Below are 72,089 nucleotides of genomic sequence, written 5' to 3' on the forward strand. Positions count from 1 at the left end.
AAATATAATTTGCTACAAATCCTTGATATAAATCTTTTTGGTAATGATATCAAGTAGTTATATTATTCTAACTTTGTCTTCTATTATTTTATATATGCTGCACCTGTAAGATCATCTTCAGTGAGATATGGCCCAGGATAATTTTACTTCGTCACATAACTATTTCATTGTGTAATAATTGCTTTCAAAATTTTGATGCAAAATATTAAATGGCTTTAAGAATTCATTCCTGCCTAACACAAACTTTTAAAATAATAAAAATAACCTTATTCAAATACATGTTTGAGTTTTAAATGTGGGCTTAATGTCTAAAGACAATACAAGTTAGTTATATGTTTACTGCCCAGGCAGTATATATAGTTATATTTTTTAGAGATTTATGTCTTGTACATCCTACTTCCAGCTATTCACCAAAACCAATTAACTGGCTACTCCTTAAGCTTGAGTTTTCAAAAATATCTAGTTTTCTCAGCTTCTACCAATAAACCCTTAGAGATAACCTATTTCTTAACAACTCCACATGCAGAAGTGTGCTCCAATACAGTCTAAAAACTCCTGGCTATTCTGCCAGCATACATTCTTTAAACACTCCTAATGGAGCAGATGGTATAACAGCTAATGCATGAAGTGGATGCTCCCATGCTCTCTGTTTCCTGTGAAAAAACTTACGAGCTCAAACAGCAACAAGGGAGACTTAAGTGAGGCAGGAGGACAGAAAAAAGTCTAACCTAAGAGTACTCGCATGTTGTAGCAGACTCCCTGCTGGTGAGCTTGTGGGGTGCCAGGTGAAGGATGTGGCTTCAGAGATTGGAACTGCAGGTTGCCTCTGCCGGTTGTGCAATTAATAGTCACTTGGAGATGCTGTCGTAGCAGAAAAATTAGTTTCACAGATGACTGGCGAGCATGTTCCCTGGAAAGAATGAAGACTTGAGTTTCAGTCCCTTCTCTAGTAAATAGATGATTGTGTATCTCATGTCAGATAGACACTACATTAAAAAAAACATGGTATCATTCAATTAGAATATGGGCAATTGTCCTTACAACAAAGATAATTTGCCCATTTTGCTGACTGTCTTGAAATAATTTCCAGGCATGTTCTACCATAAGCTAAGAAGACTTATTCTCCATTCCTACTTCCTTGTAGTCCAGAAAAACGATTTATTATTTGGGGACTGTCCAGTAACCCCAACAGAAACTTCTCTTTTAGCCAAAAAATACATTGCAAATAGAAATCCTCATCAACCACTCTGCTGAATCGTGAATGAACACTAATTCCACTTCAAATATGGAAAGATTCATGGTCAATGTTCCTCTACTGGTAGAATGCCCAATAGAGAACAAACAGAGTAAATCATATTCTGAAATTTGTTTCCCTATGACATTATCATTTCTTTTGGTCAAAATCACATAGGAAGAAAGTAGGTACTACCTTAGTACTGGCTGACCTTAGCTCTCACTTCCAATAGTCTCATGGGTTTTGCACAAAGGAAGCACAATCTGGTATGAAAGAGCACAATGCCTCAAAGGACCATTCATCTCAAATACATGTCTCAATCCATTTCGTCTGCATTAATCTACAACCATTGCAGTCATTTATAATGGGACTCTTCAGATAGTGAATGGATCACAGGGGACCTTCAGAGGATCACTCAGCTGAAGAAGTTTTTGAGGCCTAGATTTTGTCAGTCCAGTTCAGCTTGTCTACATTCTTTCTCAGCCCATCTGTTTTACTATATCTAATTACCTCCATTTCAGTTCATTAAAATAGGATCCATAAGATAGGTAAGAGAACTGAGGACACCTTTGGATAACTGGTTGTCTGAAAACATCCAAAAGAAGTGTCAGAGGTTATGCACTTGAATTATATTCTCCCTTATTGATCAACACCAAGCATTTTAAATGATAAGTGCATTATCTTATGCCTAAGCAGGTTTTGTAGGTGCATGGCTGCATGGTGACCCAATGAGTCACTGTTCTTGGAGGGCTGGTACAGCAAGTCCCCAACAGTGTTTGTCAGCTTCTAGATGTAGCCTATTCTGATCTGATCAATGTAAGCATTGACATGTATCTTCTTAGAGAATATCCCATTCTCACACAAAAGTGGCTAGAATTTTCGCTCAGAAATCCAGAAGCTGCTTCTCCCTTCCATGTATGGCTGCTTATACATTCACAGCTCCAAGACAATGGTTGCCATCCTTGCTGACCAACCTGCCTCTCAGCCTACAAGTACATGTTCATGGATGAGCTCACCTCCATTTTGCAGTAATCGCATGAAACATGTCTTGAAGAAAAGTTCTATCTCTAGATGGACTTTCTACTAAGAAAGCTTATTTTTCTCCCTTTTCAGCATACATTTTTTGCCCTGTGCTCCATCAAGTATCATGTATGCACAATAATAATCATCTCAATATATACAGGGGGTAGGGGGAAATCTGCCAAGACATTACTTAGGAAAGAATATGCAGATTATAGTGGTTCACAAACTGAACATATGTTTGCAATGTTATGGTGCTGATGTTGCAAAAAAAAAAAACCAAAATCCAAAGATCGGACTGGGATGTATAAACAAGAGGGTAGCTTGCAAAATGCATTATTAGTAAGGTCCATAAAGCGTACCTCAAAAGAACTTTATTTATTGAGGAGCAACCTTAAGGAAAAGTGTTAGTCCATATGCCTGCTCTCAAAACAGATGCTCCAATTGGTGCACTGCTACTTTTTCTGGGAATAATCTTGGGAGACATCAAGTTAAGAGTGACTGTAGTTGCAACAGATCTTGTTAGCCATTCTCTGAGTTTACTTAATTCTTAATTCTTGAAATGCAGTTCTTCCTTTTGCCAGTTTCTGTGAATCATGAATTCTTACTGTATTCATCATCACTGTTGCCCAAACTGCTCTTACCTTTTGATTCTCAACCACTTCTTTCCAACTCAGATCTTCAGCAGCTGTAGCTCTGTCAATATTGTGTACTTCAGATGAAGTGTTTGAACCCTTAATATTTCCTCCTCTCTCACTTGTCATTCTGAACAAGCTATACATTTTCTATGAAACACACAGTTATCAGAGTTATGTCACCATCTTTTTGCAATGCCATTTCAGTCACAGTTTCAGTCATGCATTAAGCATCCCAGTGCCTTTTTCTTATTTCTCACACTTCTTGCATTACTATCCAGGCATTTAAGTCTGATGAATAAATTTAATCATGATAGAGCAATGGGAGAAAGCACAAAAAACAGGACAACGGATCAGTCTCCCCTAGTTTTAGACCTTATGCCTTTCAAGCTGTTGTGCGGACTTTCAGATGCTGCTCTCTGCTCCTAGTTTAAAGTACTACTCACTAGGTTAGCACACAGGCACACAAAGTTGCTTTTCCCCTTTCTCATGAGGCAGAATATACCCTCGGTCAACAAAATATTACTACATATTCAAGAAAGCCAAAAGGTCATTGGTGATATCATCTCACAGCATTGATTTCCAGAGCTCACTTTCCCTGAATCTCACCTGTGAGAAATGAAGAGAACATCTCCCAAGCTCTCTGCTCTCACCTCTGTTCCTAGAGTCTGGTAGCAAAATTCAATGACTCATGAAAATATTATTGACAATACACACCTGAAAAAAATACAACACGCATATTCATAACCCATGTTTAATTAAATAAGTGCTCATAATGTTTATTCAATAATATGACTTTTCATAACGTGCAGTATTCATTATGGTGTATATACACAATTTGTTCTAGCATTTCCTACCTTTGAAAATGTGACTATGCAAAAGTAATGAAATTGTTTAATATGATACTATGTAATAGTACACATCCTGTTAAAGGAATATTTTCAAAAGCAATTTCAGATCTGGTCACAAAAAAACAAAATAAATGTGTAATATTAGCTGACTTAGTCAAGCAACTTTATATTGGAGTGGAACTCCAATATAAAGTTCTGAACTGGAGTCATACTGATGTGGCCAGAAGGACATAAAATTTGACTGCATATATCACAGAGGACATCAGAAAGAATTCATTAATTTCAGGGCCACAAGTTCTGGTTTAGTTGTCCATTTTTTTAACTTAATCACAAAGATTAATAAGCAATGAAAAGGAGAAATTCAGGTACCATTTTTATTCAATATTAATGAACCAATATTAGCTTACATTAATAGTGATCCCTGTAGGCAAACTTCACTGCAAAGACACAGAGGATGAGCAACCAGTTGAATAAAGTCATCTGCTGGGCTAACAGAATTGCAAGAATTTATCCACTCTGACATTTAACTATGCAGTTTCCCAGCCTTCGCTTATGATGACTCTTGCTCACTTTAGCACCGCATGCCTCTAACCCATTAGATCTGACAGTCACAGATGGTTTCACAGAAGTTTTTCTGGTATACTGGCTACAAAAGCTGGTTTGGATTGGAATCAAGCTGTTTATTGCTGAGTATGATGTAACACACTGATGGTGGTGAATCAATTAGGTGTTTCTGCAATAGCCTGCACAGCAAAAAATAGCTTTTACTGCCAAGCAGTAACATGATTAAGTAGAAAATCTGGAATCTATTTTTTTTCAGGTGACTAGAGAGAACATTACCTTTTATAATCGTCTGGAGTTCCCAGAAAGCAATCCAAATTTATGGCAATGTAGGTGGGAGGCTCATCAGCTGATGGGGTATAATGGATGAATTATGTGCTAGTTGTAGTAAATCTGTGTGTATTGTCATACTCTGCACTCCAGTGACCAGATTGTCACAGACTGTTTGCATACCTTTCCTCTTCCTCAGGCCCAAGCATGCTTTGTCTCGAGTGTATAGCTGATGCAACAACAGTATGTGCTTGTCCCTGAGCTAGGCTGCTTCTCTGTTTTTCTGTGGAGGATAATTGAAAACCCAGTGAAGACAGAGAGTTTTCCATATGCCTCAGAACACACTTTTGATGTGGGGGGGTTTTTTCTACCTTGTACAGTCAGTAACATTTCTCTGTATAATTTCATGTTTCTGCCACAGAATAACCTTCATTTGTTTTGTTCATTGCTTTTCATTACTTCTGAACAGAATGAATTTAGTCCGGGTTCTATCAACACACTAACCCCCATACCGCTAAAATTTAATCTAAGATAGTAAGCTGTTCATTAATCTCTGAACTGGGATTCTCTAACCAGTGTTGGGCTGAGTATTGGGCTTAAACTTACTGGTAGGGTTGAGAGTTCTCTCTTATTATAGAAAGAAATAAAAGGTAAGAAACAGATGTCCTCTTTCTCACGTTCCTGCTTCATGATCCTTGTATTCCTGGTGACACAGTGACTCAATCTGAACAGCAGCGCTAGCCATCAAGCATTCCACATATCTACACATCGATGACTAGCACAATTTCCTGGCAATGTGGACATATACCTGCTAAACTTGAGTTATGCTCAGAACCCAGGCTTCCTCTTCCTGGACTAGTGTTTTAGTTAATGACATTATACAAAGGGTAAAACATCCCATTACTATGAACTGAGATGCTTACGCAGTAAAGTAGCACTGGATAATATGTGAAAAGTATCCTGTGTTTGCACCTGGCCTATTAAAGGGGGATTCAGCTCTGAGCTGACTGGGGAGGCTACACACCTTTCAAAGAGTCTGCACAATCATGGCAGAGAAACTATTCCCCTAAACCTGCTCCCTTCCTTTTGTGTTTTGCAGAAGATTAAACAAGAAGATCACAATGTCCTTTCTCATCATCTACATATAAAGTTCTTAAGTGAATATGCTCTGATCTTGTTATTTTTGTCAACGACATCTGTTCTTATATTCAAATTTTTCTTGGACCATGTAAAGTCACAATACTTTAAATTACACTATAAATTCAATTAACATAGGAAGAAACATCACATTGTCACACATTTTCTAAATGAATAGTATAGTACATGTGGTGGTGTTCAAATATTGGGTCTTTTTATTTGCGATTTTTTTAAGATAATTTAAAAAAGGTCACACAGTTTTTGGTGATTATCTTGTTATTTTGCCTGTCGAGCTTTATTTGCCCTAAAATGGTAACTGTATCTTCTGAAGCATGTTCAATTCCCTGACTGCAATTAGTTGATTGTAGTTTCCTCTACCACAATTATACTAAACTTTGCAACTGAAATTAGAATACGCCAATTAATAGCTTCGTCAAGTTGTAATGTATCAAGTGGTAGGTCTATAATAGATTCTCTTTCCTGATTTTTGTAACTATGTTTAGTGGTTCATAAACCACTGAATTTACTGCAATTCCTAATTATGAGAAGGTCACAAGGTTTGGTTTAATTAGCTAGTGTCACAGAATATATTAATTTACTGCAGTAAGTTATGGCCAGGCTGCATATAAACACATTTCAGTATTCAGTAAGAAAACTTGATGGGTCTGAAAAATGCTTTCTAGGGCTGATGTCTGTTGTATAACCACTCATGTCACCATTTTTCTTAAGCTCTCTGGCCTTCCCTGCCAGAGAATATCTTCTTTTATGCAAAACTTGGCTATGATATTTCATTCAAACAGAACACATCAGTGGCCACTACATACAGTTTGAACTAAGCAAGGTAGTAAAAAGACAGAGCTTTGATGATTTAAAATTAAGGGAGAAACAAGGTGTGATCTGTTATCTCTAGATAATAAAAGGCATCAGGCTCATACTTCAGCTCATTCAACTACCACTGAAGAGATTCCCTTGTTTATTCACAGCACTGAACAAACGATTACATCTTTACAGAAGATGAGTACTGGAGCTTTCAAAATGTCCTCTTGTTCTAGGCCATTGTTGAAGTCAGGACATTAGATTAAATTAGAAAATACTTATACTCTTTAATACTCTCTTATTCTCATGGTTCTTTCCTTTACATTGCTGAAACATGTAAGGGTCAGGTTCAGCGAATGAAACTCAGCTTACTACTAAAACGTAGACTACTGAAGCTAAAACCAAAGTCCTGAAAATCCTCCCTCATCAATGATTTTGAAACTTGGCATCACTGGAACTTCTAAACCTCTTGCTTTGTGACTCTGAATATACTCAGAAACTACACAGTTTTCATATGTCTAAGAAGTCACGGCCAAGCTCAACCATGTCGCAAGCTCCAAAAAGCTAGCTAATCCTCTAGGTTTCTGGAGATACCTCATATTGTAATTATTCACTGAGGATGGATGTTTAGTACACTGACCGGCTCAAAATCCCCAGAAAATGTGCCAATAATCTCATTTTTCTTTTAAATCAGAACTAGAAATAAAACAACACGGTGTGGAAGTCACCCACACAATGCAGAAGACGTTTCTGCAGGCACTTGGGTGCATTGCTCCTGTGTTTATGAGAGCATTCAAACCCATGGCTAGTGACTACCCTGGCATATTAGGGACAGGATAGGAAGGAAGGGAGGAAAGTTTTACCGTGAACTGTATTGTGGGGTGAGAATGCAAACTCCCCTGGCCTTGAAGAAGTGCACAAGAGCAAATTTAACTCTGTAAATTGCCTTTATTTGTAAGGATAATTGTATTACAGATTGTCCTTTTCAATAGCAAACAAACAAACAAATCTCTGGAACACATACTATGTCCTCCTGAGGGCAGGATGTCTTTGGGCTGATGGAAGAATTGGGTTAGTATCACTACTTTTCCACTGGACCAGATTATACTGGTCATAGGACAATCTCTCACTGTAGTGCTGGTCTACTACCCAGTCACACCAGTTACCGAAGGACCTTGTATATATCTGCAAAAGGAAAATGGGCAGGGATTGCTTGTACCCTAGCAGTCCTTGGTTTCTTACATTCTTTCCTGACAATCAGAGGTCAGTCAATTATTTGACATCATGTATCACAATAAAAAAAGGACTTTAGTTTGTCCAAATAAGAAACTGTTTGTAATTAATTGTTTCTAGTAATCTTTGTGTATAGACTGTCCTTATTGTGGTGTAAGTGGACCTTCAGTTTAGTATAATTCACTTCAGAAATTAAAAATTTCTTTGTCTTAGAGCAGAACAGTTACACCTCACTTAGTTGCCAGCACTGGAGCATTTAACTGTCAAACAAAGCACTCTAGTTTATTTTTAATTATTTTGCGAGTAAAATGTGTAGAATTGATAAAATTATGGGTTGTTTTAGAGGTGAAATACAGTCTCCCTAGGACAGTCGCAAATAGTGTATTTTGCACAGTGCATTTTTTTTTTCCTGTTCTCGGTAGTGGCCCCGTTCTGCTCCGTTCAGTGCCAGTAAGGGGACAGCACACATTGGGCGCAATTCATTGAACAGCAAGAGTGACAGAAGTTTGGAAAACATGGCCAACAAGGTTCAGTGAAAGAACTAGATTTGTTCAACCAATGAAAGAGAGTATTCTTGGTACAGGTCTTCAGATATGTGAAAGGTTTCTCAATAGATTTGTTTTCCCCAAGAGGCAGGTATTACAGTGTACAAGGAAAATACACAGTTGCAGAAGGTAAAGGAAGTTACTGAAGCAATTAATTTGCTTTTCAGTAAGTTTTGAAATCTATGTACAAATGTTCTACCTACCTTTAAGCCTTATCAGGCACGTATCCTTCAGTTTTTGTCATATTCTTCTAAAATAACTGCATACTGACCATATTTGTTCTCCGTATTTGCTTGTCCTATTTTATTCTGTTCCATTTTAATACATTAATAAACCATTAGTAATCTCAATGTTTTACCTAAGTAACCATTGCAATCTAAGCTACCAATATAGTTGAAAAGAACCTGAGATATTGTAATTTTTACTTTATATTTTAACATTAGAGCATTAAAAAATATTTTATTTTATCTGAGGTGTTGTAAAGAAATGGGGATGTTAAAATTTCTTGAAACTTTAAACTTTCTAGGAGTCTGAAAAGGTGTGAGAACTGTTTATTCTGAATATTTCAGTTACAGTATAATTTCTTCAAAATAGTTCTGATTTCCAAAGATTTGTATTTTAAGTAGTCTAAAGAAAAAAATTTGCTCCTGAACTGAAATAAATTGCCTTCTCCTAGAAATGATATGAATTATCATTACCAGATTTATACATAATCTGAATTCCTTATCAAGGAAGTTAATATCCATCAGCAAATTTAAATGACTGCAGAGCTGTCCAAGCATGTACTACTTGTTAGAAATTGTTTCACTGTTCTTAAAATAAATTTTCACCATGGGCTTGAAGAAATCCACTGAACTCAAAAGAAATACCTTTCCATTTCCTGCAGACAAAAATCTAAAAACTTATTAACTCCTAAGATGTACAGATCTCACATCAAGATGAAGTTTGAAATACAATTATGATTATGATTGCATTTTATCTTTTATGATAGCTGCCAGGAACTAAAAGTACTGAATACTGCTAATGAAGATGTACTTTTCCTGTTCTCATTATTCAGGAGATGCTTTCAAAATTTTTCCTCAGGATTGAAGATCTCATTGTTAATTACTTAAAAATAACTACTGGTGCCTAACCTTCTTGATTATTTCTTCTAGCTAGTGAGGTCGTATGAGTGTTCTCATGATATCATTCTTTATAGGCAAACACAATTCTCTTCCATTGGAGTCCAAAAGACTCAAAGTAGGAGCAGTAGCTTCATGTTTTGAAGAACAACAATGGTCTAGAAGGAAAAAACTGTTTGGAGAAACAATCATCTCTCCACATTTTCAGTTCAGAAAAAAGTATGTCAAAGTGCCTAGCTAATTCAAACTCTGTAGATATTTGTATATCCATCATTTTGTGTATAAAACTTTCGCTTTTGCCACTGCAGTACAAGGCAGTAAAGCACACTTTGTTGTGGACTCTTGCCTTCTGAGTGACACCTGCATTATCACCTCATCTTGAGTTAGCCTTTTATTTTTGTTCTACTGGCATTCCTAGGTAACTGTTTCTTACTTTATTCCTTTGCTTGAGAAGAGCTGGCTGTCGCAAACCAAAGTTGCAGAGGTGGTATTAGGTCTCAGTCATGCAGGCACCTCTGATGGTAGAAGTGGAAATGTGTAGACCCTTGATCAAGGCAGAAAATTTCACATCCCTCGGATCTCTCAAGATTAACAAAATAATTAAGACAGGTGAATGTGGAGAAGGAAAAAGAGATTCATAAAACTAAATGCAGGAAAATTAGAAGGATACATTTGTGCATAGGAACTGGTGTTTAATAACACACATCTCTAAAGATGTTAGGTGCATACACTAGAAGGAGGACCTAGATGTACACTGGAATTTATTGTTTCAGCCAGACAAACGCAGCTGAAAAAGATTGAATTGGCATAGCTTTCTAGCCTCTCTACTGGTTCAAATTGAAAGATTTCCCATTTTGAATTTGTAGCCTGTACTAGTTCTGCTGTGTCAGTGATTGTTATATCAGTCACTGGAACTGATAAGAACTTACCTGCAGCATAGTCAAGTCCTTGGTGTGACTGCAAAACGTAGTTCCTTTTTAATGCAGCCAGGGATATATCTAAGGGTTTTGAAGGGAAATACTTTTTTTTAATTTTTATTAAAACACTTAACTACGTGTGTATTTTACCTAGCCAAGTAACAGCCCCCATAAAAATACATATTTCACCTTGTTCACATGCACAGAACAGTCATCCCACTGGTTTCCATTGGCAAGGGCTGACTGAGCAGAGCATCTGAAACCTACTCCACAGATGTCCTGATGTTGTGAAAGGTTAAAATTAAGAGAGCAAATCGTAAATTGAGTCATGAAGAATTTGTTCTTTGTCACTGACACTGTCAGTGTTCATTGGATCTTCTTCCCACCAGGACAATACTGTCATGGCTGCAGATGGGGTCTCGTTAGGCTTGTCAGCAGGTAGAATATGCTTGTACATTGTTATTTTGGGTGTGCTCACCTGAAGATGCTAGCTTGTGCCACAGCCTATAGCCAGCTGGCCAGACAGAAATTGTACCCTAAAGCCAAGATTGTTTTCCTAAACTGTGTGAGCAGGTGGGCAGATGGTTAAATAAAGTGGGTTCTGACTCTAAGGGGTGCTCTTAGAGGCTACAGACCCATTTTCCATGAGCCTTGTTTATTTTCCAGGTATGCTCTGATTTGTCTTAACATGAAGCAGCTGCATGATGCCAATTTAAATAAAAATCAACATTAAAAAGAAAAAAAAAAGATAAATAAATAAAGAACTTCTGGGAAGGAACTTCTATAAAACTGCCAGAGAGCAACATAATGAAAAAACTTATTACTCCAAAAAAAAAAAAAAAAAAAGTGGCAAACGGGAGAAGATGTTTCCTGGGCAGAGAACCAGAGCGCTTGTCTCTGAAGTTATGTTATATATGACTGCTTCTGTGCAGGAAAGTATGTAAATAAATGCTGAGGCTATATCTTTGACTCCATGTCAGCAAGGAAAATAGCCTCATCAAGTCTCAAATCATGACTTTCCATGCATATTCTTTCAAGTTCTTTGGCTATAAGATCATAAATGATCTGAGGCATAAATAAGAAAGGTCAACTTGAAGGAGGAAAAAAAACCCAAACAGGATAATGAATACCTGAATGACCTTTTATATTTCTCTCAAAATATTAAGGATGGTCTCTGAAACTGTTGCTCTGAGAAAAGATCACTAGAAACAGATTTATTTTTCTACATAATGTGCCCTCGCTTCTACCCAATGGTAATATGAAAAATACAGACTCAAGCAATAAACAATTTCTTACTGTGAAAACATTACCTCAAGAAATGTACAAATGAGCCAAGACATTATGAAGTACCAATTCATTAATAAAAAAAAATATAAGGGCACAGAGGAATTTATTAACATTCGGTACTGTATTTTCAATAAATATTCCTCATCTCATATGATACTAGCACACACTTCAGAACTAATAATAGCTCCCTCCAATTAGATATTTTGCAGATAGATCTTGGGGAGTAAAACAGAGGTGTATTTTGTAACACTGGGATTATATTGCTTTTCCACTCTGAGGCACATTGGAGCAGTAGGAGTATCTAAAGGAATCATGCAAGAATGCAGAGTCAAAAAAGTGCAGTCTGTGCTTTCTCTAGAGGTGGCAACTATTAACTTTATTCAAGTTCTTCCAGTTTTCCTTTGAAATCATATCTATCTGGAACACTGCTATCTGGGTAGGGGGAACTTATTAACAAATCTTTTATTTTATCATCCTTTTTTCCATACTCAGTATTCAAACTCATTGCTACCCCTCACTCTCTGTCAAAGAGAAGGTAACGGCTGGACCTTGCACACTGGCTTGGCTTGGCAGAAGTAGGAGTGAAATGTATTTACTTTGCCTAGGAGAGTGGTGGTTATAACACATGTGTGCTTTCCATATTTCAAAAATGCTCATGTACCGGTCAATTTGGCTCAGGTATTGTTTCTTCTCAGGTACCCAGGCAGCGAGGATGCTCTCCTACTTTCTCCTCCCCAAAGAGAATGGCTTCTTTATAAAACTGGGCAAGCTCAAATTAGCTATTGGGTAGATCTCCTTTGGACTCCTCCACTTCGCACAGGGATGAAAAGGATGTGGAAACAAACATGTTTAGCAGCACCACCTGGTGGTATTGACTTCTTACAGTTATTATTAGAGCCCTGAGAAGCATCCTGCCTGTGTTGCATAGGTAAGAAGGGAATTGTATTCAGGGCAATAGATGGAAACAGGGCGGAGTTGTATTACTGCTCTTAGCAGTCCTTTTTCGTGGGGAAGTGGGAAAACAGACCGGAGGCATATGAGGCTTTGCACTGAGTGTCCTATGAACTAACACAGCCTCCTTCTGTGTAGAAATGTGTCTGCAAAGAAACAGGGTGTCAAACATCATTCCCTAGGAAAAAGCTGATGTTTCAGCCTTCTTCTCCAACCTGATAAAGAAATCCTGGTCAAGAAGGGTATGATGTTTACAGAGAAGTAAAATCTGGAGTCTTTCAGCACCTTGGGAGAAAAAAATTAGCAAGCTAAACTCCTGTGAATTATACGTGACATTTGCTATTGACTTCTAAAATGCCAGTCAGCAAGACCTAGAGACTAGGACCAAAACCAAAGGCTATCCACAGAAACTCATTTTTCTTTCAAGGAAAGATTGTTTCAAGGGAAACTACTATGGGGAGAGGGAAGCTTATAACAATAAACCCAAATTAATATGAGGCTATTCTGTCAGTATACTGATAGATAACCTTAAAGAAACTGGAAGCCTTGAGCCGAACTTCAGCCATAGGGAAAATTCTAAGTCAAACTCTTTTTTTGGTTTTGTTTTTTTTTTTTTTTTAATTAACTTTCTTCTTAACCATTTCTCAGGCTGATATATTCACAAAAATGGATTATTCGCAAAAAGGTCACAACTTCCCTCATAGACTATCCTATAAGATTTCCATGAGCCACATGAGGAAATCTCTGTGCCAAAACCAGAAACTACGGAAGCCAGACATGCCAAAGAGAAGGGCTTATCACCTGGTCCTCCAAGGGAATGAGGTTCCTGACACCCATGGGAGGGAGGCAGCACCCTCCATCCATGAAGCATATTCCTGGTGCCATCCGTTCCTCTCCATCCACCTCATCTCCACAATAATTTCTGGGTTAACTGCCTTTCTTAGAAAGCAGAGATGATGATCATAGAGATGCTGGTTAACTCTCCTGGATTTGGTAGACTTGGAATAAATTAATCTGTGCTTTCCAAGGGAGTTTGTGATGAGCGTGGCCTAACCATGTGGGCACTCTGAGCTGGGAACTCTGCTGTCTTCTCCTCCTGCCCTTATAGTTCTCATGAAATAATTAAAATTAACTATACCAAAAGGAGAGCGAAAGAGGGAGCACACAGAGAGTTGAGAGTACCAGTCCGTGCTCCAGTTAAATCTTAACTCAAAATACTTACTCCTCTTACTGCTCTGTTCTAAGCAAACATCCGACAAATCATCTGAGCACCGTTCTTTTTCTTTCATTACTTGTCCCAGACCAGATACAATATTTTGTGTGGAGCTCGGATCAGTTAAGGATTTGTTAACTTGCAGCATGTCACCGATTATGAGTCAAGCTGTTATGAATGAAAAACTGTCTATTGTCCCTATTAAAGATTAAGAATAGAAATAAATGAAGTAATGTATGGGTACATAATGGTTAAGACAAGCAAATAAAAGCTTTCAGAGGCAAAAATAAGCTGCCAGATTTTGAGCTTTATCACAGTAAGCGATAAACAGTGTGTTTACTACCTACAGATTGACAGATCTTCATTTTATCTTCGTGCAATTTTCTAAAGGTTTAAGCTTTCCTTTTGAAAGGAAATACTTTTTTAGAATTGCTCTAGTTATGTCATGCTTGAAGAAAAGAGTTAGGCAGTATTAATTTTCAGTAAGACATGGAAACTCTCTGGTAGCCTGGCCTCAATTCACCTCTCAGTAGGTATTTTCATATTTGCCACCTTACTTGCTTTAAGGTACTCAGCATCACAAACTGTCATAAGTTCAAAGATTTCCATTCTGCCACTTTATCTGCAAAGTCAAAACATACGAATCCATATTCAAAGCTGCATCCGCAGGGATAAGTACCACACCTCCTAACTACTGCATCAGCTTTCTCTTGGATTAGAAAACTAGTAAGAGGTCATCTGCCCTTCTGTACAACAATGCAAAATATGTCATTTGCAATTAATTCCAACGTGAGCAAAAATGTCTATTTTAGAAAAATATCTGAACTGCTTTAAGAATTGTTTCAATGTTGCAGAAACTGTCAACTTGATGAGCTGTTTCAAAGGCTACTAACCACCAAGCTCTTACCTGTAAATTGATGTCCTATTTCCACTGTGTTTTTTCTCTATTTCAGTTTTCAGACTGTCAGTTTAATTGTATTGCCATCTGCCTCACAAAGAGCTTTTGTTTCTGAACTTTTTTTTTGCTTATGTTGATATTCATAAACTGATGAAATTGAAAGCTTCTAATCTTTTATTTGCTAAAGAAAATAGATTCGATTGTGTGCTGTCCCCCGCTTGTCTCTCTCTACATGCTTGTTTTTCAGTCTTAAAATTCTCATCTTGCTTTTAAACCTTCTGTGATTTCTACTACGCTGTAAAAACATGAACAGGGCATAGTACTCCCTGTACCAAATACAGATGGTATCTCTCCTCTCCCTGCTATTGGTATTAATGTTTATATGTCAAAGGACTGTATTAGCCACTTATCTGCACTGTCTCACCCGAGAGCCTGTGTTTATTTGATTTTCCACAATGGGCCACGTTCCTCTCTCCCCCTCCCCTATAACCTTATAACAAAGATACTACACCCTGAGACAGACACTTCCACTCTCTAAATATGAACCACAGCCCTTGTTTGTGGCTGCCTCACTCTACATTTGCCCAGTTTTACTTGGACTTTTCTTCACAGAGGACTCTGACTGATGCTGGGGTTTTTTGGGTTTCTTTGGTTTTTTGCCAGAGGTTACTTTTCTCACCCATCTGCGAGTGTTACCTGTTTAATCACCTCTCTCGGCTGGTTCTGTTGGATTGATGGGGATCCATTTCAGTTCTTTTAATAGCAAACTTTTCTAACCCTGATCTTTTGCAAGGAGCAGGTAAAGGGAGGGGTGAAACCTACAGTTATGCTGGCACATCTGAGGAGGCAGATATCTCTTGGTGGAAGTATCAGGGGCAGCTAAAGGCAACTGGGCTGGCTGGCTCAGCCATGGGCAGGGCAAGGCAGTTGGCAGCAGCTGAGAAACCTTCATTTCCAGAGCACAAGGCTGGAAAGGGGCATATCACTGAGGAATACACCACTTTCCTTTCCTTTGGATATAAAACTTCTTTCTCAAAATTATTTTTTTTCCTTGTAGCCTTTCTCATGCATCCACTCTACTGAAACAGTTCATGTTTCTTACGCTCTGACGTGAGCTGCGGTTCTCTGTGAGAATATAGGGCGAGCGTCTGGTTTTTAAAGAGAATTCAGAACTTCGGGGCGAGATTTTTGTCTACAGGAGGTGAAACGGTAATATTGATTCTGAATCTAGTGAACTGAGATGTGTCTTTAAAACGAGAGAAACCAGGAATGTTTCAGCAAAAATAGATTTCCATCAAATTTGAAATATTTTTGCCAAAATTAAGTGTGAAAGGCAGTTCTGAAAATAATCTTCTGTCAGCACTACAGTATTGTTTTGTCTTGGCTTCAAGTCTTCCATTCAGGTATTTATTGCATATATACTATGAAAATTTACTGCCAAGGAAAAAAAAATGGACTAACTCTACAGTCAAAACAAAGCATGCATTCACACACTTATATGAGAGGAGGAATAAAAAAAATATTTAGGCCATTATCTTTCCATATCAGAACCAGAACCAGATGTTGTAATTTGAAAAGCCTGAACCAGAGCTGTCCGGGCATCTCTGCTTCAGTGCAGTTCGGCAACTGCCAGGGATTTTGGACAGTTACTGTGACGTTATGCAGATGTGGCCATTTCCCTGTGTTCTTCTTCGTTATTTTATAGGAAGGATTCCCTGAAATGTCAGGGCGGGTTAAAACTGTGAAGATGTAAGTGCTGTGGAACTTGGAGTAGGCTGTAAAATAAGTATGATGTTTACACTTCTTTCACAAAGTGAGGTTTTGTTTGTTTGTTTGTTTGATCCAGGGTAACTGTCTTCCTGGGGTTTTTATATTTAACGTTTGTGTAAGCGTTAGGAGATGGGCACAGCCGCGGGCCGTGTGTTTCACGCGTCCCGCCGAAGGTTGCTCGACAAAGCGGCGGGTCCGGTGTCGGGAGGGGAGCACGGCTAGATGTGAGCTCCTTCACCGGGGCCGGGGGGACAGCGCTTACGGCTCCGCTGCAGCGGGCTGCTCCCCCCGGGCGGGGGGAGCTTTCGGGGGGCGAGAAGCCGGGGCCGCCTGGACACCTCGGAGGGGTCCCCCGCCGGTGGCCGGGCAGCGGGGCTCTGCGGGAGCGGGGTAGCGGGGCTCTGCGGGAGCGGGGTAGCGGGGCGCCGCGGGAGCGGGGTTGTGGGGCTCTGCGGGAGGCGGGTGGCAGGGAGCTGCGGACTACTCCCGCGCCCCGGGGGCGAGCGATGAGGCGGCTCCGCAGGTGGGTCGCGGGGAGAGGGCAGGCGCTCTGCCAAGCTGCGCCGTGCGGGGCTGAGGGTGGCACGGCCGCTGCGGCGGGCGCGGTGGCAGGGGGGGGATGCCAGACCGAGGATGCTGCAATTTTCTAAACTTCTGTGCTCTGTGTGCTATCAGCCTTGAGGGATTAATTTCTTTTTTTGCTTTTGTTTTTCCTAATGAAAGAAAAGATTTCCACGTTTGGATTTGATGCTTGTCTTTAGTGGAAAGGTGTGCGCATACCTTCGGTAAATGTTGAAGAGGGTCGTTTGCCAGGCAGAATGGTGAGAGGTAGTATCTCTCCAAGCCTGTCCTGAAGAGGCAGATGCTGTGCCATTATTCAATGCAAAGTGCTTCAGATTATGGTTTTATAAAGAAGAAAATAGGAAGGCTAAGAAAAGATTTGTATCATATGACAGCTATGTTTTAAGTCAGCAGTTCAACTTTTTAAAAGAGTTATGATTTTCCAGTCTTTCCTACTCATTGGAATGAGTGAGAATGACCTTTTCTGCTGGTCATTCATTGCTTCATATTTATTGAAGAAGATACAAATATCTTTAATTCACAGCAGAACCTGAGTAAAAATGAAACGTAGAGGGTTTTTATAAAGGCTGTTGTGCAGCATAACCATCAAGCATTAAAATCAGGGTTAAAAACCAGGTGGGGCTATTGGGTTCTCTCCTAGTGGCAGGTAGTGCACCACACACAAAGACCAAGGAAGATTATACTTGACAAGGAAATGTGATATCACTTAGCTATGACCTGGTCTTCAATTTTCGTCCATCAGATTGGTTATGTGAGGGGGAAGATACAGTGGGGCTGTATGTATAGTGAAACAGGGGAATACAGAAGCAGCATAAGTAGCAATTCTCCAGGATCTGTGATAACATCCCAGTGGGTTAGAATAGCAGGACAGACCCAAAGCAGGCCAGAGATTAATGTTTCTGCATTCTCTTTTAACTTGGTCTCCAGTTCATTGCTCATTCTGAAACTTGTACTGTGTCCAAGTAATGGGAAGTATACTGTATCCACTCTTATAAAAAGCCATGTAAATTGTTTAAATATGTGTGTTGCTTCAAGGTCTTCAGCCTCAGTGGATGTAAATGGATAACCTAAGCAGTAACATTTACGTTGCATTTCCAGCATTGGTCTTGTCATCATGGTGCAGATGGGCTTGTTGCATGATGGTAGAAGAGCCAAACTTAGCAATGCTTTACAGAACATCTTTCTTGTGTTTGGGTGGAGTTTCCTGTGTTTCAGTTTGTGCCCATTGCCTCTTGTCCTGTCACTGGGCACCACTGAGAAGAGTCTGACTCCCACGTCTTCACTGCCCTGCAACCAAGTATTTACACACATTGCTCAGATTCCCCTGAGCCTTCCCTTCTCCAGGCTGAACAACCCCAGCTCTCTCAGCTTCTCACATGCCAGATGCATCACTCCCTTCACTAACTTCATAGCCCTCCAGCAAGTCCCTGTGTCTCTTTCACTTGGGAGTCCGGACCTGGACCCATTACTGCAGATGTGCCACCAGGGCTAAGTAGAGGGGAAGAATCACCTGTTGTCCTGCTGGTAATGCTCTGCCTAATGCACCACTGGGTGCCACTGACCTTCTTTGTGGCAAGCACACAGTGATGGCTTGTGTTCAACTTCTTGTCTACCGGGACCACACTAGCCAGTGGATAGTGGGCTTTCTGAGAGCAGAATAAACACTGTGACATGAAAATGGTGTATCTTGGATGATTACAAATTTGTTTAGATTATAATGGAGTTATTAAATCAGAGATTTCATTTTGAAAAAAACATCATTCAATTCTTTTATGTACAGTCCTGAATGTACAAAATCTTTTGGTGAAAGGTTTATATGAAATTCAGGCAAACATTAAACAGTGATGTACACTTAGATACCAGACTTAATCAATGATATTCAAATTATTAGTCCACAAATAATTCATTTTCTCTAGCTACTACAGAACTAAGTCCTAAAGTCGCTGAAGAATGAGTGAATTTCAGCCTTCCCTTCAGGACAGTACACCAGGCTTGTTTAATGGATCTTGGAGTGGATGGCACCATTACCAGATGACCAGTGCTGCAGAGGCAATCATCCTTCCCTCTCTGATTGCGATTATCTGTTCAACAGGCTTAGTTGGAAATATCCTTATTGTGTTCACGATAATGAGGTATGGAATTGAATACATCTTTCAATAAGATTTATTGCCAAAAAAATAAATGATGACTGCACTAAGAAAATTAAATCATGACTATAGATAGCAGTAATGTATGCCTGCTTAGCCTTTTCTGTTACGAGCAAGCACTTAAGTGCATGATTGACTTCAAACATATTCAAGGAAACTGAAATACATGTCTTTTTCCCTGATTTCTGTAGCTTCCTAGAACTCATTGCTTTATTTGGGCGTCACCTTACTTCTAGGAACAGGGCTTTAGTGCCAGTCGAGGATTTTCACATGGAAGGAATTAATACCTCAAGATATTTTTGTTGTATACTTAGAAGGTAAGATTGCTGAAGTTGCTAACGTTTTTTGGGTCATAAAATCTGAGCCAGCCATCCTTTATGCAAGAAAAAACCTTCTAGTCTCTTAATTTTAATGAGAGATTTTTTTTTCTATATAATAAAGAATTTGCCCTCAACTGGCTGATGCTACCACAAACTCTAAATCCATAAGCAAGTATCTTGAAAAAGTGGCTTTTATCTGCGGTGCAAATTTAATATAAAGAAATATGACAGCATAAAGCTAATATACATCACACTCTACAAAGATTAATAGATGGACTCCACCTGTGCATATTGTGTTTTTAAAGTAAAGATTTCCAAAGGCCAACCTAGGGCTACATGTCTGTTAGCCCCTGAGCTTTAGTAAACTTCCCTTGAAACTACTAGAAATCCAGTGCCTGGTACACTCAAGAACATTGTAGCTCATAATCTGATAGCAGAAGAGAACAAATGTGGACACAGTATGTCTGAAGTGAACATAATGGGAATAATTTCTAAATGTATGAATGAATAGAAAGGAAAAAAGAAATCAATGACTTTCTAAAAATTAATTATAGAGTCTCTAAAATAATAGAATGGAAGGAAGCTGAGAACGAACAAAGATTTGTTTTCCATGGTGAAAAGCCTTTGTCTAACTTAAATAAAAATATGAGAGACAGAAGGAATAGACACAGACAATGACTTGAAAAAAAAGATTATAATTTAAACCGTATTTGCTCGAGAAAATTGCAAGCATTCAAATTTATGGGCATGAACATTTACACACAGGAAAATAATTTGGAAATAGTGTGTTAAAAAATTAATGTGGTAGTTACCAAGACGGAAAAAGGCCGCCACGAATGACAGATTCCGTAGATGAATGTACACTTAAAATGTAGCTACATTTTGAAAAGTAACCATGTCAAATTCTCACCTTCCACTTAACAGATCTGATTCTACACAATGCCTCTGCCTGAGAGTTGTGTCTTCTCTCTTTATTGAACACATTTTCTCATGCATACATTTTAATTTTGTTAGCATTACAGAGTCAATTCTTTTAAGATACAAGGAAGATAGATAGATTATCTCTCTAATTATGTAGACAGTTATTTACTTTCCAGTAGCCACTGCTTTACTGATAGTAGAACATGATAAAGGAAGACCCTTGGAATTTCAACTCCCCAATTTCATTTGCAAGTCTGCTAGCTAGGGATAAACATTTTAAAGTATGAATTTAAATTATATTATCTGCAACTTACTGGGAAAAAATAACTAAAAGTCCTGATGAACTTTGCATATAATATATGCCTATGCAGCGAGACAATAATATATGCCCATGCAGTGAGAATTAATTTAAAAATTACTAATGCAATGACTTTTAGCTGGCACTCCTTGTGTGAATGAATTTCATCCCTAGGGAATAATAGAGGGAGTTGAGATATGTTGCTATTTAGTTAAAAAGAAAATGGTGAAGAAAATGCTGCAAGAGTTCAGTGTCAGCCAGAAGTGCCCAATAATCTTCATCCCAGCAATTTAGAAAAGCTGGTCCTTAAAACTGCAGCTCTGCTAGCAAGTATTCTATGTAAACCCACTGACTTTGATGGATCAACTGCTGGGTGAACAGCTATGTTTTCCTGTGGAGGGGGGAAATGTAATCTGGACAATCCCAATTAGCTGCATTAATGTGAATTTGTATTTTTAAGAAAGAGTATGTTACAGAAGAGAAAAGGGAATCAATTACAATTTCAAATATCTATAAGTATGTCTTTTCAGATTAACTTGATTTTTAATAAGGTAACTAATAGTAAGTGACAAAATAACATTTCCTAAAATAGAAATTGCAAATAAGTGTCACAACACTTATTATTTTCATTCTGAGTCTTCAGCTGGAGATGGTGTATTTGCAACTGAATGTAGAGTCACCAGCAGAAACTTTTTGAAACTGCTACGTACGGCTAGTCTATCCAGATCAGAGGTTTTATGTTATCAGATTTTATATGTTATCATGTTGGAAGTTATTTAGTCAGCTAAAGAACAATCTAATGAGTTCAAGAATTATAACATGAGAAAAAAAATAGCTAAAGTGTGGATGGTACTAAGTGATGTTGATAAGAAATAAGTTTCCTGAAAAGATTCTCAAGAGAAAATAGGTTAACATGGAACTTTCAGGGACTGATCATGAGGCCAGCCAGATTTCATATTTTCCCTCAAAGACCTGGGGCGAAGTGTAGGAGTGTGTCAATAGTATTCCAAATGAAATACGCTGGGGAGATGTGGCTGATGTGAAGGAGTATAAGACTGTCGTACAGAAAGAACCAGATAAAGAATAGAGGAGGGACCAGAGCAACAGAAATACAGTAATATTTAATAGCACAAAGACATAGAATTTTTTGCTTATTAGTATTTTTTCATAAATAGGAAGCACTGTTGTCAGTTGGAAAACAACGGGGGAAGAACTGCTGGGATTGCTGTGGGCTGTCAATAGGCTAAAGCTGCATGAGAAGCACACACAGCTGTAATACATGTAAGGCTCTGCCTTTCCAGGGGAAAGAGGGAAACGCTAATGCCGTTCTCCAGGCTTATAACAAGGCCTGAAATACAACTCTCACCAGCTGTTTCCAGGAAAGATAAGATATTCAGACTGGAATAAGAACAGAAAAGAACAATTACTAGAACCAGAGGAATGGAGAACTATGAAAATTCACCTAAATTTGTTTTTTTTAGAAAGGGCTCAGAGGTGTATGCTTGCTCTCTATAAATCAGGACCAAATACAGCAGAAAGGGTAAAGGACTGTTTAGAGGCCAAAACTGGTACAATAGCAATTGGGTAGACCGCAGCCAGGAGGTATTAAAGGCTGATAACTAGAAGGTGATTTTTACCTTCCAGAACAGTGATGTCCTGTGATAGCCTTCAGTAGGAGTAGTGAAAGTAAAACCATTATTTCTGATATGAAATTACTCTGTTATGAGGAGGTCTTTTCTGATCTTGTTGCCTGTGACAGTCAACAACTCAGTTCAGTGACAAGGGTTATCTCTTCCAATCTTAGGTTCCTGCTTTTCCTAAAGCTAGCAAAAAAACCCCAACGTGTTAAACCACATACCCACTGACCTACGATGTATCTCAGCTGTTCTGTTCTTTATTCCTCACTGAGATGGGAAGCTTAGTGTCTCTGCACTGAGACAGCATGCTGTCAGTTTACTAGGATTTCTGTGATTCTGTTTTAGATCTCTTTCAGAAACAAAAAACAAGCTAATGTTAGAAATGTTGGACTTCCCATAATTACATTTGGCACAGCAACTGATACATGTCTCTAGGTGATGTTACCTGGCTTGACTATGAGATTCAATTAAACAGTAATATATTTTTGGACCAGAATATCTTGGACAAACTTCTGCAGCTATTGCTAATCTAATGCTGAACATTAGGTAATGTTGTTATCCAACAACAACTTAGATAGTTGAATTACTTGGAAGTATTCATCACTAGATACAGTTAAGTGAGGGAAAGCATAGAGACAGAGACGTAGAACAGAAATGGCTGCCATTTCTTTGTGAAGATTTTCATAATGGGAACTGAGAAAGATTCAGTCTCACAAGATTTTATAGGCCTTATACAATTGTACAGATGTGAGCAAATTTTTTTCAGCCTAACTTTGATTGCCCAAGCCAGCCATCAGGCTCTCTCCATGGAGAGGCATGAAGGAGAGTAATACGTATCATTTTTGCCATATACCTATCTGAGACAGGGTAAATTGCCTCCCCCAAGTTCTGTTTCTCTGCAGTGATTATAGGAAGCAAGATGACTTGGAGACATTAGAGGTCTAAATTACAAACTGATAAAATCAGTTTAGAAGAATCCCACCCTCAATTAAAAGGAGAAAAGATACTACAAGTCTTTCCTGATAAATACTGAGATGGTTTTTTAGCCACTTGGGGAAAATAACAGGTACAGAAATGACCCAAGAGGGAGCACAGTGCCTGCTTACCAGCAAAAATGGCTACAAGAGAGTGTTAAGTAGGTATAGAAATGCTGCTGTTGGACCTGTTCTTCTCAGGGACCAAGGATCTAGGTAAATTCCAAGTGAGAGCAGAAGGGAAGTGAACTATGGTTAGCATCAGACCTGGAAATTTAAAAAAGCTTCTTCCATGTCAAGCTGGTTTGCTGGGAATGGTTAGATTTTATAGGGAAGGAGAGACCTGGGCAGGAGGATGACTTCAAAGATGGTGCTACCTGCCATTGCAGACCTAGCCCATAATGGATACCATTTTCACCTTTCCTGTTTGAAGAAAGGGTATGTGCTTCTGTTTTTAAATCTGTGATACTTATAAATCATCTTGTCTTTGACCTGAAAGATCACTTCCAAATTAACACTTAAGCTTCTAGTTAATGAAGACTCTCTGTCCAGGAAGGTATAAATAAATTCTGGTGACAGCACATAATGCAGTCAGAGGGGATAAATAATGACTGATGACAACACATAATGCACTTGTCATGTTCCTTGAAGTTGTTACTGGAGAGACAGCCAGTATATGGATTATCACATTGTCGTGTCTGCTCAACACTTCTTTTTTTAATGTATTGGGATAATTCAAATCCATTTTTAAATGAGTTTAATCTGTAGAAGTAGGATTGAAGAGAAGGTAGGACTAACCACAGATCTGATGTTTTCACAGATTTTGCAGAAGAGCGATTGTGGTTTTGTACATTTTTCATGGGGTGTTTCAGAGATGGAAATTAACCTGGCATGAGTGAAAGAATGAACTGACCAGCTAATATCTGTGGCTTGAGAAACTGCTGAGAAGCTTTCAGATCTGTGGTGAGAAGGTAGAAAACAGTGAAAGGGTGAAAAGAAAGAAGTTTGAAATTGAATCTATCACTGTGGTTTTCCTGGTTTACTTTTTCCTTTTTTTTTTTTTTTGTAGTGATAATTGTAGCAGAAGGCAAGCACCACTGTCTTAATAAAATATAAGAGAGTTATAAACTATAAAATGTGGCCAAAATTACTTGAGATTTTCCAACCCAAACCATTCTATGATTCTATGATTATAAAGTTTACTGCATAAGTTACCATTTAAATATTGTGGCTCTGAGCCACCACAGGAAACTATATGAAAATCTGTACGAAAATACGTGTCCTGGCCTCTGGACACTGATCTAAAAAAGCACCATTTTCTGAACCTCAGTGTAAAGCATGAGACAGTGGATATTACAACACTTCCCTTTACATCAACCATGGGACAACTGTTCAATGTATATTCTTTGTTGATTAAATTTAGCATAAAGGGTGCAAGTTTAGAATTTGAGATTCTCATTCTGAGTCCAAAAGTAATTTCTCATTTAGTATGATTTATCCTGTTTACGTGAATGAAATGAAGCAGAAAAATTTTTAACTTTTTTGTAAAAAGACATGTACAGGCAGTTTTCAGACACTTTAAAACCTGTGTGTTTGAGCATAATGGTATCACTTGATGCCTTGCAGGAAACACAGTTTGGGGCTCTTTTTTCCTGGAGATTTTGCATCCTTCAATGTTCACAAAGCTAAAGGCACTGGAGGAAAAAGATCACATATGCGTCATTCTCTCCACAAGCTCCAGTTATTAGTGCCAGCAGATATACTTTATAGATGTCTGGCTTTGGTTTCAGCATCATAACCAGATGACAGTGAATCATACTTCATAATTTATTTAAAATGTTTGAAAAGAATACTTTTGCCTGGCTCATTCCTTTTAGCTTAAATTTGTTTCTTTGGAAACATAGTTATTTCATAGCTTGTAGCATGCAGTGAAGGTAACATGAAAAATACGAAATTAGGAACCGTTCTCACACAGGTCCTTTTAGGAAGTGATGGGCATAGAGTTGGACTTCTGAACATGGGTTTTGGGTGGCCAGGTGGAGTTCTCCCAGCTGCAGGTTCTTCTGTATCTTCCAGTAAGAATGACAAATAAACTGGTATTTTGTAGTAGACTGGAAAAAAAATGGTTTGAGATGCTGAAAGGAAGCCTAGACAAATATCTTAGACTAGATATCTAATTTGTAAGTGAATTTAGGTAAGGTGATTTCTATATGGAGACTGTGGATAAGGATCTTTTTAATAAAGTCCTGTCATTAAAAAATATTTTATAAATATCAGTGTTTTGCAAAGATGTTTTAGGCTTCTTTCCTTGATTTGTATAGAATAAGGAAATTTAAAGTCAAGAATTCTTTCAACTGCATGTATAACATTCCTCCAAGCCTAAATCAGGGAGTGTACTAGGATAAGGGTTACATTTTGGTAAAGGAATCTAGGAAAGCATATATATCACACAAAAGCTATGCAATATAGACATTATGAAACTGGCAAAGCCAAACTCTCAGTACTTAAATGAAGACTGTGCATACAGTTTTAACTCAGTTGTGTTCTCTATGTATGTATAAGATTCATGACACTATCTTTAAATATTTGATTGCATACTGGTTTTTTTCCAGAGGATCATTCCTCTTTCAGCATTTCCCTTTTTACCTTGACCACTCAAGAACCTCCTGTCTGCATCTTTAAGTAAGATTCAGCCCTGGGTCAACTGCATTGCAGAAAGGCTCTGATCTCTCCTCCTATTTATGCTAGGTTGATATTTCTGGAATTCCTAAGTCCATCAGACCTGCGTTTATTTTAAATACTTTATAGTTTTCAAAGGAGAATGATTTTCGTTCTGTGCCCAAGGACAATATGCGTTTATACAAAGCTGTAGTAATGCAAGAATGAGAAATGCCATCAGTTTCGTTTAATGATTTTTTGAAAACTGCAGGAATCCTGTTCTGATATTTGTGAAGGTGGTAGAAGTATTTTGTGTCTCACTATAGCATCATGCTATGAGCAAGGTCTTAAGAGATCCTAGTCACCACCAGTATAACTGTTCTTTCGCTTATCTTTAGAGGCACAGCTTCTAGTAAAGGCTTGATGTCACTAAAACTAGATTTGTTTTAACCATTCTTGTTTAAGATAAAAAATTGGCTTTCAGGCAGACTGCGGAAACCTAGTGTATCTGTTATTTTTTAAAATCTTTGTTAACATGCAGTAAGAGTACAACAAGGATTTTAGTTTTTATCCTAACTACAGATTTCGAAACCAGCTTCTGTATATATTAGAGAATCACAGAATCACAGAATGGTTAGGCTTGGAAGGGACCTCTGGAGATCATCTAGTCCAACCCTCTGCCAAAGCAGGTTCATCTAGAGCATGTTGCACAGGGTTGCATCCAGGTGGGTTTTGAACATTTCCAGAGAAGGAGACTCCACAACCTCCCTGGGCAGCCTGTTTCAGTGCTCTGTCACCCTCAAAGTAAAGAAGTTTTTCCTCCTATTCAGGTGGAACTTCCCATGTTTCAGTTTGTGCCCTTTGCCCCTTGTTCTGTCGCTGGGCACCACTGAGAAGAGTCTGGTCCCATCCTCTTGACACCCGCCCTTAAGGTATTTGTAAGTATTGATAAGATCCCCCCTCAGTCTTCTCTTCTCCAGGCTAAACAGACCCAGCTCCCTCAGCCTCTCCTCATAAGAGAGATGCTCCAGTCCTCTAATCATCTTGTAGCCCTCTGCTGGACTCTCTCCAGTAGCTCCTTGTCTTTCTTGAACTCTAGGGCCCAGAACTGGACACAGTACTCCAGATGTGGCCTCACTAGGGCAGTGTAGAGAGGGAGGATAACCTTCCTCGACTTGCTGGCCACACTCTTCTTAATGCACCCCAGGGCACCATTGGCCTTCTTGGCCACAAGGGCACATTGCTGGTTCATGGTGAACTTGTTGTCCACAAGGACTCCCAGGTCCTTCTCTGAAGAGCTGCTTTCCAGCAGGTCAACATGTACTAGTGCATGGATTGATATTTTTGATCTTAAGGAAAAAGTGACCAAATTCAGGAAAGAAAAGTCTGCTTTGGACCCAAGAGGTGTTCCTTCATATGTCAGAAAGACTATGAAGGAAAACAAAAAGACAAACTTTCCTGCATAGCACGAGGCACTAGTCAATCATTAAAAGACAGTCAAGAGACAACTTTGAACTTAAGAGCTAGGATAAGTAAACAGAGCCAATGGGATGATGGTTGCTGTTGAACTTGCAGCATACAAGAAAGCATGCTTCCATGAAGTGGAATGCCGTCACCGAAGAGAGAGAGAGAAAAGTTATCAGAAAACAGAAAGGAGACAGTAGAAAATTGAAGTTAGAAGTAATTTTGAAACTAATAGAGTATGGCTATCATAAAAAGGCTACACTAATGCATGATACTAGAAGCCTTATTTGGTTGACATGCAGTTAAAAAAGAGCCAATAAATTATCAATTCCTTTGAAGTTCAATTTAAAAGCCCTGTTCTTATATTTGAATATAAGTAATGTGACAAATTACAGTCTTTTCCTGTATTCCTAAAGAATTTACACATAGCAGTATCTTTAATCTTTCTGTTTAGAGAAAAATTTTTATGCAAAAGACAGTAAGTATTAAGTCAGGAAAAAAGTATGACCTCCTAATGAGAAAAGATGGAAAATCAAAAACTTAGTATAAAAAATAGTCCATGTCCCAAGTAAAGCCATGTCTTAAAATAGACATAAAATCATCCCAAATTCACAATAAAATCAAGAAACATAATTACACCTTAGTAAATGCTATGGCTAATGCAGCATATGTTCTCTTTCACATTTCTCAAAAATAAAAGCACTTTTAAAGGAAGACACAAGCAGGTCAGACCTGGGAAGGCACAGAAGAAGTCTGAACTGAATAAAATGACAACCACACGCAAATTAATCTGTCATATTGCTGGATAATGTTTTTATTCCCATAAATCCTCTACTTCAGAATAGGAGTGAACTATGTCATGCAATAGTCCAACAGAGACCTTAGTATTTCAGCACTTCTTTTTGCAAATCAAATTTCTTTATAAGATCTTAAGAAGTGGCAAAACCAGCTGGTCTCTCCATGGAGGTTTAGGGGTCATTTTATGAGGGGTTCAACATATAACAGTTTGCTTTTCATTACTCATTTTAATATGGAATAAAAAAATATATTAAGGAAAGCTGTAAAAACTATGCAAGTTGAGTATGCATATTAAAATTTATGAGAAAGTTTCCTAAACTGACACCAAACACGTTTTTTAATATAGATTCCTCTTTATGCCACAGGCCAACACTACATAAATTAAATCTGAATTAAACTTTGGTAGCAGAACTTTTGCCTATACATTAAAAGAAAACTTCCTAAGAAGCAACCCACACCACTTCTTCTCTGGATGAGGACGTACATAGGCACACAGAGACAACAACCCTAATATAATTTTCCCTCATGTACATCAAAAGTAAATTTGTGTGTTCAATGAAAATATCACTTGCCTAAGTGAAATCAGAACTGTGTATGCTGCAGACAGCATTTCCTCAATCCTAAATTTTTATATACTTGGATGATGCAGTCTCTGGTGAGACAGGAGAGATGGTGAGATGGGTGAAAAAAAGGTTCAGTATGATATCCTACACTAACGTTGTTACCTGGAACGTTCCAATAAGTCACTTGACTCAAACTGAGTATGAACATTGCAATTAGCAATGTTAGTGACTTGTTTGCAATGGCAAAGAAACTTTTTGGCCTACGACAGTTTAAGAAAAGTGCGAAGACTTACATGTTCAAAATAACTAATGCAGATTCAGAAGTGATGTCATTCCTTATTCCTTAATGGCATACAAGACGCAGCTGGTAAAACCTATGCCAGCCTTTCTCTCTGACAGGAAGCTGTGAGGAACATCTCATTCCCCGTAGCATGACTCCACTGGAGCATGTCATAGGAAAACACTGCTGTTTGGGTCCCTTCTTACCGAGTGCACCTGCTTCCGATTACTTCTTCTGCGAACTTGCATTATACGAAAAAGTGTAATCCTCTTGATAGGGGTTCAGTTGTCTGTGATACAGGCATACTTTTGGTATGGCACAGCTGTATAATCTTGTCTCAGCCTCCTAAGAAAATTGCTAAATACTATGCTGCGTGAAAGTACCTAGAGTAGAACCATGTGTGCTAAGGAAGGTAAGATTGCAGCAGGAGACAAGATAGCTGAGGTGGAGACAGTTGGCAACTCAAAGGTTCAAGAAGAGCAACACTGGCATGAAGAGACATAAAATACTAAAGAGAATCAGTGAGTCTGAAGATGCCTTCACTCTCATTGACAGCTGTCCAGCAAAGACTCAAGGGTGCCATACAGGGGTGGTAAGAGTATTAATACTTAGCCTAGGAGCTTGCTAGTCCTAGCTGTCGGTTGTCTACTCTAATAGTCAATAAATAATTACTTTTTGTGAATATCCTGTTTAAAAAGTGTCTCTGTGCATGGGAAAAGTTCCCTGAGCAAAGTCTGAGAGTTACATAGTGTACCAGTTAATTTTGAGGGCTGCATAAACATTTATTTAGCCTATCCTCTTAAGGCTTCAGGCACATAAATGGAGAGGTGAAGCTGGGAAGATAAATCTGGAGTAAGTAGCTCCATGATGGCTGAGAAAAAATAGGCAGGTGTTCCAGGAGTTTGCAGCAGCTGAGACTGACAAGCGTGAAAAAATATGTTCCTGGTTTGCCCATTGTTGTAAAGTTGCTCTAAGAAATATTTACCAAGGCAGTATCACTGGTGGGGTGGGGCCATATATGTATGAAAGTCATGGGCTTTCAGTTATTTAAAACCAGAACCACTTGATTTGCCATGAACTAATCCATTTACTCATTCTTCACACTCCTTTTTCTGCAGCTCCACGCTTCACTTCACATGCAGTCACAAACACCCCAGTCAGAGGAAAAGGTAAAAGCCTTTTAAAAGCTCAGTCTCCTGAGCATACCCTTATTTGCCTTTCAGTGTAGTACACTTTGCTGCCTCTTGGAGCAATCCTAACAGCAGTACATTTTAAGCCAATACAGATAATAAATTACTAATTAACATTAATTGGATAATTGATGCTAATTAGTGATATTAATAATAACAGTAGTGTCAGTATACCATATTGTGACAATATGCAATACCTAGTAATAATGTTAGTCCATAGGTTGTCAAATATGATAGGTTAAGATATGTCCAGAGCAGGAAAAAAAAAAATGAGGAAAAATCATAGAATCATAAGATGGTTTCGGTTGGAAGGGATCTTAAAGATCATCTAGTTCCAACCCCCCTGCCACAGGCAAAGACACCTTCCCACTAGACCAGGTTGCTCAAAGCCTCATCTAATCTGGCCTTAAACACTTCCAGGGAGGGGGCATCCACAACTTCTCTGGGTAATCTGTGCCAGTGTCTTACTACCCTCACAGTCAAGAATTTCTTCCTAATATCTAATCTAAATCTACCCTCTTTCAGTTTAAAATCATTCTGAGCTCTAAGACATGTTTCCCCTCTACTTGTCCTATATCCATGACAGAAGAATGATCACATGTCTATGGCTTTTCTAGAAATCAGACAAGAGGACATGCAGCTAGCCACAACATCAGCTAGAAGCACTTACTCCCACAAAATACTTTCTCTTTTAAAACGTCACCTTGGTTTTCATGATCATATCACATGCCTGTGGTGATGGTTGGTCTCATAGGTGTTCCTCCAGGCAGCATCATAACAGCAAGCTTGACAGAAAGGTAGAAAGAAATGCAGTAATAAGCATAGGTAACAGGCACCACGTACCTGGCACCTTGTACTTTTCGAGAGCTCTGCAGGCTCCATCGCTGCCTCCTTCTCCAGCTCTCTGTGTCGGAGACACAACTCCGACACTCCTGTTATTGTTTGTTTCAGGTAAGTATTCGTCAGACTTTTCCCAACAAAAGACTCTTATGACTGTTAATTACTTTGTCAGATGAGGGCACATGGCTACCTTTAAGTTCCACTCTGTTTGAAATTACCCCATATTTTCAAAACAGCATTTTCTCTCCAATGCACCACTCATGTTTCATTTCACAAATTTATCATCAGACAACAGAAGACTGAAAGACTGAAAATTACATCCAAACTGAAACGACCAATAGAAACCCACTGCTGCAAAAGAATGGACACAAAAGCTGCTTGATAATTGTTTAGGGTGAGATGAATTTCTTGTTGTCTAGGTAAGGATAAGTCAGAATACTGGCAGGCTGGAATAAGTTTGAGTTCTATCAAGAAAAAGAATCATTTACATTTACATTGAATTGAATTTGTGGTGGTGTTTTCCTTCCATCCAGCCTAATGATTTCCTTTTCACCTCTAAGTTCATTAAATTACTTTTATTCCTTTGCTCAGATGAATATTAAAAATGAGAATTAGAAACCCAGGGATATTATCCTTTATAGTCACATATCAGTTATGAAAACATCCAGCAAAGTAATTGATCCAGAATGTGTGAAAAGTCATCTTACAATATTTAGGGAAATACACATTACATGCAGACCAGACTTTAAGGCATCATTAGTAACCTGCCCTTTACTTTTGTGAGAATCCTATGAAAACTCAGCTGTGTATCCAGGAAGACAATGTCACACAGCAAAAGGAGCCAGGATCAGCCAACACATAGGCAGTGACAAGCACCTCTGGATCTGGAAGATGCGGATTCAGTACCCATCCCAGGCTAGAGGGTTCCTCTTCACGTGCCATTCCTTCCCTTAATGATCTGCAGTGCCCATTAACGCAGCTAGTTTTATTACAAACTGCATTAGTCTGATAACTGCTAGACTGCAGCTGCTACCAAAATGAGTTACATTCACTGTTGATAAGTTTTGAGCTGCGCTTGGCTCTGGTTCCTTGAGCAACGGCAATATCATCCATTAAGCCACACGTCACATGGTGCCTTAAGAGCCTCAGCCTTTTGCGTTGCTAACAGCCCTCTCTCTGAAGTTCTGTAGTTGGCTTTCTGCTGGCAGCTCTGCGCCCGGTCATCCAAACTGCCATGGCAGCCTTTCCCAGAGGCTCTGGGGCAGCACTTTCCCCTTGTTCCCACGCTGTGGATCTTGTGCTGTTATCCTCCCTGCCCTGCACCTGCAAAACCAACAGTGTTGTTATGGTGCGTTCTCATGGGAAATGACTGCCACCAGCGTGAGAATCACCCCTTCTTCCCCTCCCTTTTCCTACCCTGTGGTCAAAGCTTCTGGTTGACATTAGTGGACCCAAAAACATGCATACCCCGAGCTTAACAGCAAGTCAGCGTGCAGCCTCAGCAAAGCTGGCTCTCAGCAACACCAACAGCCTCATAGGCAGGAGCAACTGGTAAGAAGTGAGATGAGAACTATGTTGATACTGTGGAAAAAGCATTACAGGGGGAACCACGTACTGCACTGGAGAAGAGACCCAAAGAGTGATGCTTGCCTGAAGCCCCCCCCATTACTTCTCTTCCACTCTCCTTTCATCTTTATCTTTCCCTTAAAGTAACTATATGCCATCAGCTACAGACCCTGCTAATAAATCTCTGTGCATGTGAACCTGTCTCAAAAACCTTTGTGCAGTACAGAGTCATGCACTCTTAATGAAAATGCAAATAACCAATGTTTGTATGGTTAGGTACCTTGTGAGCTTAAGCAGATTGAAACAAAAGGAAGATCTCACTAAAACCTTCCTGCAAAGGAGGAGCATATGAAAGCATTAAGGAGCTTTTGTGTCACCTGACTGTAGGCACCAGCTACAGTTCAGTCTCTCATTAACAGCAGGCAGCAGGGATGTCTAAGAGGTGGCTCACGGGGTGCATGGAGAGCACAGGAAAGAGTGGAAAATCACATCCTGTCACCTTCCTTGCAGCCTGCAGGAAGAGGGGGGCCTGGTTAGGTGTACTTCTTACTCCATGTCAGCTACTAATGTCACTTTTCTGTGCTTCCGCCACATCCCTATTTCCTTCTTATACACTTTTATTTTCTCACAAATATTTCCTTTAATTCACAGTTTATTTACTGATTTTTTTTTTTTGTAATGTCCATTGTAACTTTCTTTAGCATTCATTCTTTGGAAACATCTTTGCTGCCAATTTTAAAAGTGTTACAGTATTGCTCCCTTACTTTACATGGACATGTTGTTTGCACCACTTGCAAAATGAAAGCAAGCTCAAAGCATACATAGTACACCATGCTTATATGGAGACTAAGAGGTCAAGTTTTGTGTAAAGCAGGAGAAATCACAAGTTTAAGAACCTGAGAAGCCTGTAAATTACTCTCATTTACACTGATCCTGGAAGCAGTATCGGTGTCAGAAGCTATTTCCATAAGGCAGCCAGTGAAATAGGAGAGGCAGCTGTACCAAGAATGGTACAAAGCAGTTCTACCATTGCAAATGCAGAGAATTTCTGTTCTTTCTGTCATCATCATGAGGACTGAGAATAACTGCATGAAATTAGACCTAGCTTTTTAAGATATCATATACTAGAAAAGCCTTTTGCTGATTCTAGCAATAATGGTCATTACTTTAACCTTATTTAGTGAAAAGAACTTGGTTGCTGCAAAACTTGAATAATGAAAGAAATCTATTTCATACTCATATTCAAGGAAGACTGAAAATAATTTATTATCACATGAAATATGAACCTTTCTTGATCTTATGTGCTGGTTCCTGATTTTCATTGGCCCAAGGGCAATAATACCAAGCAACTTCAGTGCTGCAGGCACCTTGTTCTGACAGACTGGTGAACCTGATCTGTCAAAAACAAGTACAGGACTTTGAGCAACATCCCAAGGTCTTGCAGGCAACATATTGCCAGCTCCTACAGACAAGGATCCTCTGATTTGTATCAGATACTTACATTGTATAAAATATACAAGTATGGCTATGTATTCATACAGATACAGCAAAACAGGTTTTGAAAGTTACTGCTGTCCAGTTAATGATATTTCCAGTTATTTACGGGTACTAGTACTGGACTGTTTAATCCACAGTCTAATTAAACTTGAGGTTTTAGCCTAGTGAACACATTCTTCAGCAGTCAGTCATGTACTAAGCTTCTGCTCTCAGCTGTGCTGAAAAAAATTCACAACAGTGTTCCTATTTTTAGTAGAGTAGATGTAGATACATACCAGGGTATCTGAAAACAAAATGCAGCATTCAATTTGCACACATTGCAGTTGGTGTTATAAATGCCTATCTGGAGCTGACAACAGTGGCAGCAGCGACAGCAACTTGAGGTTAGTGCGGGGGCGAGGGCGGCATCGGGCTGTAACCGGGCGGTCTTCGTACTCTTGACCCCCCTGGAGCAGCGGCCCCGAGCTGCTTCTCCTCCACCCCAGACCCAGAGGTTCCCAGCAACAAATCAGGAGAGAAGGGGACATAGCCAGAGGCACCGCGGGCTATTTAAACGCACCTCCCCCTGTTGATTGGGGGTGGTGATTGATTGGGTGATAAAAAGCCTCCTGGAGGGCAGGAACTAGTCTCTGGCCAGAGGGAAGAGGGAGAGTCAGCAGTGACTGTGTGAGTCAGCAGTGATTGGGTGTGTCCCAGGGCGGGAGAGGCTGCAGCCGTTTACAACTCGTTGAGGAGGGCACTGACTCCCTCCCAGTGCACAAGGCGAGGAAGGTGCCAAGGAGCTGTGAACCAGGGGGGTCACCAACAGGTATTTCCCAGCTCAGTGAAAGAACAATGGTATCTACCCGGCGGAAGAAGACCAAAATGGATGTGGGAACCCAGACAGAGCTCCCACGGAAGGAGGTGATGGTGCAGGTTGCCAGCTGCAGGGAATGCTACAGCGTCTCTGTGGTGTCAGGGGGCTGTGTGCACTGTGAGCAAGTAGAAGATCTGCTTGGCCGAGCGGCACAGCTGCAAAGCCAGGTTGAAAGGCTTCAAGCCAAAGTAGAAAGGCTTAGGAGCATTCAGGAGGCTGAAATGGAGATAGACTGGTGGAGCCAGGCTCTGCCCTCCCTGCAACAAAAATGGGAGCACCTGCCAGAGAGCTCCCAGGATCGAGGGACACCTGTACTCTGCCCCTCTCAGGTGGAAAACAATAACTTAGAGGAGAGGAGTGAGTGAAGGCAAGTCTATGGCTGTGGCAAAAGGCGAGTGCCCTCCTTGCCTACCTTGCCTCCTCAGGTGCCTCTGAGCAATAGATATGAAGCCCTAGTGGAATACAGCCAGTCCAATGGGGATGTGGTGGAGAGGCAACCTATATCAGAGGTCCCACCACAGTCAGAAAAACCTGACAGGTTTATAGCTACCTCCTCCACAAGGAAGAAGAGAAGAGTTTTAGTGGTTGGAGACTCCTTTCTAAAGGGATCTGAGGGCCCAATATGCAGAGCTGACCCCCATCACAGGGAGGTCTGCAGCCTGCCTGGAGCCCGAATCAGGGATATCACCAGGCAACTCCCCAACCTGGTGAAGGCCACAGACTACTACCCCCTGCTGATCTTCCAGACAGATGGGGAAGAAGCTGCATCCTGTAGTCTGAGGGGGATGAAGAAAGACTACAAGGCCCTAGGATGGTTGGTGAAAGAGTCTGGGGCACAAGTTGTTTTCTCCTCCCTCCTTCCATTTTCAGGTGATGACATGGGATGGAATAGTAGGATTCTCTCTATTAATGCCTGGCTACGAGACTGGTGCTACAGGCAGGGCTTTGGGTTCTTTGATAATGGCTGGTTTTATAAGACACCAGGTGTGATGGTAATACATGGGAAAGGTTTATGTTGTAAGGGCAAAAGGGTTCTGGGACAGGAATTAGCAGGGCTCATTCGGAGAGCTTTAAACTAAATTCGAAGGGGGATGGGGTAGTAGCTGGGCTTGCACCACTGGGGCAACACTCTAGTGTTGAGGTAGACCAGGAGGCCTCCCATCCCCCTGGGGTGAAATCGGTGTGCTCAGCTCGCTCCCTGAAATGCCTGTACACCAATGCACGCAGCATGGGGAATAAACAGGAGGAGTTGGAAATCCGTGTTCGGTCGGGGGGCTATGATCTAGTGGCAATCACAGAGACTTGGTGGGATGCCTCGCATGACTGGAATGTGGTCATGGATGGCTATGTCTTGTTCAGGAAAGATAGGCCACTAAGGAGAGGTGGTGGAGTTGCTCTTTATGTGAGTGAGCAGCTAGAATGTATTGAGTTCTGTCCAGGGGCGGATCAGGAGTGAGTTGAGAGTTTGTGGGTGCGAATTAGGGTGATGAGGCCTTCTACAGGCAGCTGAGAGCAGTCTCGCAATTACAGGGCCTGGTTGTTGTGGGGGATTTCAACTACCCTGATATTTGCGGGGAGGCCTACTCAGCCAGCCATCCTCAGTCCAGGAGCTTCCTCCAGTGCATTGATGATAACTTGCTGATGCAAATGGTGGATGAGCCAACTAGGAGAGGAGCGCTGCTGGATCTTATCCTTACTAACAAGGAGGGTCTGGTTGAAGAGGTGAAGGTTGAGGGCAGCCTTGGTTGTAGTGACCATGAGATGGTAGAGTTCAGGATCTCATGTGGCAGGAACAGAATAGCTAGCAGAATCACAACCCTGGACTTCAGGAGGGCCAGCTTTGGCCTTTTCAAGCAATTGCTAGGGGAAATCCCATGGGACAGGGTACTAGAAGGTAAGGGGGCCCAAGATAGTTGGTTAGCATTCAAGGACTCTTCTTCCGAGCTCAAGATCAGAGCATCCCACCAGGTAGGAAGTCAAGGAAGGGTAGCAGGAGACCTGCATGGTTGAACAGGGAACTGCTGGGCAAACTCAAGTGGAAGAAGAGGGTGTACAGATCATGGAAGGAGGGGCTGGCCACTTGGGAGGAATAGAAGTCTGTTGTCAGAGGATGTAGGGAGGCAATTAGGAAAGCTAAGGCCTCCTTGGAATTAAACCTTGCAAGAGAGGTCAAGGACAACAGAAAGGGCTTCTTCAAATACATTGCAGGTAAAGCCAACACTAGAGGCAATGTAGGCCCACTGATGAATGAGGTGGGGGTCCTGGAGACAGAGGATAAAAAGAAGGCGGAGTTACTGAATGCCTTCTTTGCCTCTGTCTATACTGCTGGAGGCTGTCCTGAGGAGCCCCGGACCCCTGAGGCCCCAGAAGAAGTCAGGATAGAGGAGGAATCTGTCTTGGTAGATGAGGGCTGGGTCAGGGACCAATTAAGCAATCTGGATGTCCATAAATCCATGGGCCCTGATGGGATGCACCCGCGTGTGCTGAGGGAGTTGGCGGAAGTCATTGCTAGGCCACTCTCCATCATCTTTGCTAAGTCGTGGGCAACGGGAGAGGTGCCTGAGGACTGGAGGAAAGCGAATGTCACTCCAGTCTTCAAAAAGGGCAAGAAGGAGGACCCGGGTAACTATAGACCGGTCAGCCTCACCTCCATCCCCGGAAAGGTGATGGAACAACTTGTCCTTGATGCTGTCTCTAGGCACATCAAGGATAGGGGGATCATTAGGGGCACTCAGCATGGCTTCACCAAGGGGAAGTCATGCTTAACCAACTTGATAGCCTTTTGTGAGGACGTAACCCGGTGGATAGATGATGGTAAAGCTGTGGATGTGGTCTATCTCGATTTCAGTAAAGCGTTTGACACGGTCTCTCACAGCATCCTCGCAGCTAAACTGAGGAAGTGTGGTCTGGATGATCGGGTAGTGAGGTGGATTGTGAACGGGCTGGAAGCCAGAGAGTGGTGGTCAATGGGACAGAGTCCAGTTGGAGGTCTGTGTCTAGCGGAGTCCCTCAAGGGTCGGTACTGGGACCAGCACTATTCAATATATTCATTAATGACTTGGATGAGGGAATAGAGTGCACTGTCAGCAAGTTCGCTGATGACACAAAACTGGGAGGAGTGGCTGACACACCGGAAGGCTGCGCAGCCATTCAGAGAGACCTGGACAGGCTGGAGAGTTGGGCGGGGAGAAATTTAATGAAATATAACAAGGGCAAGTGTAGAGTCCTGCATCTGGGCAAGAACAACGCCATGTACCAGTACAAGTTGGGGGCAGAGCTGTTGGAGAGCAGCGTAGGGGAAAGGGACCTGGGGGTCCTAGTGGACAACAGGATGACCATGAGCCAGCAGTGTGCCCTTGTGGCCAAGAAGGCCAATGGCATCCTGGGGTGTATTAGAAGGGGCGTGGTTAGCAGGTCAAGAGAGGTTCTCCTCCCCCTCTACTCTGCCCTGGTGAGGCCGCATCTGGAATATTGTGTCTAGTTCTGGGCCCCTCAGTTCAAGAAGGACAGGGAACTGCTAGAGAGAGTCCAACGCAGAGCCACGAAGATGATTAAGGGAGTGGAACATCTCCCTTATGAGGAGAGGCTGAGGGAGCTGGGTCTCTTTAGCTTGGAGAAGAGGAGACTGAGGGGTGACCTCATTAATGTTTATAAATATGTAAAGGGCAAGTGTCATGAGGATGGAGCCAGGCTCTTCTCAGTGACATCCCTTGGCAGGACAAGGGGCAATGGGTGCAAGCTGGAACACAGGAGGTTCCACAGAAATATGAGGAAAAACCTCTTTACGGTGAGGGTGACTGAACACTGGAACAGGCTGCCCAGAGAGGTTGTGGAGTCTCCTTCTCTGGAGACATTCAAAACCCACCTGGACGCATTCCTGTGTGATATGGTCTAGGCAATCGTGCTCCGGCAGGGGGATTGGACTAGATGATCTTTCGAGGTCCCTTCCAATCCCTAACATTCTGTGATTCTGTGATCTGTGATTCATGTGTTTTCAACAGTGTAAAACCAGAATACCTCCACTAAACTCTGTTGCTTTCTTTCTAATACTTTAATCAACCTAATATATATATACACCCATTTTTCTTTCATAAATTACTTTTAAGAAGGAATCTCATTATTATGAAGACTGTTGCTTGTAGGCTTTTATTGTGCTTTTTCTGCATTTTTCTCACTTGATCTGTGAACAACATAAATAGTTCACTGATAGAGAGCTATTTCTAGCTAAGGTATAGCTTGAGAGCAGTAGAGAATTAAACTCATGTTACTACCTATTTAATGGCTGTTCTTCAGAACATACCGAAAGTACCACTTTCTGGGGGAAAAAAAGTCATCTGCAAGAATGATGTACTTTCCAAATCAGCTTTCTCAAATAGTTGAGACAAGCGTTGTGGGATTCCATGTGTAGATGATAATCCTTTAGAATAAGCAAACAGAAGTTGAATTTGTTTTGTATCATAAGCCATTGCTAACTGAAGGTTGCTTCTAAGACAGTAAAGTCTTTCAGCTATATCCAGTTAGGTGGAGACTAAACATTTAAATTACAGCTATAACAGACTTGAGCACTCTAGAGCTCAAATATATCAGAACATTCCATAGTTCTTTAAAAACAGCAGTCTTGCCTGTATTAATTTATCTCTATTGCTTTTCCAGAACGAACTTCATCTCAGATTTTGCCTCTGCTTGCTTCTTGTATGTCTGAGTTTTTAAATTCTCTCTCTTACTTGCTAATATACTATAATTTATTAAAAACTCTTATCATATTAATTAAATAACGTTGTGACCAAAAGCATGATCAGTTACAATAACACTTGTTGAACGTTAAGGGAACTACCTGAGTAAATGATATTTTGACATGTAGTACTAAACAACTTTTTAAAATGCAGTTTCCTTCTCTTGCAACAGCTATTCTTAGAATTTTTATTTTGTGGTCAACAATATTAACCTAAATATTTTATTGTTTTTCTATTATATTGCTCTGTTATCTGCTTTTACAGATACCTTGCTCTTGTCCAGCCACTTTGCCTTAAGGCACCTGAGAACAAGATCAAAGACAATTCAAGTCAATTTTTGTTTATGAGTGGCATCACTTGTTCTGGTGTTCCCTGTGTAGGTCTACTCAAAAGTAATAGAGTTCAAAGATGGTTTAGAAGGTTGCGCTTTTGATCTAACCTCACCTGATGATGTTCTGTGGTAAGCTTTCAAAGCTCAGGGGATGATGTCTTCAGCTGGTGTTGAGGATACCACCCATTTTGTCTTTGACATTCCTGAAAGGTAGATGGATGGATGGATAGAGTGAGTAGAATTAAAGGCTGAAGCTGAGCCTTGTATCGTTCAAATCATTGCATCTCAGATTGCATCGGTAGTATAGAGGTAGCCCCAGCACAATCAAGTTCAGCAAGACAGCTCCCACATAGCAAATGTAACAGTGAAGGACTTCTGTTTCTCCTTATCTTCTCTTGCTGCATTTGGGTAACTGTTGTACACAAATGGGATCTCATTGCCCTTTCTGACCTGGCAAACTCTCATATTTGGAAGATACAGATCACAGAAGACATTGACCACTCCTCAGATTGCACACATGACTTTCCAGTATCTCATGGCCAAGCAGATTCCTGCCTATTTGTTGAATTCAACGTAGCTTGCTGAATGATGACTAGCAAGGGACATAAAAGACAATTTTAAAGGCCCTCACATAACAGAGAGCAAATTTTGTCGGATACTGAGTGGTTTTATATCAGCATGTTCATCTGGATAAGGAAGGTATTTTTGGAGTGACTATCCTAATTTCTCTACCACGCTTGAGTTCACATTATTCTGCAGTCTCAGAGCACACGATCTGTATTCTTTTCAGGTGAAATTAGACTGGAAAAAGCTCTCTGGGAACTCAATGAATGGACTTCAACCACTGTTGTGTACTCAGTCCTTCATCCACAGGATCTAATTAGAGAAAATTCAAAGTTAAACCCCCTAACATGAGTGTAATGGGTCATGGCCTAAGCACCAAGTACTGCAGTCTACAGATTTTCACTACTCATTTGTACTACTTGTTAATGTAGACAAAGTCTAAAAGAGTGTATTATTTGAGCCTTTTTTGTTCCAGCCTCCCTTCCCCCTTCCTCCCCCCACAGCTGAATCGCAATCAGATTTTTAATGGAATTAACTCTCACTCCAGAGCTTAAGAAAAAGAGAAAAAATGTGTAACAGTACAGAAGTTAAATATTTTAATGTCAGCAAAGCTTGATGAAATTCACTGTTAAAGACTTAAGGTATTAGTAAAAACAATACCTGAAATATGACTGATTATTTTCAAGAACTTGTGAAGGACATGAGACCCCCAATACACCGAAAGAAATCGGAGAAAATAGGTGAAAAACAGAGTTCAAAGGATTTTGGGACTTCAGTCTAGTCCATCCTCTCTCAAATGGTGTGACCAATTGTCAGAGGCTTGTTTAATTCCACATTAGAGGTTTTAACACAGAAGAGTATGAAGTCAAGTAAGAAGTGACTCTGGTAGACAGAATAAAAAACAATGAACTTCAATAATCAGAAAGTTTAACAAACTATTAAGCTCTCAATTTGTAAGGTGACAAAAAACCCTCTATGTCTATTTGTCAGGAACAAATTAAACAAAACAATCTCATTTCCTTCTTTGATGGAAGTTGTCACGGTTTAAAGCTGGGCTGGCTATTAACCTGGTGGCAGATGCTCTCTGTTAACCCTCTCCCCCCCTAAGGGAAAGGGAAAAGGGAGAGAGACTTATGGGTTGGAAAGTTAAAACAGTTTTAATAAACTATAATAATGAAAAAGAGTATAATAACAATAATAATAGAAATAATCAAATATATACAAATATATACAAATATATACAAATATATACAAATATATACAAATATATACAAATATATACAAATATATACAAATAATATATACAAATATATACAAATAATATATACAAATAATATATACAAATAATATATACAAATATATACAAAGCCAAGACTGAGAGCTTGGAAATCCTCCTCAGGCAGAGTTGCTCCCCCCAGCACAGGCAGAGGGGAAAATGCAGTAGCTCCCCCCAGCACGGGCAGAGGGCAAAATGCAATAGCTCCCTGCCATCACACCTGCAGGCTTTTAACTGGAAACTGGCAAAGCTGGTACCAATCAGTGGGAGACAGGAGGGCCCCTCCCTCCTGGGCCCCACCTCCAGGAGGCAGTGGGTTAGTGATAAATAGGAAAGTGAGAATGACATGTATGGGATGGAATACCTCGTTGGTCAATCTTGGGTCACCTGCGCTGTCTGCTCCTCCCTGCAGGTGCGAGCCCCCTTCGGCTCTTCACTCATAAGCAGTGAGGAATTTAGCAGTGACGTTGGTTTCTCTAAGACTAATTGGCCTGGTTTGGGCCAAACCAGGACAGAAGTTCTCCAGTTAATAAAGAATAAATAGAAACAAAATAACTTGAATTGTAACAAAATACCAGCAAACAAAGTAGGACAAACAGTGTAGATTAAATTACACTAACGATGCAAAAATGGTTGAAAAAAACTGCTCAGAAAGTGGTCATCACTAGCCTACTATCAGACTAGCAAAATATCAGAGGACTAAGCAGACTCTGTCCTGCATAAATGTTTGCAAGAATTTTCACTAATTATACAGGTGCTGGAAAAAGAGCACACATACAGAATTCGGAAAGCTGAGAGGTATAAATTGTAGTTATCTTCTTGTAGTCAACAGTATTCCTAGAAGTGCTGAACACAGACTTGAATACTTAAAAGTACTTGCAGTTCTAGGTACTGCTACCTAAAACAGGCTCCATATATCTCTAATCAATAATTACAGATCAGAGAACACTTTATGAAAAATGTCATTTATATTTTTTCACATTTATGAGATGGTCTTTGCGTAATCACCTTGTTTGTTCTTTTTGCATTTTGTTTTACAGGTATACACTTTACCTTACTACAACAACTTTCTTTTTTCCTTTACCACTGATATTTATTTGCTATATTTTATTTTTATGTTACACATGGGAGATGCATCAGCATAACAAGAAAGCAGGAAGTTAAAGTATTAATCATGCTTCTTCCTAGTTCACATGTTCTGCTCAGACTACAAAGGTTTTATATGTAACAGGCCAAAAGGAACAGTCTTGAAATAACATTTAAGCACTGCATCATGTAACTTTCAGTGCTTCAGACACTGCGTTAGGTTCACAGGAAACAGACTAGGGATGGGATTCAAGGGAGGGAGCAAGATAACCCAGTTAGAAGGAAACACAGTGGAGAAAGTTATGGCTGAAGTCCTCAGCTTACCTGAGGACAACAAAAAAGCACAACTCAACCCTGCACTTCTGGCTGTGGGAGGGCATCTGCCCATCTGGGTCTTGTGGCTCCAGACTCTCAGTTCAGGGATTAGGAAACCCTAGGAGCATGTGGGTGCCAGGTCTGGTACCAGCAGCCATGCCCCAGGGAGCTGAAGGTCAGGTGCCCCCAGGCTACATTGCCCCTCCTGTGGGAAGGGGACTCCAGGCTCCACAAGGACTCCTAGCCACTGTTCACAGCCTGGGGAAGTCTGGGCAATAAAAGAAAACTGACCCATGAAACAGATGAAATACAATTTCTCAGCTTCCATGACAGCAGCTCCTGGTCAGCATGTTTTAGTTCTAGGACTAAGTGCTTTAGATTTCTGCTTGTACTGATTTCAACTTGTACCCATTTTCTATGAAAAAGGAAATTTATTTCCATTTTAGTGTGGTTTTTAATTCCTCAGGCTGGGGGATCATTAGCTTCTTTTCTCTAAGTCTCCTTTAAGCTCATAATAGTCATGTTTTAACTGGATATTTCTGTTTCAATTAGCAAAAAAATGTAGTCATAAATGAGAAGTGATTCAAAGCTATAGGTTTCATGTTGAAAATTTTCAAATTTTTTAATGAAAATAATTGTCAGTATTTCATCAAATATACATAAACAATTCTCAATGGCTCCTCTATGTGTGTAGCATAGGATCAAATTCAGCCTAAGCAGAAGAAACAGTAATGTGCAAACAACAGGAAAAACAAAGTTGTCGAGAGCTGACCTTTGCTTGCACTGGAGGTGAACTTGGTCTCAAATAACTGCCATTCATTAGTACACTCAATCCATGCCATCATTTTCCCACCTTGACTTTCCATGCTGGGGATGCTTCTTCGTTTTGCAGTTACACCACCAGTATCCCCAGGCAAAGAGTCATGAGGCTCACAGAATAACAGAATCAATCAGGTTGGAAGAGACCTCTGGGATCATCGAGTCCAACCATTGCCCTGACACCACCCTGTCAACTAAATCATGACACTAAGTGCCATGTCCAGTCTTTTCTTAAACACATCCAGAGATGGTGACTCCACCACCTCCCTGGGCAGCCCATTCCAATGTCTAATGACCCTTTCTGAGAAGAAATGCTTCCTAACGCCTAACTTGAACCTCCCCTGGCAAAGCCTGAGGCTATGTCCTCTTGTCCTATCGCTAGTTGCCTGGGAGAAGAGGCCTACTCCCACTTCACTACAGTCTCCCTTCAGGTAGTTGTAGACTGCAATAAGGTCACCTCTGAGCCTCCTCTTCTCCAGGCTAGACAACCCCAGCTCCCTCAGCCGTTCCTCGTAGGTCAGACCCTCCAGACCCTTCACCAGCTTGGTCGCCCTCCTCTGGACTTGCTCCAACACCTCAACATCTTTCTTGAAGTGCGGGGCTCAGAACTGGACACAGTATTCAAGGTGCGGCCTCACCAGTGCCAAGTACAGAGGGATGATCACTTCCCTAGACCGGCTGGCTACACTATTCCTAATAGAGGCCAGGATGCCATTGGACTTCTTGGCCACCTGGGCACACTGCTGGCTCATGTTTAGCCAGCTGTCAATCAGCATCCCCAGGTCTCTTTCCGCCAGGCCGCTTTCTAACCACTCTTCCCACAGCCTGTAGAGCTGCATGGGGTTGTTGTGGCCGAAGTGCGAGACCCGGCACTTGTTCTTGTTGAACCTCATGCCGTTGGTCTTGGCCCATCTATCTAACCTGTCCAGATCCCTCTGTAGGGCCTTCCTACCCTCCAACAGATCGACACTCCCACCCAGCTTGGTGTCATCTGCAAATTTACTGACGGTGCACTCAATCCCTACGTCTAGATCATCTATAAAGTTATTGAACAGCACCGGCCCCAGAACTGAGCCCTGAGGAACACCACTAGTGACCAGCCGCCAGTTGGACTTTACCCCATTCACCACCACTCTCTGGGCACAGCCATCCAGCCAGTTTTTAACCCATCGAAGAATCCACCCATCCAAGCCCCGGGCAGCCAGTTTGTCTAGGAGGATGCTGTGGGAGACAGTGTCAAATGCCTTACTGAAGTCTAGATAGACTACATCCACAGCCCTGCCCTCATCTACTAAGCGGGTCACTTTGTCATAGAAGATCAGGCTCACTGAGTGCTAAGTGCTTGCTCTGGTCAGCATGTTTGTGGTAAGTGCTGCCCCATTCCACATGATCCAGCTCAAAAATCTTCAGGTTTCTCAGCCAACCCTGACCTTCTACGTGAGCTACTACATCTCCATCTGCCTCAGCTATGCCAGCAGCAGCATTAATCCATTTCTCTGCATTCTACTTAGTGGGAACTTCCAGAAGACTCTCCGGCGGTGGACAAACGTGGAAGTCAGGATGGCAGAACAGGATGTCAACATCATCAAAAACACCCTCAAATCAAGTTTTTGAAAGGACGGTCTTCTCCCAAGAAAAATACGTTATCTATGTATAGATTTTATTGGTTACCGTAGATGGGCCTGATTTCACTTCCTTTGTGGAAGTATAACTCAGAAGTGGATTTTTTTGCTGGAATTACACCAGTGTCAAGCCTGTGTGAGACAAGGACCTACTCCACTGTTTGAAAGGCTAGAGCTCCTAGAGAAGGAATTCTCTGCAAAAATATTCTTTATTACTGTGCCATTGCCTTTTTTTTAATGATGATTTGCACATAGATGAAGCAAATATGTGGAGACAAAAGTGTATTTTAAAAAACTGTAGTCCTCTGGTAGTAAGAAGACAGAATGACTGTGTCAGGCATTTGGGATATGACATTGTGTGTGAAGTCATGGAAACTGTAAGTTAATGACCAAAAAAAGAGACTTAGTTACTGATGACTCGGAAGGGGATAACTATTGATTTTTATCCTGTCTACAGCTATCTCATCTGGCACTAGCTTCTGGAGCTATTAAAGGCAGGGGAGAGACATAAAAGGCCCTTTCAGAGGAAAACTCCTTTTGAATTAACCTTTGTACATGTCCTTGCAAACAAAGAAGTGAATTCATTGAACATTGAAAATTAAAAATTATTAAACCTAAGTTTTGGAAAAAAACTGTGTGTTTCAGGGATGTCTTTGCTTCTCTTTTCTCAAAAACCCTGCTTCCAAGACAGCTCCAAGGGTGTTCAGTCCTCAGAGAGCTCAGTGCTGGTCTCACTATGAGTGTCAAGAGGAACTTGTTGCTTGCCCAGAATGCACTCTCATTCATTTCAAGAGAGGTAGAAGGCGACCTGCTTTTTGTCAGCACTTAAGCTACAAGATTTCTAGTACTATGATATAATCAAGCAATATTATTAGGACCTTGTCAGCTACTACAGAAAACCGGTGAAAACAAAAAAGAATTATATTGAAAAATCTAATGTTATTGAGAGATGGTCGCACTTCTAGTGTCCACCACACTGGGTTCATCTCCATCATGTTCTCTTCTCAGACCACATTCTCTTATCTCAGGACTTCACTTATCACTTTATTGAGTGAAGATAACATTTCACTAGGACCAGACGTTTTATGGCTATAGTCGTCTTGTTATTCAGAGACCTGGTGAACCTCAAACACTTAGGATGCACTTCCACACACTTGCAGTTAGCTCCCAGCTTGTTGTCCAGTCCCAAGTGGGCCTTTTATTCACTTATTTGCAGCACTGTGGAGATCACACTCTGTGATCCCATTCTGCAATCTGCCAACCCACTGCAGGACCCATGACACAGGAAAGAAGGACGTTTTCCACTGGGGGAGGGCTGGGCTGCCTAGTGACCCCCATTAAGCTGCACATTCCCCGACTGGATGGAGGTACTGCCCTGTCTTCTCCTGCCATCACGTGGCATCTGCCAGTCCCATAGGGTCTCACACATACAGAAAAAGGAGTTTAGGTGGTTTGAAATCACTATTCATAGTGTAAAGCCAAATCTTTCCATAGAAAATGCATCATAAAACATTTATGACAGTGTTATTGCAACCATAGTAGTCTAAGGGAATACTCAAGATAAACTTTACGAGTGGAGGGAATATCATCATTAAACCCTACAAGATAGCTGCAAAATGATGAGATCTGAACATGTAAGGGTTTGTTCAGACCTGAAAAGGTGGTCTGCTTTTCCCAGTTGTACGAATTAGTCTATTAAAAGTCTTATCTCTACCTACAGGCCTTGTCATTAGAAATTAATTAATTCATTAACAGTCTGCACAGAAGGTATCAGGTATTACCAAAATGTGGCCCTGCTAAGTGCAAGTTTGTTAGCTCACTGTTCCAGTCTGTGACTGCATGTGTCACCTTTGCTTCTGAGTTACAACTGTCACTTTACAAGTTTCAGGTCTTTTTCTTCCTTCTTTCCTTTTTTTCCCCCCTTACCTGGCCTTTTGAATCAAAGCAGGTCATTATGTGCAAGTTCTTCCCACAAAGAAGGTTTTTCTCAAACTTGTTTACCTGTTCAGTGAGTTTATCCAAATGAATTAAAGCAATATGGAGAAGGTGAGAAAAATGCTGAATTATCAATATCATTTCAACTGAAAGACATTTAATTTTAGTAACTATCTGTGTAAATATTCAATCTTTTTATTTACTAGTTACTAAATTTTCTATGTTAATGAAAGTTCATAAAGGAATATGATAGAAAAAATTCTTTAATATTGAGTTTTAAATAGCTCTAAAAGCTGAACAGTAGGTGATCTAGTATGTCTCTCAGTTGAAATGGTATTGATGAAGAAAATCTGGATCTGAAGGACAAATGCTTTTGTGGGGCTAGGGAAAAACTAAAGAAGGCCATGCAAAGGCAAAGTATCACTGGAATCGAACTGGAACATTGAGTCCATTTCCTGCTGATGATACGTTTTTTTTCTGTGTAGTTTTACTACTATACTTTCACACATAACTATAAGCTATACAAAAACTATAATTTGAAAAGTTTCTTTCAAGATAGTTACTTGCAATCTGGTAAGTAGTATATATGTACAGATAAGGGGTACACTCATACCTTCAGCTCATTTTTTTTATTATTAATTTTGCATGTGACGTTTAAAATGCAGTATTTTTGATCAGGGCTATTAATATTGTGCTGCAACCACCCTCCAGTTCAGTATTTCAAGCTTTTATTGTATTTGAACTTATGGTAATAGGTTGAGGGGGAAAATATTCAGTCATTAAATCAGAGTGTTCCAGCTGAGAGTTTCCAATCCTGACTGTACTCCAGGGTACTGCGGACCTGAAACTGCTTCCAGAAAACTCAGTGTCAAAGCTTTGGGATTTTATAGCATATCACCTGTTACATACATTGTGATGACTACAGTAATCCCATCATCCCGTCTAAAACACTGGCTGCATGAGCAAACTCGATGCCTAAGTGAAACTGGATAGCTTAAGAGTCAGTAATGGTATGATATATGCAGCATTCTCCATCCAGTAAAAGCACTTAACAGACTTATTGCATTTTAAGCATGTAGATAGTCTCACAGAAGTCAATGTAGGCATTTGACTATGTGATTTGCCATACTGGGGCCCAAATCTTCTGTCCAAATGTCACTACAATCTGAAGCTGAATTTACAGGACGTACGCAACTTAAAGGTATATGCAGAGGGAGAAGAGGGAGAGAGGATGTCTGTGCGCAGTTCATAGCAGGTAAGAGTTTAGAAATAGTCGCACACATAATTAGCACTCGAGAGGTGATCTTCCTGAGGAATACAATAGGAAGACTGTTTTTACCTTTAGAAGTATTTCCTGGAGCTGGATTTCAAAGCCCTGAGTTTAAATCCATGTATGTGTTTGGGCCACAACAATCTATCGTGGCCATGCTGCTGTAGAGCAATAGTGTCTTCTGTCTGTTATGCTCTCTGTCCACTCCTTCCTACCTTGAAGGAAAATCAGCTCCACCTGGGTGGCCATTCAAAGGGAAATACCACCATCCAAATCAACAACAATCTTAGTAATGCAGTGATTCCCTGTCCAAGGGTCTGTTACCACAGGTTCAAGGCTGGGACCCCCACATTCAAATTGCTCAGGTTGCAACCACATTATGTCTCAAATCAGGCTTTTCAATCTTTCATCTTCAGTTTTGCAGGACTGTGTGGAACAGAAAATGAGTTTCTGTGGCATCACTGGCAAAACTAGATAAACAAAAGGAACTAATATGCTGCACGAGCTTTCTTAAATTGTTTGCTCATTCCAAAAAGGCTGTGAGTTCCATAAAATAACTCTTTTTTTCTGTGTTTTTTTCCATTATTTTTTTTCCTAATTATCAGCGCTATCCTGCCTTCCCACTGAGGAGGAACTGGCCAATCCTCATTGTGTTCACATGCTCTTTGCCGCTGTACACACTTCTGTGCCATGAGTTCTTTGCTCACACACTGTGAAAAAGGACACACTGTGACCAAGTATGAACTGTCTCACTGAAGTATATTCCAATTTGCCATATTTTAGCATGGTGGCAGTTGTCACAGCTCTTTACCAGTAAAAATATAGAAGTGCATGTCTTCCACATCAACTCTGCATCTGTGGAGAACAGCGAATTCAGTGTAATGCGTTTGTTGGCCAAGAGAGACACTTTCATACATAAACCACCTTTCTTCTAGGGGTGCTTCTGGAAAAGATTCCCTGGCTGCACTGTGGAGGGGTCAAGTCACCTGGAGATATATATTCAGAATACAGTTAGTGGCAGTGGGACAGTACTGGTAGTAAGTCATTAAAAGTGAGAGAGTGAGAGAGAGAGGATGTCTTCTGACATGCACCATACCACACTATCATAGGTGGCTACCTTCTCCATTGCTATAGGGAAGGCAATGAAGTTGAGGGGTCCATTAGTTACCATTGTACTTTCCCATTTCAAAGGATGTAATTGAAATTAGTCACCAAGATGTGTAGGATGTACACCAGAGAAGGCCCCTGATACTGAAGCAAGCTCTAGTTTTGTCCTTATGCAGATTGACTTAGACATGACTTTTGATTTAGACACTGGAACGGGCTGCCCAGGGAGGTGGTGGAGTCACCATCTCTGGATGTGTTTAAGAAAAGACTGGACATGGCACTTAGTGCCATGGTCTAGTTGACATGGTGGTGTCAGGGCAATGGTTGGACTCAATGATCCCAGAGGTCTCTTCCAACCTGATTGATTCTGTGACTTCATGCTGCTGAACCTTTTTCGTGTTGCTAACAATGAGCCAGGCCTGTTCCTGATGCTAAATAAAATAAATAATAACTTTTTTCTCTGGTTGGATGTGAGATAATAAAGCATATTTCTTAATTGAAATTACCCTGCAAACTGAGAAGAAGCACCTCTGCAAGTAACACCATAGCTATAGGAATCGTTTGGGCTGATAGCTTCAGTTTCAGCTTAAGCTTTAAATTTATTCAATATGTCTTTTTTGTACAATACTCTATGTAACAGCAGGGATAGAAAGGTTAGGAACCTTGTGTTTTGTTTAGGCCATTTGTACCGAAAAGTAAAAAATACTAAAAGCCTTAGTAAAAGTATTTTTAATAAGGTCTTTAGGACAAAAGTAATGGTTTCTTCCTTTGATCATGAGTATTTCTGACATTTTCATTCAATGAGGTTTTCATTTTAAAGAACTCTTTCCACATGGGATTTGTATAACAATGGCTCTGCTCTTCCTTATTTTCTTGAGCAGTGCAACAAATTCTACTGGGGGATATTCTCAGTGGTTAATAAATCATGTTACAGGCTGCGTATTGATGTCCTTTACCTTTCCATGGACACAGTTATTTTAGAAAAATAGATCTTTGTATATTGCAAATAATGTCTGTTCTAAATATACTGTACTTGCAGCTCTGATTCAGCAAGAGTCTTATGCACCTGCTTCTGCCTATTCAGTTCATCTGGATTTAGGAGTATGTTTGAATATTTTGACAGGCCTATCTTCTGGTATCCTGTAGAGAAATGAGAATACCAGAGCTATTTCCCTAGCTTTTTGTAAATCACTCCCTGAAGACAATGAAACTTTATCTTGGCTTTGTGGTAAGATGTACTGCTTTGTCTCCTGCGTGGTCTGAGATGTGGAGGGGGTTTGGCCAGCTTTGGAGCCACAGGCTAAGAGGGAAGAACAAGGACACTTAAACCTGCACCCATCAATTCTGTAAATTAGTTGGATAAAGCTGAAATTTGAGCAAAGATTCACCTCACCAGACTTCAGGCCATTTGTCTGAAGATGTGGGATCTTAAGATGTGGGATCAAATAGAAGTCTTGTGCGTGAGCCTGGATTTCCTAATTCCTTCACGCACGAACACCTCAGAGAAAGAGAATTTTGAAATGGAACCCATAGACAAGAAGTTGAAAGCAATGTCCCTGAGGGGTGGGGAGAGGAGAACAACTGAGGACTGACAATATTAAGCGTTCCGGGCAGTCAGCCCCTCTCAGCACCTCCTCTAGCCACCGAGGGGTGGCGAAGGGTTTCTGGGCTGGGAATATGGAGGTGGGCAGAAGTGCCAGCATTTGGCAGGGCTGGCCAGGGAAGGAGACAGGGGCTGGCACCCTTCCTTGGGCCCTGGAAAGGGAGCAGAGAGAATTGCCTTCTCATCCAGTACAGCCCTCTCCTTTTTAGCTTCAGCCCCCGAAATTCATCTCCCTCTCCCTTTCTGTGATTCAGAAATCATGGCAGACGACAGGAGAGAGCAGATAAGACAAAGCAAGGAGGAAAATACAATCTTCAGTATTTGAAGAATCAGAACACTGTCTTCTTGAAAGCATTTTCGCTAAGGAAGAGGAAAAATACAGAGAGAAAATAATTAATAGCAAATGTATTCATTTAAATTTGAGGAGGTTTTTTTTTTCCTTTTTTTTCATTAGTGGTGCTTTTAACTGCTGCCATTCATTAGAACAGCAGCAAAAGAGAACAAAAGTAATTTGAATAGTCTCATAATCTGCTCTATTTAAATAAATTTGGGTAAAGCCTCACAAACCAGAAAAATTAAATTAAATCCTTGCTTTTAGCTGGAGAGAGAACTAACAGTTGCATTCCTGGGACATAAGCCATTTTCTCTAAAGTCTAAAAATTCAGTAAGCATTAATGGCATAAAGAAAATTGAGATGAGGGGAGGATCTGGCTTTTTCAGCACTGCTTTCTACACCTTCTGATTTGTGTGGATGAAAAAAAAAGGAATTTAACTACTGAAATAGTGTCGTTCCTGCTTTGGAAGTAAAACTACACGAGTGGAAAGAGAAATGCATTTACTTTTTTCCAATGACGTCTCATTCAGAATTCTGCTGTACAAAAAAACTGTTAAGGATTTGGACTTTAAGACCTAACCCTTATAAATCTACAATTTCATCATTGAAGTATCTAACCTTGCAATTTTTCCATCTTATTTTAGAGGAGAAAAGATTAATTGCTGAACTGTAATCAAAGTTTTGAAAAAATGTACACACTGCTTGGCATTTCCTCACACATCCTTGTGAACACCACATTCGCTAGAGTTTGCCCATACTTTGACGCGTACTACAAGTAGAGATGACCGGACTAATGTGAGTACCAGCTGTAGTCCATCTGCAGCAGCATTGACTGTGCTCATTGGACATCTTTGTTGTGCCTTTTGGCTCTCTGCACTACTTTAACAACCAGATCTCTGACAAAGCATATTGGGGAAAATTCATACAACTTTTCTGTTCTAGCAGGAACTCCTTTTCACTGTATTTTTACAGCATAGGGTAACTTTGTGAATTTACCCAACTACCTCCAGCACAAAGCACAAATGAAAATGTCCTAGTAACCCTTTTTCTAAGTTTCAATATTTCATTAGTGAATTCTGAAATACGAGCTTTTTTAAATAATTCACTATGGCAGTGATCACCTTTATTAAGATAATTAGCCACTTATCAGAGCTGCATCTAAATAAATAGAAAAACAGCACAATACATTTTCAGAAATTCTTTGCAGATCTAGATGTTGTGAGTGTAGTCCCTAGTTATGCGTCCTAAGGGAGATTGTTATTACAAGTTTCTGAGCATTCATCTTCTGCAGTGGAGGACCCTTCACATGGGCAAAGCTCATGGTGCGCCCTCCACTCTAAGTTATCAGACATTTTCTCCAAAAAACAACATGAATGAAAACATTTCAAAAACTAGAGTATTTTCAGTGAGTCAGCTCAAAACTCCAATAAAGTGAAAAGTTCCTGTAGCTTGAAAAACTGTTCTGTTTTACTAGAGCAGATTCCAAAAAATTTGATACTTATTTTCTGTTGAAAAATAGTATCAGTTTCTTGGAAAAGAAACGAGTTGTAAAGAAATCTGCTGTGAGTATAAGCTGCAGGCAACAACAATGAACAGTCTGGTGATGAGCATTCAGTAAGTCCATAAAAATATCTTAGTGCAATCCCAGTCTTCAAGCAGGTAGAAGACTTGTTGTGATGGGCTCCAGTGATTGAGCAAGGGAGTCTGCCTCTTCTACTTTATGTTTAAACACTATTTAAACAATTAATTTCCCCCAAGGAGACCAGAATTTGTAATTCAATGCCTGTGACCACCATTACACAGCAGACTTGAACCAGGCTGTCCTCTCCCATAAAAAGGTGTCTAAACCAGCAATAATGAGTGCAAGTATGTAGCTTATTCTCAGCTGCAACTCAGCAATATTTTATGAGTAATCTGATATAATACCTGACCAATAAGTCAATTCATACTGTATTGCATGAATGGTCCTATTTTTATTAAAAGATCTATTCAAACTACTACTCAAAGTCAGTGACACTGGGAAATAATTGTTTGCTCCTATCACTATTACTAGTACAGAAAAGCAGCACTGCACTTTGAATCAAGCCACCATTTGTTATTTCATGCCTCACCAACATGTAATTTAACATACTATAGTAGAAGATTTGTGTTGAAATGGGCAATAAGGTTTTGTCATCCTTCTGCTGACCTTTAGAGCTAAGGAGGGAAAAATCTATGTCTGGGGCAATTCATATGATTTATTGTAGATATCTGTATTAGAATGAGATGAATCATACCCATTTACTGTTCTTCCACTGATTATAAAAGGAGTTTAGGGGGCGCATTTAGATTAGACACATGCATCACAAATGCAGCATTTGATTAGATGAGTCACACCTAATATGTCTACTTATGAGTAGAACATATATAGGCTACCTATATGTACTAAATATTATGCCACATACTGCACTATAGGCATTCAAATGCTAGCTTGATGACAATGAAATCAGAATAGAATAGAATAGAATACAATAGAAGGGAATTTATACTAAATATGCAGTTATGATCATACAATGGCTATGGTGATTCAACTTTTTTTTAAAACAAATTTTCGGGTCCTGAAAAAATCTAGTTAACAAAACAAAACCTGATTTATTATCTGTTTGAAACATTTGATCCTTGAAGGCTGGGATTGGAATTAAGCTTGGGAAAGCAGATCTTCTAACATCACATGTGTCACGGTTTAAAGCTGGGCCGGCTATTAACCCGGTAGCAGACACTCTCTGTTAACCCTCTTCCCCGCGCCTCCCCCCGCCCCCACCCTAAGGGAAAGGGAAAAGGGAGAGAGACTTATGGGTTGGAAAGTTAAAACAGTTTTAATAAACTATAGTAATGAAAAAGAGTATAATAAGAATAATAGAAATAATCAAATATATACAAATATATACAAAACCAAGATCGAGAGCTTAGAAATCCTCCTCAGGCAGAGTTGCTCCCCCAGCACAGGCAGAGGGGAAAATGCAGTAGCTCCCCCTGCCATCACACCTGCAGGCTTTTAACTGGAGAACTGGCAAAGCTGGTACCAATCAGTGGGAGACAGGAGGGCCCCTCCCTCCTGGGTCCCACCTCCAGGAGGCGGTGGGTTAGTGATAAATAGGAAAGTGAGAATGACGTGTATGGGATTGAATACCTCGTTGGTCATTCTTGGGGTCACCTGCCCTGTCTGCTCCTCACTGCAGGTGCGACCCCCCCTTTGGCTCTTCACTCATAAGCAGTGAGGAATTTAGCAGTGACTTTGGTTTCTCTAAGACTAATTGGCCTGGTTTGGGCCAAACCAGGACATTCCACCCCTTATTCCATACCATTCACGTCATACTCAGATCACCACTACCTTTTCGTTTTCAAATATATATACACATATCAGTAGTTTATGATTCATCTTTATGCAAAAAGTTCATCAAGTTCATTTAGTTCAGGATTGTGGGTTTCCGTCTGGCTAGCAGCATCTCAGGGCAGGAGACATGGTATGAGTTTTGTCACGGTTCATGCCCATGGGTTGCAGGTTCAAAATGTCAGTCTCGAGGAGGTTACTGGACGCCACTTGCAGCTAGCTCCGGTCTCATCACCATTGTCTTAACCTGAAAGACACTTATGAACACTGTTAGTATTATGCAGCAACAACATACAGTTCAGAATTAAGTAGTCTCACCCAGAATCAGATCACCTTCAGGGACACATCGGACTTCACCATCTTGCAACATCACCCACCAAGTACATCCAGGTCCCTGAGCAAAAGCAATCCCACGAATGGGTTTACCTTTGCCCGTAGCAGGAAGAACCCAGACAGTTTTTCCCAACAGATTCCTTTCATGCACCACAGGGACTTTATCTCCTTCTACTGTATGTAGAAGGTCTGACTGAGCAGGGCCAGCTCGATTGATAGATCTCCTGGTGTTAACTAACCAGGTAGCTTGTGCCAGATGCTTATCCCAGTTTTTAAAGGTTCCACCCCCCCATTGCTTTCAGGGTAGTTTTTAACAGCCCATTATACCGTTCAATTTTCCCAGAGGCTGGTGCATGATAGGGGATGTGATATACCCATTCGATGCCATGCTCTTTGGCCCAGTTGTCTATGAGACTGTTTTTGAAATGAGTCCCATTGTCCGACTCAATTCTCTCTGGCGTGCCGTGTTGCCACAAGATTTGCTTTTCAAGGCCCAGAATAGTGTTCCGGGCAGTGGCATGGGGCACAGAGTGTGTTTCCAACCATCCGGTGGTCGCCTCCACCATGGTAAGCACATAGCGTTTACCCTGGCGGGTTTGAGGGAGTGTGATATAGTCAATTTGCCAGGCCTCCCCATATTTATATTTCAACCACAGCCCCCCATACCACAAAGGTTTTAACCGTTTGGCTTGCTTAATTGCAGCACATGTTTCACAATCATGAATAACCTGTGCAATAGAGTCCATGGTTAAGTCCACCCCTCGGTCACGAGCCCATCAGTATGTTGCATCTCTCCCTTGATGACCTGAAGTGTCATGAGCCCACCGAGCTAAAAATAGTTCACCTTTATGTTCCCAGTCCAAATCTATTTGGAACACTTTAGCAGCTTGATCCGCTTGTTGGTTGTTTCGATGTTCCTCAGTTGCCCGACTTTTAGGTACGTGAGCATCTACATGACGTACCTTCACAACTAGTTTCTCTAGCCAAGCAGCAATATCTTGCCACAATTCAGCAGCCCAAATAGGTTTACCTTTGCGCTGCCAGTTGCTTTGCTTCCACTGCTTTAACCACCCCCACAAGGCATTTGCTACCATCCATGAGTCAGTATAAAGATACAGCCTTGGCCACTTTTCTCGTTCAGCAATGTCTAAAGCCAGCTGGATGGCTTTTACCTCTGCAAATTGACTTGATTCACCTTGTCCTTCTGTGGCTTCCGTGACTCGTCGTATGGGACTCCATACAGCAGCTTTCCACTTCCGATGCTTTCCTACAAGACGGCAGGATCCATCGGTGAACAGGGCATACTGCTTCTCATCCTCTGGTAGTTCATTATATGGTGGGGTTTGGCATGCACACAAAAAAGATCAAGTAAATAGCTTTGAAGAGGTTACCTAATACAAAATCCAGTGGTTCAAATGAACTCCTGTACTGTGTAGCATAAAATAATTGTTTTTAATTGAGAAAATGGATTGACTGAAATGCATTAGGAAGTACATTTAAAATTTTTCTTTTGTTTATTATTACAATCTTGGATGAAGTTAGGTGTGTGTAAGTGCAACAGAAGAAAGGGCACATGTAAGTCCTTTTCAACTGGTGTAGCAGGTGCACCACCCCGATGAAGACCAGGGCTTTTCCACTGTTGAAACATAGCAGCCGCTGATTCTTTTCATGCCCTTACTTTTCACGCCTTTATGGTGACTGTTGTCACGCACACAGTCGCCGGAAGGTGGGGCCTTTGGCCAATAAGAACTGACGTGGCTGTATATGACCACAGATCAGATTTGACTAGGATATAAATGAAGTCCCGCTGGACGGCGATTTGAGTTGATCCTCCTCAGAGCAGCGGGTCTGCAGTCGAGAAGGCTCCTCATGGGTTGGGACGCTGCCCAAGGAAACTCCTCGAGGTTGAGAGCCCTCGCCTTGTTAGGTGAGTGGATGTGCCTTTGGGTCATCATTCTAAAGCTTAGGAATTCCTAAGTTGGCTGTGTAGTATTAGTTTCATTTGACATCCAGAACCTGTGGTTTACTGATGTTTGCTGGAGTGCTAAACAATTTTGATTAGAATAAATCTCATTTTGAGTTTAATTTGACTTCGTAACTTCTGCAACGTTTATCTGCCTCATCTATTTTTTGAGCCTTCATGACACCTGGACACCTAGAAATAGGCAGGTGCTTTTTAATTAGTTATCTATGTAAAAATAAGTTGATTTTTAAGAGTTGATATTTTACACTAGTATATATTATTATTTATGATGTTCTCTAAGAGACTCTGTTGTGGCTCAGGATCTACCCAAAATAAACAAACAAAAAAAAAGAGCTAGCTATGCATAGACTAAGAAATACATGATTAATGAGAAAATATTAAATCACACAATAAGCAGTAGTTTCAGCACCACAGCTCCCCTGAAAATCAGTCCACATTTTCTGGTGGTCCGATGTTAGGCACACTGAGCCTGTGAAAGTCAGATGCTTCTGACCTTTGCCTCCTCCCCATTACATGATCACAGCGATGAATATGAGAAGAGATATTCTTCCCTCTGCCTGGTCCATAAAAATATCTTCAGCTAATGGATTCATGCAGCATATTAGCATTACATATATTGCATTGAATACTGAAATGTTTATTTGGTTGGCAAAAATATGCCATCACTTTTCTGCAGCACTTTGACAGAAAATACAAGCACATCTTGGCCTCTTCCGCACTTCACAGGATCCAGCATTAGACTTACTGATTGCTAGAGTGGAGAGGGAGCTTTGTCAATCGGAGAAAGTCATTGTAAGGGTCAGGTCACAGTTTAGGGTCCCTTCTCACAACTGCAGGGGTGGCAATGGCAGCAGTATATCTGACACTGTGTTTCTGGCAGCCAGGTTAAGGAGAAGGCTTACTCTCCCTCCCTCCCTCTTCCACCCAAGCTCCCTACAGAAAGTACAAAGTACCTCCAGGAGCCAAGATCAACACTGCAATTTCTTGTGCGTTCTGCTACCCCACAGCTGTTCCCCTTCACCTGTGTGTTGTAAACTGAAATGGTCTGGACTTGATCTTCCAAAGTACTGAGCTTTCTGGGACAATGCCAAAAAAGAATTTAAGTGTATGCTTACTGTTACACATAGGACTTCAGTGGAGCTGCTCAATGTGCTTCAGAGCCTGCAGGTTCTGCAGGATTCGCTCCTTCGGCAGGATGTGCTGGTCAGGCATGGCATCTAGACTTCTGTGGAAGGGAACAGAGCTGTTTGTACCATGGGGCAAATGAGGTGCAGTATTACAGATTTATGAGGTAAAACAAACTACCCAAAGACAGACACTTTAAAAACGTAATTTGTGCTGATACGTGCCACCAGTTGAAAAGTGTAAGCTGGTAAAGTGAAAAGAAATCCTAACACTAATTCAGACCTTATGAAAAGTAAACTGTGTTCAGTGACAGACGGAACAAGTGTTGTCAGAATAAGAGCTAATCTGCACTATGGAGGATCAGAAGACTTACCTCAGTGATCCTAAAAAATATGGGAAAATAAATATTGGAAAAGACTGGTAATGATTTCAATCACTGTTTGAAACGAGCATTTAGATTTGAGCAGATTGTTATTATACACCTGTAAGATATTTAAAAGGAAAAGAATATTTATTGGCAGTGGGATATGCAATATGTAGAAAAACCTCATTCAGACTTCCCTGTGCATCTTAAGCTTCAAGGGACGCCTGTCTTGCATCTGAAAACAATGCCGCACTTTGGAGCGTACACTGCTGTATTTCATCCCACTTAATGACCAGTCACTAAACAACTGGTCTGGTCTGGGGCTACCTTCTGCTATCAAAATGCCCTGGCAAAGCCCACCAGCTTTGCCTGGTGCCAGACCTGAAAGTGTAGGTCATTATGCGCTTGTCCTTTTTAACTGTCACATTCTGCCATATCCATTTTCTGCCATATCCAGTTTTTGTGGTGTCCATTTGCTATCACGCTTTGTGAGTTTCCTGAAATCTATAGCCAAATCTGCAGAAAACGATTGTCATAAATAAGTTAGATGTATTTTAACCTGACATTCACAGAATCACAGAATCAAACAGGTTGGAAGAGACCTCTGGGATCATTGAGTCCAACCATTGCCCTGACACCACCATGTCAACTAGACCATGGCACTAAGTGCCATGTCCAGTCTTTTTTTAAACACATCCAGAGATGGTGACTCCACCACCTCCCTGGGCAGCCCATTCCAATGTCTAATAACCCTTTCTGAAAATAAATTCTTCCTAATGTCCAACCTGAACATCCTCTGGCGAAGCTTGAGGCTATGTCCTCTTGTCCTATCACTAGTTGCCTGGGAGAAGAGGCCGACTCCCACTTCACGACATTTGATGATAAATAACCAGGACATCCATTCTCTGTAAAACTGCAAGTCTGGAACAAAGATAATTTGTGCAATTTGAACCCAGGAAAATTGCTCCTGCATCCTGACCATTCAGCCTGGGCAAATGTTACCCCACGTGGATGTGATTTACAGCAGTAAAAAAGTCTTTCTGCCTTCCTGGATTATGCTGTTTGGAGTGACTGTTAGCTATACTGGAAACTGAGTCAATTTTTCTGTATAAGCCACAGGTCTATTAAGGAGCCTTGCTATCAAGACAACACTGTGACAGACAATCCAGTAGTGTGCAAACTGACTCCAGAGCTTGTGAATGAAAGACAGATTTTTTTCACCTCCAGTCCAGAACAATTAATACGTAAAAATATGATCATTAAGGTGAGAAAGAGAGGATGGATTTATAAATGAGGTCTCAAAGATACATGACAGTCTTGTTTTAGGAAGACTTGGGTTGTTCAAGCAAGCAAAAGTGGCTCTGAGAACACGGCATGCAGAAGCAAGGGCAGAGATGGGAGCTGGCCAGGCATCGTCACTGAGACTTTGGCATTGGACTTCCAACAGGCGAGGAGAAAGGAAAGAAGCCACCTGCCACATGTGGACAGCCAAGACCCTAGGAGCATGTGCAGCAGCTTTCCAGAGGGTGTTTCTTCACAGATGTCTTGGGAACCAGCTGCTCTATTAATAGCCCAAACTGCCTCCATCAATGTCCTTTTACAAGTTGCAGGATTTAGATCATAATATCCAAGTCCAGACTGAGTATTGACAATAGTTATTCTTCTTTCAAAGGTTTATTGCAGCTCCCACTTCTTTAACTAAATTTGATCTGCTGGACTGTCATTGCTCAATTTAAATTTATCATTGTGCAGCACTAGAAACCTGAATTTGAGATCTGCACTGCAGTGTCATCTTCACAACTACACAATCTGTATATATATTAAAAAAATGAGATATCATTATGAACCTGAGGAAAACCTTTTCTTGTTTTCCCAGTGCTCTGAGCCATGTTCAGGGTAAATCTAAATTCCCAGTCCCTAGAGCCACACTCAAGTGAGATATCAGTGGGATACTGGGGACAGGGTATCACTTCACTAAATATTATGCTGTCAGAGTAGAAAAAGGTTTACTTCAGAGCAATTTAATGAGCGTGCAAAACTGCTATGCATGGCTTTTGCCAATTAATTTATACTACTGCTAATCCTCTATCTTGCGTGGCTTTAAAGCTTTTTCAGTACAGAATGAGGAAAACACTTCCAGTTAGTTCTGTACCTTGTGTTTGACAAAATGTAAGCATATCTTTCCAAAAGGTAAATAACATTCATATGCAGATATCAAGAGGTGGAAAATACACTTCCTCCGTAGATTGTCTGATCAATGGTGACCTTCAGTATCAAAAACTTGTACCAAATCTATCATCTGCATGTATCTGATTCCAGATTCTGGCAATTGGTCTTTGCCACCTTTCTATGACACTGCCAGAGTCCTTCTCTAACTGGTATTTTCTGTCTATGAGGGTATTTACAAACTTAACCAAGTCATTTCTTCATACACTGTTTGAATAACCTAAAGAGAAAGAGCTCTTTAACACTCTCACTGCAAAGAACTTCCTCCATCATTCAGATAATTTAATAGCTTTTTTCCTGTGTCATCTTTATTTATTTTTCAACATTCTTGTGAAAATATGTTGCTGAGCGCACTAATTCAAACCAAGATATAGGGAGATCTAATGTAGGGTTTAGACAGAATTTAGGCATTTACCCTCAAAAGTGTCATCTTGAAAATGCACACTCTGTTTCTATCAGAACAAGGGTATGCCCAATCGTAATAAGCACCTTAGCATTTTAAGCTGTTCCCACACTCCTAAAATCATGTGCCCAGAAGTATTAAGGGCAAGGAGCTTGGCTCTTGTCTAACCAGCATGAGTACCTTTAGGCATATTTCTGTGTATCATATCTGAGGATCTCATTTTGGAAACATTCAAAGAGTTTTGCACAGTATTTATCAGTGACCATTATCTCTCCCATTAAATACTGATGCTATTACTCATTTCCACACTCTGAAAGGTGCTCATCTGCTAGGAAGTGGAAAACATGGTCTCTCTGTCTGAGGGAACTTGATCTGTTGTTTCCCCTTCCCAGAGTGTGCCTTAGCTCTGAGACAAATTTCCCTTGAAGAACATTCCATTGACAGGAATACATGGGCCATCACTAGCACTCCATGAGTGTTCTAAACATCCCTGGGGTAAAAGAGCACCAGGCAAGTTCTGCACTGCTCAACTTGCTTAGGAATCAAGCACTTCCGGACATACACAGAAGAGACACCTTGAACCTTCCATGTGAAACAAGGAGACGAGGAAGCAGCTGACGCTGTCACTCCTACTGCAGATCTTTCACTTGCATGGAACAGTTAAAGCTGCCCTTGGCTAAAGAAAAATGTGTGGCCAGGCATTTAGGGACCTGTATTGGAAGAAAAACCTCAGATTCCAGCATCTGTTTCTGGGACTGTCAGTGTATTTTGTATTAAACAGATTTGGAAATATATCAGCCTTAAGCTGTTCTGAAGCCACCAGATATGGTGCCTGTGCTCATTTTCTCTTTGTCTCTGACCTGATTACTTCTGAAGCTCCATTTTCTCCTCCTCACACCCAAGCCCTCCTGAAGCAGCCTACAACTTCATGGTTAGGACATTCCCTTTGAGGGAAGTTTGTCTAATCTCGAGCAAATAGACTTTGCATTGCACACAGGAACCTTGATTCTCTTTCTAGTAATCACAGTAACACAAGCATTACATCATCCAAGATCTGATTTAATTTCATTTCACTGAGTGGTACTTCAGTGATCCATTAGGTTGACTGACAACACAGATCTCTGTCTGAAGATGAACGGAGAGTGAAGTCCTGTTTGGAGTCTTCCACAGCATAAATATGAATATTTAAAGTCAGATACTCACTAATCAGCTAGATCTCTCTGAGTTGTGTCAGCTGCTCTATATTTATTGCTCCCCTCATGTTGCTTCTCCTCTGACTCAAAGTTTCTTGCATACTAATAAATAGGATTCTGGAAGACCCATACAACATATTTAGCCTCTTCATAGCGATGAGGATGATTACTATACCATTGCTGCAAAAAAAATGAAATGGAAGTGGGAAAAATTCTAAGAATGTTTGACTTGTGTCTCCAGAAAGTTCATAGATTCATAGAATGATAGACATACAGACTTATAGGCTTCAAAATAGTTCTTGAGACATCACCACAACCACCCTCATCAGTCAGGATAAGGTAATAGCTTATGTCATGCTTGACAAGTATTTGTTGAGAGCCATGTAATGATAAAGAGTCTACAACTTCTTAAGCAGTGTCACTTACTACTTCATTATTCTTACTGCTAGTTCATACTCTTAATATCTGATCTGCTTCAATTTAAAACCATTACTTCTTGCCACCTCCCTCTTGAATATGGAAAATAAATTATTCCTTGTGTTTTTACAACAGTGTTACGTATTTGAAAATTGCTCTCATGTTCTCTCTTGGGTTTTTCTTCTTTGTCTGAACACTGTAAAATTACATTTTCTAGGCTTCTGTTGATTCTGATTTCCTCAGGACTCTTTTCATTTGGCTCCAGCTTTTCTTGGAGTGCAGTCTCCAGTGCTAAGCAACAAAAAAATTATTTTTGATGCCTTGCAAGTTGTACTCTTGTTCATACACAAGAGAATGATGGCAGCCCTCTTCAGCGTATGTTGCTGATGCTTATTTGGCCAACATCAAAATCACCATGGAAGAGCTACTACCTAGCCAGCTGTTCCCTAACTTGAATATGAGTAGCTGATTAACCAACATCAATGTAATACCCTGTATTGGATAAGATCATGTCACTTTTCAGAAAGTTTCTCCAAAATTTCTGTCTAGTGAGCATATTAGTGAGAAATGCTTATATTAGTAAATCAGACTATTATACTGTATTCCAGAACAGACCATTTTCTATAGTGAGGATTTGAGAGGAATACAGCTTTATGGATGAGATGTTCTTCAGAGATACACACATGCCACCTTTACCAGGAAGGTCCCATGGGACAAGTGCCAACAAAAAGGGATTTAATGAGACTCCTTTACAGAATCCTCCTGTTGGAGAGGAATAGGGGTACAGATCTCCCTGCCTGCTTTTTAAAGAGTAATATTAAAACAGTATGGATTTGGCTTATACTCTTGAAATATGCAGATCACTGAGCAGGACTGAGACTTAATGACAGCAACACGTTCTTCTAGAAAGTGAATATATATTCCATGGTATGCTGAAGCACTGCAAAGTGGTTTTGCTCTTATCCTTAAAAGCATCATTCTTTTGATCTTAACCTGTCACAGCCACCATTCCCACGGAGTGACATATGGGTTTTGTGTTAAAGTTGACATCACTGGTCTTGCAACACTCTTCCTTTATTTCTTATTAGGATAAAATTGTGCTTCCTACATGCACATGTGGCTTAAACAATCACGTTTGCTACACTCATTTTTATCAGTGTTGCCAGCAGATTTAGGAAGGTTATCCTTCCCCTCTATTCAGCACTGTTGAGGCCACACCTGGAGTATTTTGTCCAGTTCTGGGCTCCCAAGTACAAGAGAGATATGGACATACTGAAGAGAGTCTAGTGAAGGTCCACAAAGATGATTAAGGGACTGGAGCATCACCTGCATGAGAAAAAGCTGAGAGAGCTGGGACTGTTCAGCCTAGAGAAGGGAAGGCTCAGAGAAGAACTGATCAATGTACATCAATACCTGAAAGGAGGGTGTAAAGAAGATGGAGCCAGGCTCTTTTCAGTGGTGTCCAGTAGCACGACCAGAGGCAATGGGCACAAACTGAAACACAGGAGGCTCCATCTGAACATCAGGAAACACTTTTTTACTGTGAGGGTGACCAAACACTGGCATAGGTTGCCCAGACAGTGTGTGGAGTCTTCATCTTCGGAGATATTAAAAAGCTATCTGGACATGGTCACAGTCAACATGCTCTGGGTGGCCTTGCTCGAACAGCGAGGGTGGGCCAGAAGACATCCTGATGTCCATTTAACCATACTGTGATTCTAACAATACAGGATAAAAAAACCTGGATAGACCCTGATAAAAATCAGTATCAAACGATGTAATTTCCAGAGTGATAGACCTTTGCAATGGGCGGTGAGGACTTAGCAGTTGAGATAAAAAGAGCCCATGTTCCAGCAGGCAAGCTTTACTGCATATATACAGAACCGTCCCCTATAACAAGAGATCGGCAACATGTTCGCCAGGCTTGCTGGGTCTCAGGAATGTCATTATGTTGTATTGCAGCTTTCCACGAATATTCAGTTACTTTACACTCAAAGTCTTCACACAGTCTTCTTCAGTTTCTTTATTCTTGTCACCTTTGATAGTTACTCCAGTTTTCTTTTTGGCATTGATGAAACATTTCTTTCAGCTTTTGCTTCACCTTCCTTCACTATTCCATTTCTTTTTGTGCCTTTCCAAAAATACTTTCCTGAGCTCACTTTATGTCCTCCGATTTGCTTAAGGAATCTTAAATTATATAATGGCAGCTACTCTTATGGTTATTAACAAAGGTCTAGGAAGAGTTCAGTCATAAATTACTTTATGCTATAGCTGTTACTCATGCCAGCTGCAGGCTGCTTGGCCAATAGCATACCCAGAGAAGAAAAGAAGTTCAGAAAGAGTAGGACTTTGGCAACTGTGAATTTTCTGTGCTCAGGGTCAGAAACATATAGGTCCATTTCAAACAAGTTCAAGAAAGGAGGGTATAGAAGGTGTGCAGCAGTGAAGGGAACAAGTAGCAAAATTTGCAAGGTTAGATGGGAAATGTGAGCTGGTCAGAGAGGGCTGTAGGACACAGAATCATAGATATCTGTCATCCTCAGGAAACCCAGGTTAACCTTTGCATGACAGCTTTATATCGTTAATATCATCACTGCAGTGGCTATCTACAGCTCTTAAGTAATGCTGTATCTCTGCATAATACTAGAATAAACAATAGATTTAAGTACAGAAATATATACTTCTTTCAGTATCTAGAGTCTATCAGCTTTCAATGAAAAAATCTACTTATTTTGATCTTAATTATTTTAGAGTGCACCTTGAGAAAAAGATATATTTTTATTAGTATTTTCATCTGTTATTACAGAAATAAGCCTGCTTTGTTCCTGGATATTAATTACTAAATACAGACTCTTTCCCCATGTCCACAAATAGAGGCAGATACAGTAAGATTTTTTCAACATTCCCATCTCCACGTCTGTGCAAGGTGTTCAATTGGAATATCAGATATTTTGTTGTCCTTCTCCATAACCCTATGTGCCCTAAGTGAGTGATTGATTGATTGAGTAAGTAAGTGTAAGTGTAATATAGGCAAAAAAACCCCTTTAATTTTATGAACAAAAGGACGGTGCTGTATGGGTAGTCGATCATGCAGCATCAGTGTAGTACTCTCTGTTGTATTAGATCAGACAATTTCTCCAAATTTCTGTCTAGAGAGCATATTGGGAAGGAAACAAGGAGGGACCTATTCATCTTTGATCTTGATGAGGTGAGTTTGCTACACTGATTTAATCCTCAGTATCTTCTTTGTTCTGCTAATTCTTTCACTAAATGTTTTTAAATATTTGGGGTCTGTGTTCATCCTGACCAAGAAACCATTGTATGTTTAGGCATTGGTGATCTGCATAACAGTTAGCCTGAACAGGCACAAGCCTGTGCTGTGCTGCACATACCACGTGGCTTTCAGGCCTGTCTTGCTCTGCACAAAGTCCTTGGCTGTAGGATAAACTCAGCCACTTACTGTAATAGAGGAGCCTCCAGGCAGCTCCCACTGGGTGCCAGCAATTATGCCACCTGCACGGCCTTGTCTTTATCTAAAAGTGCAGCCAGAAGTTCTCATGGGAACATCCTTTAGTAGTAGAGTTGTTTTCGTGTAAGGAAATTACATATTATCTCGAGTGACCAAAAGGGAGAGCTTCTCTCCACAGACAGGATCTGCTCTGCTCCATACAGTGTATTGTGTAAATACAAACACCATCTGAGAGAAGCAGCACTGGTTTGTCTATCTCCTCATTAAGACTGGATTCCTTTCTGAAAGATTTTTTCAAACATATCCTTATGTTACATACAAGTTACTATGTTCAACACAGGAGTGACTAGATGAGGCTGAATGACATGCGAGATAACAGGTTAGAGTAGATGATCTAAATTACTTCTTGGCCTTACATCAATGAATACAGAGAATTATATGCTGCAAGTTATCAGGAAGAAGCAGGAACTAGCTGTGAAAACTTTTATTCATTCTTGAATATGTTCTCTTGCCTTCTGGACAAATGGAGATTACAATCATTGCTAATATTCAAACAATCAGTACTTTATACTTATAGTAATTAAAGAGCCATAAAACATTTCTTGAATGGGAGAAAGTCTGAAGTACGATGAACCTTCAGGGGAAAGCAAAAGTAGTCACAAGTTTTACAATAATTAATCATTCCTACTTTTAGATGACATTAATCTTGTTCTGGACAGGGTTGTTGTTTTTTTCACTTTCTCTACGTACAGTGTACGTAGTCAGGTAACACCCACTGTTTTTGTCTAGTGATAAATCCTTCTCATACTACCAAGCAGGACAATGGCACCTACAGCTACGCTCATGTAACAAAAGTTACGAAGGATTATCACCCTGTAAACCATTCTGCTCGCTGTCCCGTCCCTCCCCAAAAAAATCACTTGTAATATACACCATGCTACTTCATGTATTTAAGATGATATTACGGTTTCAAATGCAAAATTATTTTCCACTCACTCTAAAACTGCTTGTGAGCGATAAAACTCATTCCTGCACAAGGCATAGAACTACATAAAATTTAAAAATAAGTGTTCTAATAGTGACTTAAGGACCTATAGGACTTCAGCTAGCTTCTGAACATGGAAAGTCTTCATTTCTTTAAAATACACGGTTTTTAATGTAATGTTTTATACATGCCACACTCAGGCACAATAAAAAGGCCAAACATCAGTACCTAAGAAATAATCCAAATTGCTTTTCTGTGTTTTTCTCCTACGTTAAATAATTAAAAAATAACAGATTAACAACATTAACAAATAAAACAGTACTCAATCAAAATTATATAGTTCCTTTCTTTGAAATGTCCAAGTCCATACTCCACTTTTATATGTAGCAAGACTTCTCATTTAATTTTCAAAACTGGTCCACTTATCTTTGTGTCTCTGTTTTTTGGACTCACCGTGCCTCAGTTTTAAACTTTAGTTGTTAGCAGCTAATTCATTTAATAGTCTGAAATCAGGCAAAGTTGCCTGAATTTGTTGAAAATATTAGCCAAAGTAAATTGCCAAAAGTAATAAAGATAATATTAGGAAAATGCAGGGCCTCTGCTCAGGAAGGGAACATCTGAAAGCTGCAATTTCTGTCCAACAGGAGGAGCACATCTAAAAAGCTTCTCTGAGATATCGCTTATCCTGTCATAAGGTTCCTGCAGGATCTTTTTTAGTTTTGTTGAATCAGCATTTTCCAAGAGTAAAACATTATGTCTGAAGATTCTTACCCATATGAGATCAGAAGTTGAACTCATAATCCACGCAATAACTACCAGACCCTGTGAGATAGTAATTTATTATATGACTGATATAGATTAACATAAATATCATAAATAACATATGACAATCACATGCGGGACAAACGGTGGAAGTTAGCAAGATGATACCTATTTTCCTTTTCTGATAAATCAATCAAACAATTAAAGAAAAAAAATCAAGCCCTAAAAGCAAAAAGAGATAAAAATTGTTCCCACCCAGGATTGTGGCCTGACTGGAGAAAGCATAATCCATAAATAAATACGGCAATAACCATCTTGGGGCTTTTCTCCTCCCACAGAAGCTGCCAGCACTACTTTCATAAAAGCTGTGGGAAGTCCACGTGCCAAACCTCTATAGTCAGATGAGAGATTCTGCTTATGATAATTGAGGCATCATTTACCCTGATTTTTAGATATTTTCTTTTGCAGCTAAGACTGTTCAAACACTTCAAGTGCCACCTGATGAGTCAAACTAACGAAAGAAGATACTCCAAGGTGGTGTCTACTACTCTTCTGCCACAGGTTTTTCCGTCAGCCCTCTCAGAATGAGCAAAACCAGATCTGTGTTAACTCTTCTGTTGCCACATTTCCCAGTGTTCATTAAACTCCCGTCACTGTCAGGCTGAGACCATTAGAGCATTAGACATTTGCACATACCTGCTTCTACTCATTGCAAAGGGAAGCAGACTGGAGGGTCATAATTTCTTAAATCACTTGTGATAGTTTTTCTGGAAGCCTCATTCACCCAGTAGAAACATTGCATCATACAGAGATGTGACAGCATCCTTTCAATTTTCAAATGCAATTAAACTGTGATCTAGATTAAATAATTACTAAATCAAGGTTAATGTTGAGAAAAAGAAAAAGTCCCTTGAAGGAATTTCAGGGTCTGCTACAGTTTCTACTCCAATGTGCTTAAAAATTTGTGACGTACCTTTGGACAAATCTGTATTGTAATAAAGCATAAATCTAATAACAATGCATCCTGCTTTCTTTAAAACAGACATCTCTATACGAACAATTCTTTTGAACACCTGCATTGAAGACATCTTCAGCTTCAAAGAGCAAACCACTGACCTAGGTCGGTGCAGAAAATTTGAAGGATTTACTATACAGGCCTGCATAGCAGCCTTAACTAAGTAGATTTGAAAACTCTTTTTTCTGGAAGCCAAAACAATTAAATCTCATATGATTAAAATCTCTGTCACTGAAAATTACAGGTGTGGAACATACCTTGTATTCTTTGTTATACAGCTGAGAAAAAGCTTGCCAGTTTTATGGTAGTGATTCCTTCCTACAGTTCTGCGTGCTGCTGAGTAAAATCGAAGTAATAAGGATTTTCTCCGGCAGCAGGAAACAAGTGTAAGATTTTAGAGCTATCTGTGTCCCCTAGACACCTACTCTTTTAGATCTTGTCTTGGTTTAGTCTTATGCCTGCAAATTAGTTCTATTTTTGTTTTTATAATGCAGAAGTAGCTGAAACATTTCTGTTATGACTTCTTTCAGTATAAAATTATTTTCTTCTAAATGTCTGTGGGAAATTTTTGTAACTTTTTAGACAACAAAAAATGTCTATTATTATCACTTTCTGCAGGAAGAAGAGAGGAGGATTTTTAAATAAAATAATCTCAAATAATTTTCCGTTTTCAAAAGAATAGACAGAAATACCCAGCTGGTTTAACACACAGAAAACAAAAAAGGGCCAGGGGAGAACTGGAAAAGGTTGTCTGAAAAGTTAGCAGTACTTCACTTGAAACCAAAAAAAGGGGTTTGACCATCTATTTTCATAGCGTCCCCAGTGGCATCTGAAATGCAGACATCTGCTTCAAACATCCCTCTTTAATTATGTCTTCAGTTATTTTTAACTAGACAAACTTATCTCAGACATTCAGATCCATACTAAAGGGTTTCCATCTTAGATCTTTGCTCACATCCATACTTCAAGGGCACTGGAACACCTTCCCCATTTTTAATGTACTTACAGTCATAATGCTGCTGTGGGGTAGGCAAATCTTCCCACATCATTCAGTAACTGGTTTCTAGTCAAGATTTTAAGGGAAAAAGCAGATGCTAAAAGAAAAAGGTAAGGGAACACAGCATAAGAAAAAGGATGCAAAGCCAATTATGCTCTTATTTTCCAATACTCCAAAGTTAGTTATGAGGAAAAATAATCCCTCTGGTTTTCAAGCTGTTGTTGTTAGTAGCTGAGATGTGCTTTGTATATCTGTGTTTATATAAATCCAAAAAAACATCAGAGCCCAATACATGCAGTTCCTTTCCTGCTATCTTTACAAAAGTATCTGAAGAGAACAAAAGAAAATCCCATGTAATTTGTGTCATCCTCTTAAAATTGTGAGTTACTCATGGGTTCCTTTTGCTATACTTGCTGTTTTTATTAGATGATGATGATGATGACCAACTATTTTAATCCGTCTAAATCCATGGAAAACAAAATTACACTTCGCAGAATTAATAGTTTAAGCTTTTTGACATGAAGTGTCTTCTTCATATAGTATGACCTCACCTGTCTTCAATTCCCCTGGGAGCCTCCTTCAAGCCTGTATAGAACTTGTAGATTGATACTGCTTTTCATATCTGCGTGTCTGAGTTGTGTCAGAGACGGGTGGCTCTCCCCTCTGGGAGCAGTGGATAGAAGGCAAGATCAAATTAAAGACTTTTTAAGCCTAACATTAAGAACAAACAAGAGGAACTGTATTGCAAAGGCAATGGCAAATCTATACAAAGTTACATAAGAATCTGCAGTAATTGAAATCTCTGCTCTCAAGCACTCTCAGTAGCAGTTTTTCCCCTTACAGTCAAGTGCCCCTTACCTCATCTAATCAACTGCAGAACTTTATTCCACCTTTCACGGCCCTTTCAACTCACATCCCCACCCTTTCACTCCCAGGAACCCTGCTGACCACGTGTGTTTCTTGAGCTTTGTGGCTTCCCTTATCTATTTTCTGTATTTCATAACTTATAACTTTTTATTATTTCCATATTTGTTTTCTGCTTATTATCTGGAGGAGATTTTATATATACACACACACACACACACACACACACGTATGTATGTCTATAAATCACTGTGCGATGATTTAGAGCAAATGTGTTCTTAAAAGACTGGAAGTGTATGATATCTGGGGAGGGAGTATCAACTGATGATTCAGAAATTGCAAGGAGTTATCCTAACATGAATAGCAGAGAAATTTTTGTCCAATTCATTTAAGATTATCTAGTAAACATTATAAACATTCTTTGTATTTAACATTGAATGCACATTGATATGCATAAATGAAGCAAGCTAGCTGCTTCACTTCATACACAATCTGCACAGCTTTTAATACATATGTAAAAATAAGAATGTTATATTA

General features: G+C 40.2%; 1 protein-coding gene across 1 annotated transcript; it reads left to right on the forward strand.

Annotated features, from left to right (window-relative positions):
- The first annotated feature begins 18,991 nt into the window (after positions 1-18,991).
- On the forward strand, positions 18,992-45,788 carry MCHR2 (melanin concentrating hormone receptor 2). The gene is given in 7 exon segments (XM_068396335.1): positions 18,992-19,173; positions 40,048-40,069; positions 40,071-40,243; positions 42,995-43,113; positions 43,802-43,805; positions 44,248-44,309; positions 45,514-45,788. Coding segments are annotated over 7 exon segments (837 nt in total).
- Positions 45,789-72,089: the final 26,301 nt, after the last annotated feature.

This window comes from Nyctibius grandis, chromosome 1 (assembly GCF_013368605.1).
Source record: "Nyctibius grandis isolate bNycGra1 chromosome 1, bNycGra1.pri, whole genome shotgun sequence".
Taxonomy (NCBI): Eukaryota; Metazoa; Chordata; class Aves; order Nyctibiiformes; family Nyctibiidae; genus Nyctibius; species Nyctibius grandis.